A 72,089-nucleotide genomic window follows, 5' to 3' on the forward strand; every position below is an offset into this window, starting at 1 on the left:
CACAAGGGGGAACATGAATTTGGAGTTCATTTACAGAGGCTAGATACCCTGGTGTGCCCATTCTCTCATCTCTCATGTCTCTCTCTCTCAAATAAATATATATAAAAGGTGTGAACCATCAAACACCTGCTGTAGTCTGTGCTCATCCACAGTGGGGTGGGGTAGAGGATGGAGACCATTGGGGTCTGGGTCTTCTCACCACTACCAGAAATGGCAGGCGACCCTGCTAGGAGAGCTGTCCTCAGAAGGGAGGTTCTGAGTCTGCAGTTCCCAAGTCTGTTCCTGGACTAGGGTTTCTGGGAGGGCATGGATCTGGCTGCTGTGTTTCCAGGGATGGAAGAAGTCATGGAACACTGGTTATCAGGACATCTTACTCTATGAAATGTGCAAAGTCTTAACTATGACCCAAGCTAGCCTCGAACTCTTCACCTTCCTGCTTCAGCCTTCCAAGTGCTGGGATTTACATGGGTGCTCCTCTCTCCCTCCCCCTCTTTCTCTCTCTCTGGCCTGAAGAATTGCAATCATGACTTAACCTTCCTGTACACTAAGAGTTAAGAATTCTTGGGCATATTATTTAAATGTTCTCACTGCTGTAACCAAATACCTGATGCAAACAGTTTCAGGGAGAAAAGGTTTCTGTTGGCTTAAAGTTCGAGGGTACAGCTCATCATGACCTGCTGGATCTCATGGTGGCAAGCATGTTCACCTGTAACTGCACCTCTTTTCCTGGCAGAACAGAAAATGGAGAGAGGACAGGAAGTGAGACTGGGCTATAAATCCTCAAGGCCTGCCCCACTCCTTCCAGCAAGGCTCCACCTCCTAAAAGTGGGACAATCTTCCAAAACAGCACCACAGCTGGGGACTATGTGTTGACACATGAGCCTGTCGGGGGGACGTTTTACAGCCAATCCACTGGGTTTTGTGAGAGAAGCAGACATTTATGGACCTGTGAAAGAACCTAGAGCCCAGACAGCCTTCAGAGTCCTCAACTCATGGACAGAGCCATGGAGACGGAGGTGGGCGCCCAGGGGAGAGGCACAGCGGTGACTGCAGAGACCCTAGGACTGTGGGGAGTCTCATGAGACACCCCGCTTCCTGGGCTCCGTGTGTCCTTTCAACCCTCTGAACTGTCGAGTTCTTTCAAGAACTGTCTAGACGTTGGAGCACATGGTGAGGACTCACTAGTGTGTGTGTTGGGAGCCTCAGCGCTGACCATGAGGAAAGACTTCTGCTGGCTGTGCTGGACAAAATGGCCTCTCCTCATGGAGGAAAAACATTGTTTATTGTAGCAAACTACACGAGACCTCAGATTTATACTTTTAACAATGCGAAACACATATCTCAGAGACATCAAACAGATGCATGTGGTGGAACTTATTCCACTTTCCAAACGGTAACTCTACAACCGATTCAACAGCAGCTTCCCACCCTTGCCTCTCCCAGGCCTCAGAGCCACAGTTCTACTTCCTTTCTCTACAAACGGTCATGGAACCATACACAATTGATACCTCTGTGATCAACTTATTTCACATGCTACCTTCGGGTCTTCCATGTTGTAAGTATGTCACAATTTTATTTATTGATTTTCTGTTCTAGTACTCTATAAACACAGATACACACGTGTGTCCTGTTAAATCTTTGTAAGTATATGATTCATTCCCAGCACCCAACATTGTTTGTCTGCATCTTCAACCTTTTCCATCATCCCAAGCAGATGTTCGTTAATAGCAACTACTGGGCTGGAGGAATGGCTCAGTGGTTAAAGGCACTTGCTTGCAAAGCCTGATGGCCCAGTTTCAAATCCCTAGTACCGACATAAAGCCAGATGCACAAAGTAGTGCATGCATCTGGAATTTGTTTGCAGTGGCAGGAAGCCCTGGTACATCTGTTTTCTCTCTCATGCTCTCTCTCCTCTTTTTCTCTCTCCAATAAACAATATCTACAAAACACTAACTCCCCACTTCCTTCTCTCTCCAGCACCTGGTAGCCTCTGTTCTGCTCTCTGTGTCTATTCTACCTGTCTGAGGCACTGCAGATGAATGGAGCTGGACATCTTCCTCACTGGGGGCCCAGATTAGATTGGAAGGGATTTCTAATGCCCTCGTAGGGAGTCAGAAGACCAGAAAAAAAAAAAAAAAAAAAAGAAGGACCAAAAGCTGTATGTCACTCTGTTGACAATAGATTCCTCAGGAGGAGGTGGTCATCTGCAAGGAGTAAACAGCAAGGAGACCCTTCCGAAGCCAGCTGGACAGGCCCCCTGTACTTGTACTATTACTGAGCTTCTGTGGGGCTGAGGGAGACGGTTGAAGATGGCACTCCCACAACACTGGGCACTTGTAGTGAATGGCAAAGAGATTTAAACTGATGGCAGGTGGTGCTCTGTTAAGGGTCTCCCAGGAGGTTTGTCAAGCTGCAGACAGGGTACCAGGAGCCAACAGAGGCTCTGAACACCTGTTTGAGTCCATCCTTAAGGAGCACGCCTGACAGTCGGACTGTCCGCGGAGCCTGCCTGCAGGAGGGAAGCCCGGGACAGGGCCACTGGCTTGCTGATTGGCTCCGAACTTCTGCTCATCTTGGCAGCAGGCAGGAGGAAAGCAGGTGGAAATCTAGGGGTTTGGGAGTTTGAAAACTGGCTCTTACATCTGCTCTCTGAAACTTGGAGACAGTTCTACATTCAGTCCTCACATCTGAAAAGTAGGGGTGAGAAGAGCCGCGTCCTAAATAAAAATGGGCTATAGGAGCAAGGGACATGAAACACCACGCACAGAAGTGAAGGCCTGACCCACGGTGAGTGCTGGGTAGCGACAGTCCTCATCATCCTAACTCATCCTGATGTGGATCCGTCTCCTGTAAGTTTTGCTAGCATGACACACTATCCTCCAGTACAAACAGCTTTAAGATGTGACCTTTGTGTGTCCTCATTGCTCAGGGACACTCATTCCTGTGAATTTGATGGAATGGATAACACTCAGGAGTTTATCTTGGTTGTCTCCCTCACCACTCAGTTTCCTTAATGGAACTGGGACGGGACTGGGAAATTCTCTCTCTCTCTCTCTTCCTCTCTCTCTCTCTCTCTCTCTCTCTCTCTCTCTCTCTCTCTGTGTGTGTGTGTGTGTGTGTGTGTGTGTTTGAGGCAGATTCTTACTCTAGCCATGACTGACCTAGAATGCACTTTGTAGCCCAGGCTGGCTTCAGACTCACAGATCTCCTCCTACCTCAACCTTCTGAGTGTTGGGATGAAAGACGTGGGCCACCACACAGGATTGGCAGATACCTTAAATCCTTATTGTGTTAGTCACTGTGAAGTCTTCACATCGGTAGGTAGGAGAGCTAATTAGGAAGGTACAGATGAGATGACTTGAAATCCACCAGACAGCTGGATGTGGTGGTGTAGACCCAGCTACAGGGGAAGCTGGGGCAGGAGGATTCTAAGTCCATGCTCAACTTGGCCTGAACTCAGTATGTGACCAGGACGGCCTTGAACGTGGAATGATCCTTTGGTTTCTACCTTCCTGCTGCTAGGATTGTAGGTGTTTGCCATCCCCCCCAGCTCCGAGATTCTTGCCTCAGAGCATAAAGGCTTTTTTTTTTTTTCAAGGTGGGGTCTTACTCTAGCCTAGGCTGACCTGGAATTCACTATGTAATCTCAGTGTGGCCTCGAACTCACAGTGATCCTCCTATCTCTGCCTCTCCAGTGCTGGTATTAAAGACATGCACCGCCAAACCTGGCTTCAAAAGGATTTTTTAAAAAGAGGGTTAAGGATATAGCTTAGTAGTAGATTGCTTGCCTATCATGCATGAGGCCCTGAGTTCAATTCTCAGATAGACAAGTTTGCTCTGGCTGTGCTGAATAGTAAAAGTACGTCATGAGCCTGGGATACGCCCCAGGGGACACTTGTGTCCTGTCCTAGAAACCTGGCTGTGACTCTTCAGGAGTTCTGCTCCAGGTGGAAGCAGCTGCTGATAATATGGGTGTCCTGAAGATCACTCTGGCACTCGGGGCAGACACACTCTGCTCTCATGGGGCAGAGAAGCATCGGCTCTTAGGTGGTCTTTAGATAGGAGCCCACCCACTGGTCCTGTTTCCACAGCCATGGGGTGTATTCTCTCTCAAAGGCCTCCTGAGTCCCTTTCTGCCACTTCCCCCAGGGTGCCCATAGATTTTCCATTCACAGCAAATCTCACAGCCGAAGCCTTGTGGCCTCTGTCCCTTTGCTCTCAGGTGGCCCTGCAGATTCCGTACGCATGTGCGCAGCCCCTGGGCTCCAGTTAGCAATAGAAGGGTGGTGAGCAAGCGTCCATCTGCCCACGGACCCCAGGTGGGTGGATTAATTAATGATTATAGGCTACTTTGAAGGTTGCAGGGCTAATTATTGAGCCAGTTCCCTCCCTCCCCCCCAAGTCCCCTTTGTCTCTGTTCCTCATGGGGTGTCCTTTGAAGTGAATGGGGGAGGATGAATCAGGGGTCAGTTAATGGGGCTGGCCACTGCAGATGGCTGGCCACGGAGAGCTGTCTGGATGCCACTCGACTTCAGGAACCGATTCTTTGTGGAGACCCGCAGCATGCCGGAGCTTCCTTTGTATCAGGTTTGGCCATGGCCGCCCAACTTCTCACCCGGACACGACGCATTGCACCTCGTCCTTTGTTTTCGTGTCACCTGATGCCCTGTGATTCTGAGGTTTGGTCCCCACTGGGACCAAACCTTCCAATTCACTCACTCTTGGCTCTCCCGGGTGGTACTCCTTCATAGAGCCTGCTCCTCAGGGAAAGCTTGTGGGCTCGGCTTTCACCCCTAGTCGCTCCCGCTCAGCGTTCCTATCTGAATGCCAGCCCGAAATCCCAGAAGGCCATGAAATCCGAAACCTATTGACGTTCAAGTAGTCACTTAGAAAGTTTTGAAGGTGGCCAGTGTGGTGAGGCACACCTGTTATCCCAGCACTGGTAAGGCTGAGGCAGGAGGATTGCTCATTTGAGGCTAGACTGGACTGTATAGAAAGGCACTGTGTCAAAAGAAAAATCCAAACCAAAGCAACCAAATAAAGTCAACACCAAACCCCACACAAAGAAACCCCCCTCGTACCCACAAACTCACACACCCCCTCCATCAGCTAACAAAGGCTGGGGATGTGGCTCAGTGGCAGGGCACTTAGGCAGAATACATCCACACATCCACACATAACATTTTCTGAGCATTTTTAGATTTCAGATTATGTGGACCAAATATCTAAAAATCTCAAACATTTTGAAATATAAAGCCCTTTTGGTCTCTTGCGTTTTGGATAAGGGTTGCTCAGCCTGAGCCATGCAGAGACAATGAACCCTGAACACCCCTCCACACCAGGGGAGCAGGGAGTTGAGGCTACCTCATGAAGTGAGATGCTGTTGGGACCCTCCCTTCCCTTTCAATCAACAAATCAGGATTTTGAAATTAATTAACTGAATTTTTCCTTGTGGTCTAACATCTTGAATTATGCAAAATAGGAAAATGCAAAAATAATATTAATAAATAAGCAGGATATTGTTAGTAATATATCCTCTTAGCTGAGCTCAAAATCGAGTCTCCTGTGTCTCCAACAGGGAGGCATTTGGGGCTGAGAAATCCCAAGTTGCTTTAGTTTCTGTGTCCATTCATTTGTACCTGTCATGTTTACTGAAAAGCTTTCCCATGGTAGAGACGTCTCAGATAGAAGGCGACACAATTCTGCAGTTAGGATGGGACAAATTGGGAGAAACACACAGAACCACAGAAATATGGCTGAAAAGTGTGTTGAATGACTGTTGGACATTTTGCTCCACTTTTACTCTCCCTCACATCAACAGGTACGTAGACCCTTTGCCTGTCCTTGCCTCGAGACATTTTCAGGGCAGAAAACAGGAGCTGCTTGAAGTCAAAGGCTTTTGTAAAAGTTCTAAGCTCTTTGAAGAAAGGATGTTAGGGGTCCCAGAGGTGGAGAGGAGCAAGGAGGCCTTTGAGGGAAGCAGTGGGGAGGAAAAGTGAGTCCAGGTGCACCAGGCTGAGAGAAAGGGCTCCAGGGCGAGAGGGAGGCAGAGGCTAGGGGACTTAAAAGATCATGACAGGGTGGGGGTGACATGCCTGGGGATGCCAGGCAGGCACCAGAAATCCCAGCCTCATCCCAAGTCTCCCATATGTGAAGCTGCTGACCTGGAGGTTCATGCAGGACCCTGGGGACCAGGAAGGGCTTCAGATGCCCAATAAGGCGTGGGCCTTTGACAGAGGAGGGGGTTAGTAACTGAATGTCCCTTGGGGCAGGTGGGCTTGGTGAGGATTATGTTGGCATTTCTGCTGTCCTGGGAGGTTGGGAATCCAGGAGCATCTTACATGATTTAAAGTGAGAACAATGTGGGCTGGAGAGATGACTCAGCAGTTAAGGCACTTGCCTGTAAAGCCTAAGGACCCCAGTTCGATACCCCAGTACCCACATAATGCCAGATGTACAAGAGGGCACATGTATGTAGAGTTCATTTGCAGTGACTGGAGGCCCTGGCATGCCCATTTCCTCTCCCTCTCTCAAATAAATAAAATATTTGTTAAAAAGAATAATAATGTATCCCACACCCTGGACTGATGGCTTTCGACACCATACTCATGACACACCACAATCCAGTTAAATACAAGGAGGGATTTGGAGGTATCCAAAGTGGGCGAATTCTTAGAAAAGAGTGGTGGTCACCAGGGCTGGGGGAGGAGCCACGAGACTTCGTGTTTGATGGGGACACAATTTCAGCTTTGCAAGGTAAACAGAGTTTTGGACATAGGAGCACAGCCACTCAGCTGTGCTCTTGGAATGGCCCACATGGTTACTTTGGAATTTTTGCTAGTGTATGCATACAGTGTGCATATGTCTGTGTATATATATGTGTATTTGCATGTGTGTTGGCAAATGGGTATGGCCTGGTGTATATGCACATCCCTGCATGTACATGTAGAGGCCAGAGGTTGATGTTGAGTGTCTTACATAATCTTTCTCTACCTTATTATTATTAGTTTTTGAGACAATATCTCTCGCTGAACCCAGAGATCCTCAATGTTAGTTGGACTAGCTAGCCGAAGATCCAGGGCTCCTCCTGACTCGAGCTCAAGGGCATTGGAACCACAGGTGCCTGCTGCACGGATACGCGGCCACAGGTGTGAGGTCCAGTGTGTGCATGGCAAGTATGCTACTGACTGAGCAATCTCCCCAGCTCCTCGGGTGGCTGCTTTTACGTTATGCACACTTTTACCACCATTACAAAGAAATAGTGGTTGGTCCAAACAATATCAGTTATAAAAACGGAGATAGGCTGGGCATGGTGGCACACGCCTTTAATCCCAGTACTTGGGAGGCAGAGGCAGGAGGATCATTGTGGGTTCAAGGCCACCCTGAGACTATATAATGAATTCCAGGTCAGCCTGGGCTGGAGAGAGACCCTACCTCGAAAATATAAAAATACATAAATAAAACAGAGGTAAATCCAAGCCACTTTAGGGACTGGTTGCAAGCAGATGCTCAGACAGTTCCTAATGAGTGAAGCCCAAAGGAGGAGTGGGGAGAAAAGAGGTGGGAGGGTGATGGAATCAGAGAGAAGGGGACCAGGGGGATGGGAAGGGCAAGGGAGAAACTAAGGGGCTCAGCCCTGATCAGGAGCCAACACCCTCAGATAGCTGGACACGGCTTCTGGCATTTACTATACACAGTGGGTTTGGGGGAATGGTAGAACCCACTTTAGATGTTATCTGGTAGGTAGGGGAGGGGAGCCATTGAGTATTTTTGGAAGGGGGCGGGTGGTAACCAGGCTTGTGTCCTAGCTACATCATGGTCAGGACTGTGGAGATGGGGCTGAGGCCAGGGGCAGGACCCCAAGCAGGAGGCGCTCTGTGTGAGGGCAGCCTCTCCCGTTTCAGAAGCCCTGCTCCTCTCTCCAGAACCTTCTTCCCATATCCCATAGGCCACTCAGCCTTTGTTTTGGTTGTTTTGATGAGCGCTACACATATCTCATGGTTTTGACCCAGAAAGATATGAGAGAGAGAGAGTGGATCTTTTAATCTTAATGTTTTTGTTTTTATTTATTTGAGAGAAATAGGTGTGGAGGGCATGGGAGCCCCAGCCTCCAGCCTCTGTAAATGAACTCCAGAAGTGAACACCCCCTCGTGCATCTGTCTTAACCGAGTCCTGGGGAATCGAACCTGGGTCCATTGGCTTTGCAGGCAAACCCCTTAACTGCTAAGCCAGCTTTCCAGCCCAGAGGTGAATCTTTACCCCAAGCTTTTGTTTTCTGTTCTTCTTCCTCTGTTTACCTCATGGGCAGAGAGAACTCATTTCATTCCCAAACTCAAAATCTTGCAAGAAAAATCCTCTGTGTTCCATCAAGCCATGTTTCTGTCATTGGCTAACTTGTAGATTAGCTGGGGCATCTACTGCTGCTTATGAAGGCAGAGTAGTGTTTCCACAGGAAGAAGCAGGCCTGGGGTCCCCCTTCCTGAGCCGTAAGCCCTGCTCTCCTAACCTTCATCATCATGTGTGTAAAATAGGGCTGTAATAGTTCACCTCCTAAGATGTTCTGGGGACTAAATGAACTAATAGTTTAAAAGCACTTAGAGAGATACTCCACACTGGGTTGGTGCTATGTAAGTGGTTATTAATTAAATGCCTGCTTTGAAAAAATAATGGGGATTAAATGAGATGCTTATTTGTTCTTGAGGTTCTTAGTGTGGTACTTGAAATACAATAAACATACAATACGCATTGTCTGTTGCTGTTATTTACAACTGTTTCCGAGTTTTGCCTCTGAAAGATGTGAAGGCGTCCCATAGATGCGTATATTTGAACCCTTGGTCCCCAGCAGGGGCACTGCTTTGGGAAATTGTGGAACCTTGACGAGGTGGGGCTTAGCTGAAGGAAGTGACTTGCTAGGATGGGGGTGCTTAGAGGTTTATAGGCAGCTCCACCGCTCTCTCTTTCCTGTCTGCCACATGATGTTACCAGCAAGCTCCAACCACCACAATCACCTGCCACCATGTTTTTCTGCCATGTTGGGCTGAATTCCCTCCAGATGTAAGCCAACCCAAGTCCTTCCTCCTTCAAGCTACCATAGCCAGATATTTTATCACAGTGGTGAGAAAAATACCTAATACAGGTGGGGTGAGAACTGATGAGATGGGTGTGGATGAATTGAAGCACTTCTTGTCTCTCTCCGTTACCTCCAGGCATCTCTCTGTGGTCCTGTTAGTCCTCCATAGAGTACAGCCTTAGGCACCTTTCTGACTTAATGCGGATCTAGTAAGATGACCCTGTGACTTACTCATCCTATCAGTGCCTTTCAAAAGATAAGTTGAAATGCTAACCCTCAGTGCCCCACAATGTAATCTTATTTGGAAATAGGCTGTTTTAGATATAATTATAGATAGGCCCAACATGATATTTCAAAAATGATATTTTTTTCTATTTTACAATGGTGAGAAGTATACCTACACAACCATTATTCGTCTTTTTCAGAAGAGTATTCAATATGTTTCAGGAGCTATTCAAAACTTCATTATAAAGCATGTTTTATGTTATATTCGTTCAACTATACAGGCTGATGTGGGTGTTCTGAGCATGGTGAAGTGAGCTAAGCTACGATGTTGGGTAGGTGAGCTGCATTAATCTTTCTTTCAACTTGCAGTGGGTTCTTGGGGTACAGCCTCGCTGTAAGTTGAGGAGGTTGAGGAGCAGCTGTAGGCAACATGAGGTCAAACTGGAATAGGATGGGCCTCTATTCGGAGGACCGGTGTTCTTATATAAAGATGGCCACGTGAGGCACAGAGGCAAGGCACAGGAAAAAGGCTGTGATAGGCAGAGATTGGAGCAATGACTCTGTAGGCCAAGGAATTCCTCACTATTGATTGCCCGCCTGACCTGGGGCTACGGAAGAGGCATGCATATCATGGATTGTGAGATACACTTCTGTTGTTTGAATCCACCCAGCTTGTGTCACTTTCTTAAAATAGCCCTTGGCAATGGACACTATCTTCATTGCTATAATATTATTGAAGCCAGTTCAAACTTAAAAAAAATTGTTTATTTTTATTGATTTATTAGAGAGTGACAGAGAGAGAAAGAGGCAGAGAGAGAGAGAGAGAGAGAGAGAGAGAGAGAGAGAGAGAGAGAGAATGGGCATGCCAGTGGCCTCCAGCCACTGCAAGAGAACTCCAGATGCGTGCTCCCCGTTGTGCATCTGGCTAACGTGGGTCCTTAGGCTTCACAGGCAAGCGCTTAACTGCTAAGCCATCTCTTAGCCCCAGTTCAAACTTTTAAGCATCATATTTGAGGTTCTCCCCCCCCCCACACGCACGCACACACAAACAACACAATGCTTTCACCACACACTATATCACATTAGACTATCATATTATTGAAATTCCACCAACAAACGTGGCTGGGACAATTATTCATGATAGAAAGAAATTATTTGGTCCTTGCCATGACTCCCTCGATCCATATATGAAGATCCCGGGGCCAAGGGCTCCTTGGGCTTATGAATATCTGCATCCCAAAAGCAGTTAGTATAACAGTGGGCCAATGCCAGAGAAGGGTGTGGTAGACAGGGAAATCTTGTGGAGCTGGGGATGCAGACTAGAAGGCTCTGGAAGCCAGGGAGAACATGATCCCAGGAAGCTCTCCATGGGGCTGTGGAGGATGGAGTTGAGGGGAAATTCCTGGAGAGATCTGTTGCCTGCTCCAGCTCTCACTCCCTGAACTACCCGTGGTCAGATCATTGACCCTACCTGATGATCATGATGCTAATGCCCTCCCTTCCCCTCCTCACCTCTTGCAGGGGGTGGCAATGGGGTACCTGTTACTAGGCAGCTCAGGGTAGAATCAGGCCGAGTGATGTAATACAAGTCTGAGCCTACGTTCCTCCTTTTTTTTAAAAAAAATTTTTTTTTAATTTATTTATTTGAGAGCGACAGACACAGAGAGAAAGACAGATAGAGGGAGAGAGAGAGAATGGGCACGCCAGGGCTTCCAGCCTCTGCAAACGAACTCCAGACGCATGTGCCCCCTTGTGCATCTGGCTAACATGGGACCTGGGGAGCCGAGCCTCGAACCAGGGTCCTGAGGCTTCACAGGCAAACGCTTAACCGCTAAGCCATCTCTCCAGCCCCTACGTTCCTCCTTTGCTGTCTCTTACTTACACCTGATGCCTTGCCTCTCTTTTCTGCCCAAATGCTCATGTATCTTTTACCTGTTCTGACTTCTGAAGATTTCTGTGACCTTTCCCTCCCCTGACTGTTACTGTTAACAGCTGCCTGGATTCATTCAGCATTTCCCCCGTTCTTGCTTCCATGGCATCTTCTGTGGCCATATCACTTGGATCACATTTGGCATTCCCCTCACCCCTACCTGTGGCTAAGCACAGGGCCTGGCATGCAGTAGGCACCAGGGTCTAACATGAATGAACAGAGGCCCAGCTGCGGGTGGAGGAGTTAAAGGGGAGAACAAGCTGCGTCAAGGAGAGGAGATTTTTAAAAAGGAGGAAAGGGAACTGAGAGAGAGGAATTAAATGATTCCCCTCTTTTAAGCATCCCCTAGAGAGACTTAATTTGCATAATTAAAAACCAAATAACTGGGGGAATGAATGGAGAGGGAAGCTGCTAGAATTGCAGTCAGGGGGGCTGGGGAGATGGCTCAGCGGTTAAAAGCACTGGCTGCAGAGTCGGGGTTCCTGAGTTCAGATCCCCAGACCCCACGCAGCGGCTCGAAGCCGTGGCTGGTCTCTGCAGTACCAGCGTGCCTACAGCTAGAAGGGAGGGAGAGGCAGGAAAAGGTCCTGGAAACTTGAACAGAGCCATGAACAGCAAAGAGAGACCTTGCACGCCTCAAAGAAGGTGGAAGGTGAGGACTGATTCGAAAGTTGTCTCCTGACCTCTACACATGTGCCATGGTGTGCACACATGCACACACACACACATGCACACACACACACACACAATCAAATAATATTTTTTTAAAAGAACTTTAGGGCTACTGGGGGGGGGGTAACGTTGGCTGATATCTGGATAAATGTATATACTACACTTATCAAACTGCCCAGTAAGCACTTCTCTTAATATTCATACCCTTATATTAATGCTACTCTACTTTTGGTAGAGAATCTTCTCTTTTCAGATGGAAGTGACCTTGGGATGACTCAGAAGGTATCATGGTGATGGAAAGAAGTGACTGGAGTGCTGAGTAATATCTCGATCACACCTTCCAAGGCTCAGGGTCTAATGAGGAAGAGGTGGCGGAAAGAATGTAAGAGCCAAAGGAAGGGTAGGACTCCTTACAAAGTGCTCCCTCCAGACATAAAATGGCCTGGCTATCCATGACCTCACAGTGCCTGACACTACCTACACAAGACCATCATAAGAGGAAGAAAAGATTATGACAACAAAATTAAAAGAGAGACTGATTGAGATGGGGAAGGGATATGACGGAGAATGGAATTTCAAAGGGGAAAGAGGGGGAGGGAGGGTATTACCATGGGATATTTTTTATAAACTTGGAAGATGTTAATAAAAATTGAGAAAAAAAACCACATAAAATAAAAAAGAACTGTAGGGCTAGAGAGATGTCTTAGCAGTTAAGGCGCTTGCCTACACAAGCTAAAGGACCCAGGTTAGACTCCCCAGCACCCACGTAAAGCCAGGTACACTGGGTGGCACTTGCATCTGGAGGTTGCTTGCAGTGGCTAGAGGCCCTGGTGTGCTCATTTTCTCTCTCCCTCCCCCTCCTCTCAAATAAATAAGTATTTTTAAAAGACAGGTATTGGTAGTCCTGTGACCAGAAATGAACCAAATTTTGCATGGTGGGTGACTAGGGTGAGGTTGTTCTGCTGTCTAAAGGGATGTGACTAGAACACTTTGGGGACACAGAAGTATGATGGGGAGACTGAGGGAGCCCTCAGAGATCTGGAAGCACAGCATGGGCGCTCCAAGGGCCTTTCAGTGGTGGGGGGGGGTGGATAATAATATACTGTAGAGATAAATTAATAATACTACGCTACCTCACCAGGGTGTGACGGGTGTTAATTAATTAATTATTGTTTGCAGAGCACTTTGAAGGTGGAAAGGCCCTATAATTATTAGGAATAAAATGTCAGAGATAATAATCCAGCAGAATGCAATGACCTCATCAGCCCCTCATTTGCATGACACGAAGCAAAGCTGTGATTCAGGGCCTCTGCCAAAGGGGAGACCTGCTGGGGATGCCAGACGCTGGTCTCAACACCCCACCTTCACCTCCCTGCGTCTTTCTGTCGGCCCCAAAGCTGCAACCTCTGCCCCCCTTGGCAACGGGTCCATGAGAAACTGTGAGACGACAATGTTTCTACAACTCAGAAAGCCCCATATGCAACGTGCTGGATGCCTTGGGAGGGGCAGGATTCCCATGTCAGACACTGGGCAATCTTTGTATATGAGAGGCTTTCACTTTGGCAAGCTGTGATTGGAAATATACTTTTAGCCTGTTCTCAGAGAGAAAGGGGGTTGGCAGGCAGGCATGGTGAGGACAGGCCGACAGGGACCTGGGGGAAGTGAGCACCTGTGAGTGCTGACGGAGGCTGAGGCAAGGGGCAGCAAGGGAACCGGGTCCTTAGTATGAAGGGGACTGTAGACAATCAACCAGACCCCACTTCCACGGGCCACGTGCTGGGTGTCAGGTCACCACAGGCAAAGGCTCAAGTGTAACTGCAAGGAAAACAGAGGGCAAGCTGTAAACTGGGAACAGGCAAGACCGAGGCTGGGTGTGGGCCGACGGGAGGTCTTTGCTGTGTCAATCCCGAAAAGCAGTTATTTGAAGACAGTTGCTTTTAGCTAACTGTTTCACCTTGGTTTAGGTGAGGAGCAAAAGAGCCATCTGGAATATTTACCAACCCTGGCCTCCATATTAGGAAAACAAAACTATATTGTTAGCAAGCCCCCTTTCTATTTTTAAAAATTTTACTTTTATTTATTTATTAGAGACAGAGAGAGAAAGGGAGAGAGAGAGAGACAGAGAAAGAGAGAGAGCGAGCATGCCAGGGCCTCTACTCACTGCAAATGAACACCAGACACATGTACCACCACGTGCTTATGCAGGACCTGGAGAATTGAACCTGGGTCCTTAGGCTTTGCATGCATGCACCTTAACCACTAAGACATCTCTCCAGCCCCCTCCCTTTTTAAAATTTTATTTATTTATTTATTTGAGGGAGAGTTGTAAAGGGAAAATTGGGGTTCTGGGGTGCTTCCTGGAACCCCAAGCCCTGATTTCATATCTGTACACTAACCAAAGAATTGGCAGTTCTAGATTCAAGAGGATGCTTTTTTTTTTTTTTAATTTTATTTATTTATTTATTTGAGAGTGACAGACACAGAGAGAAAGACAGATAAGAGGGAGAGAGAGAATGGGCGCGCCAGGGCTTCCAGCCTCTGCAAACGAACTCCAGACGCGTGCGCCCCCTTGTGCATCTGGCTAACGTGGGTCCTGGGGAACCGAGCCTTGAACCGGGGTCCTTAGGCTTCACAGGCAAGCGCTTAACTGCTAAGCCATCTCTCCAGCCCAAGAGGATGCTTTTTATTCAGATTTCACAAAAGAGTGTGGAAAAGGGAAGGCTGGGAGGTAAGGGGAGATAAAATGGGGAGAAGAGAAGCACAACACGTGGAGCCCAAAAGCCCATGTGGGCCACATGTAGCCCAAGAGTCCATGTGACCAGACAGATCTGGGGGAAAAAGCATGGAAATAAAAAGAGAAAAGAAAGTTCAAGGAGCCCCTGCCGTGTGGGGAGCTGGAGGGGATAAAGAACCCATGAGGAGAGTAACTGGGGCCCCTTCCAGCTGGGCCTAGGCTGAGCCACTCCGGGCCCAAGCCAAGGGAAAAGCTCACCCAGCTGGAAGTTCCCAATGAGGGAGAGTGAGAGCCTTCCCTCCCCTTGCAAAGGTAATTATAAGCTTAGGGTGGTGGGCTATCTCTTGGCCCAGGTGAACCAGAAGGCCAGCTGGTTTGTTAGGGTTAGGGGCTGTCTCAGGAAGAGATTAGCTTAACTTGACCAACCATAATGTTTTAATTTTATGAAAGACTTCCCTCTCAGGAGGTGTCTTGACTATTTGTGGGAAAAGAGTGTTTTTTGGAAATAGGCAAGAGATAAAAACTTTCTTGCCCATTTTACCTTCAGGGGTCTAGTCACCCTAACTCTGCTCTCCCCCACCCCTCCACCACTCCCCACTCAGAGTGAGAGACAGAAAGAGGCAGATAGAGACAGAGAGAATAGACATGCCAGGGTTTCTTAGCCACTGCAAATGAGCTCTAGATGCATGCGGCATCTTGAGCATCTGGCTTTATATGGGTACTGAGGAATTGAATTTTGGTCCTTAGGCTTTGCAGGCAAGTGCCTTAACCACTGAGCCATCTATCCAGGCCCAATCCCCCCTTCTTATCAACATAGCAGAAACAGAGCAGGTAGTGTTAATATTGGGGAAGCATTGTCTGGGTCACCTGAATGGAAGGAGGTACAAAAGTGACTGCCGAGTGTGGACAGGATGTCACACCAGTTTATACCAGTTTATATCCCCAAACAGAACAATGAGGACTTCTTTTATCTTCTTGAGACAAGAGGGCTCACCTTGTGTTCAGCTCATGTATACTCTGGGGGAGGTCACAAAGCCAATATCAGAGGGTCAGTAGGTCCATGATCTTGCACTGTAAAATCAAAAGGTCAGGCTTTTTATTGGGTCCATTATGTTTTTTTTTTTTTTTTTTTTTCAGGAGATACCCTGCAGAGAGGAGGGTGAGTAGACATCGCATCCATCCTCAAAGAAAATTCCATCATCGTACCCTCACATCTCCAGCGGCACCTCAGCTGAATGAATCACTGGGATATGCAGAAGTCATCTGCTCCTACTCTGTGCCCAGGATTTTTGCGACAGCAACCATCTCCCACTAAGCTGGGATTTACAGCAATAAGATTCCTGCTTCAGAATCCCTGGAGGACACCACGGAACCCAGGACCTGCTTCCACAGTTTGCCACTCAGTACATCTGGGCTGGAACCCAAGTATGTGAATTCCTGGCAAACCTCACAAGCCCTTCTTGCTCTGGGCCCGGAGACCACACCTGGGAGCAGAACCAGTCATTTGAAGAACTGAGGAACTGTTCTTGGAGAGAGGGTCTAGGGGATGGTAATGGGTGCGGAGTAGAAGCTACAGAAGATGCACGAATAAGCAAGGCCAGAGATAAATCCTACTGCCCAGGGGACCCGGTGAAGAGAGAGACATGGGAGACAGGAGCTGCCTCGATCAGAAAGCCATGCTGGGGGCCCGTCCTGGTTTAGACAAGCAGCTCTTCTCCCCAGCTAAGGTGCGGGCTGGTCTCTCTCCTCTATCCACCCACCCTGAGAAGCGCCTACAAGGACAGAGCATAAGACTGCAGGAATATCAGTGTTCATTAAGATAGTCTGCATGCAGGACCCAGCACAGGGGAGGGGGCTCCATGATTATGAATATTTACTCAATGGGAAATCTCACCAGAAGTGTCCTCCTCCGAGGACCAAGGACCAAGGCATTTATCTGCATGGAGAATTTGCCAGCTCCTCCGGACTTCTCTTCTCTGGCCAGCCCCCACCCTGCAAGTCAACGGCTTTGAACTGGGACTTCAAAGCCAAGCCGAGCTCTTTTCTTCAAACAGGTTTATAAAGAGATTTTGATACAAGACAACAATACTTGTCAGTAGTCCCGTTATCGTCCTCCCTTTGTAGTTTTATTAGGAAATAATTTCCCTGCTGGTGCAGCTCCAGCTGGCTCGCCTTGTTTCCCCATTTGTGACTGCATCTGCCCGCCAAAGGGGCTGCCCCTCACTCGAAGTGGCTCTGCTAGCCGGGGGGTTGGGGGGGGCCCAGAAAGACACCACTGGAAGGGTCTCCCCACAGCTAATTCACCATCTGGCCCTCTCCCGCTCTCACCATCTTTGTGGCAAAAATGCAATTTGCTAAACCTCTGGGGAGAGTCAAAAATCACAGCTTCCCAAAGCCCTCCCCCATTTTATTATTATTAGTATTTTTTAAAAGAGAGAGAGTGGAGAATCTGGCTAGAAAATAAAAGGGCCACTCGAGGCTCTCTTTGTAGAATGCTCGAGTTCTTGGCCAGCAGTAAGATTCTCAGTGGGGGAAAACCAAGTGTCGCTCTTCGGGATATACCAGGGCCTGTTGGTAGGGCCGCTCTTCCACACGGAGAGTGTGGCTTCTCTGTCTCCTTGGTGCTCTTTTCCCATAAATTAGTAGAAGTGACAGCGTCTCCTATGTCCAGGTTCTGAAAGTACCGAAGTGATGGGTGGTCCCCTGTTACCACTGCTCAGCAGGGGTCAGCAGACTTTACCTGCCACCCCGTGTGGCCCTCAGCAAGGAAGAGACCTTGGGCTTCAGGAGATCAGCAGTTCGAGACCAGGTTCTTGGAGGAAGGATGTTCTGGGGAGGGATAAGGGCATAGTTGCCATTTGGATGCTTTGCTACAGAAGGAAGGGACAGAGAGGCCAGCGGGTTAGCCGGAGGGAGGGCCCTGACCCAGGAACGTGAGACTGAGAGAGAGATGAACGAATGATTGGGACTGAAGGGGCGCACAGCTGTGGAAAGCAAGATACATTTTCTTTGGACTTTTTATGAAACTGGGGGAGAACTGTGAAAAAGGCTGGCCCTCTCATGGAAGGGCTGAGAGAGCAGAGGGTAGAGACAAGTTCATCTTTGCTTCCATTCATTTTACTTAACTGTCTCCTTTAGAAAGCAGGCATTAACGACATCTGCTGAGGGCCAGAGGTGGCCTCAGTAGGCTTTAGGACATTGGAGGCCACAGGGTTGTAGAGATCATTTACGTTCAAATCCCTCCTTGAAGCCAGGACAGTTCAGAGGGATCTAGAAGTTTCCCAAAGTACTTAATGTTCATTAAATGATGAGTGCTGCATCAGGGACTCAAACCCAGGTCTACTAGGCTCCAGGGTGAGGGTGTGCTGTGTCCCTCAGGGCTCAGTCTGATTCTGCCTTCTCCCGGGAGGATGGGGGAGCTTGGAGTTGAAAGAGGACCTCTGGGGTTCACTTGGGCATCGATGGGCAGGTTGGTCTTAATTCTCTGCGCCGAGGAGCTAGGTGTCACTCTGGGCCTCTCAGACCATGGCACAGTGAAGAGTCCAGAAACATGGGGCCATGGAGCCATCACGTTCACAGGTGCTGAGATGTTTTGCTGACCTGGGATCGCTCACCTTTCCCTCAGCACTTTCCTGCTGTGGTTCGTGGAAACAGGAAAATGCTTCTCCTGCAAAGCCATGCTGCAGGAACCCTCCTCAAAGTGTGTAGTTTCTCATCAGAATGTGCCATAGCCGAGGAGCAGGAGGGACCTGTGGTCACTGCCGGGATCTTTTTGTATTTGTACAAAAGGGATAGCAAGCTGCCTCTGGTATTCCAAACCTGGCTTGCAGCTTGCTATTGCACAATGTGTGAGCTAAGAACGGTATTCATATTTTGAAAAGGTGCTTTTCAAAAACAGCAAAATCCCAAGGAAATCCCATAGAGGCTGCATATGGCCCCTGAAATGTAAGTAATAGCTACCTAGTCCTCTGCAGAAAAGTGTGTCAACCTCTGATAACAACTGCAGGCTTTTATCACAAAAGACAATAATGTGGAATTGCATTCATTACTAGAGAGGCAAAAGATTTAAAATACTTACTTAGCATGTACTAAGCGTAGGGTGGCCTTGTAATGAGAAATAAACTCCAAATTGTTTGACCACTCGGATTTATTCCATTCATGTCTAATCTCATTATCTTTCCCTGGCCAAAAGGTTAGAACTAAACCTTGGAGCTTGTTGTGACCTCAAAGCCACACAGCCCTTGTGGCTCTTGGTTCAGGGTTTCCCTTGAGCTGGAGAGAGCTGCTTCAAGCCAGCCAGCAAACACTTGGCATCTTAGGATGTGTGGCCTGCATTCCAAAGCTCACCTATCTGTGCTACGAGGGAAGCCTGCTCCTTCCTTAGCCCCGGGAAAGCTCAGGCATGGGTTTGATCACTGGAAACGTGGTTGGGACCCTGACTCGCTGTCCAACACATGCATTCCAAGCTGCATGATGGTCCTTGGGAATTAACTGAAGGCCATGAGAATACAGATGGGGAAAGCTGTGGCTGAGCATCCAAGCCTGGGGGGAGCAGGGGCTGCCACTGTGCACCAGAGACTTCCCGTGGAGATGGCCAAATGAGCTAGCATCTGGTGACACCCCACCGCTGGCTTGGAGGAACCTGGACACACACACCGCACCAGGTGCAAACTCAGGCTGCTGGTGGGAGAGGGGAGAGGGCCTAAGTCTCCCCTCCTGAAGGCGGACAGACAGAACAGTGATCTAGTATGCCAGAGCATGAGGTTCAAATCCCACCTCTGCTGTTAAGTAGTCACATGATCTTGAGCACATAGACTAGCTAGTGTTTGGATGTTTAGAGCTGTCATCTGTGAGATGCAGATAACATCCTTCCCTCCTGGGTTTGTTGGGAAGCTGAAAAGAAACTAGACAAGAGAGCAGAAGCACAGGTTCCTGATGCCGTCGTGCTAAGGACTCTATTGTCTCTGCATGAGCACTTCACCTAACCATCTGGAGGGAGATGGCTCAGTGGACAGAGCACCTGCTGACTGGGCAAGTCTCACAACCTGGGTTTGGACCCCAGAACCATGAGAAGCCACAAGCATCCCAATGCTGCCACTACAAGACATGGGAATCTCCAAGTCTCATCAATGACAGTCCCCATCTGAAACAAGGTGAAAGGTGAAGAATGACTCCTGAGGTTGCCCTCTGACCTTCATATGCACTGTGACACACTGTGGTATGTGTATACCTGCGCCTGCATGCGCGCACCCACACGTGCATGCACACACAAATAAAAAAGAGTTCTTAAGGGAGTCTTTAAGGAGAAAAGAGTTCAAGAGAGACAGAGAGAGAGGGGACAGTGTGGGGGCAGAAAGAGACGGGGATACACAGACAGCACACTTTGGAGAGTAGCAATGGTATCGAAAAAGCAAGTGTGGGGAGGAAATTTGCAAATAAGCTAGAATTAAGTGATCCTTAGCAAACTGTAAGACTCTGGGAGAGGCTGAGCCAAAGATCACGCCACACATCCGCGCTTAAATGGTCGCAAGGGCATAGAAGCACGCAGTTGCCAGCTCAGCCCCAGCTCTGACACGTCCTGGTAATGATCGAGAGTGACTGAAGTCCCCGGGCCTCAACTCCCTCCTGTGGAAATGGGACTGATCAGTCACCTCAGCCCACAGGGTGCTGTGACCTCAGGCGCTTGCTCTCAGAGAGGACAGCACTCCAGCGAAGGTCACGACGCAGCACCTCCGGCAATGACTATAAATCGGGGCACCAGGTCCTGCGTCTCCACTTCACGGCGCCTTTCTTTGCGCATGCCTGTGGCCATTGCGTCCTTCCAGCTTACTTCACCGAAGTCAAACCTACGCAGCTCGTGTCCTGCTCCTCTTGTGGGTTGATTCTCCTTGCTGTTGGTGGAGGGAAAGTCAGTTTTGAAAACGCCCCTTGAAATAGGTGTTTCAAAACATCAGCGCACCCTTTTCAAAGCCTCTGGGAGCTCTGTGGGCAGGGAAGACACACTTACAAGATAATCTTGCCGCTTGAGGACAATGTGTTCTGAAGGATGGATTTTGTTTCTCCAAGGAGCTTGCCTCATGTTGTTTGATATAAATTTTTGGATTGTTTATTTGCCTGTAGCTGAAGCCGACCTTACCAAAAAAAAAAAAAAAAAATTGTTGCACTGCAACTCCAAAGATGCCTCTGGGCTTCTCATATCCCAACTCTGCCCAAATAGTCAAATGCCTAAAAGCTGCTGATAAAAATAAATGAAATTCAACTCTGAAGCCCCCCAGGGTGCCTCTGTAACCAAGTGAAGACACTCTTTGATTGTGGAAGTCAATCATTTAAACTGAGGCGTTTCTGCTGAGTGGGGACGATCTAGAATGTAGGGTAGAGAGGCCAGAACAAAGCCAGGCTTTCCAGGAGACCCAAGGAGGAGGGAAAACAAATGTCCTGAGAATAAAAACATCCTTACCAAGCTGTGGAGGTGGCTCAGGGGTCAAGCGCTTGCTGTGACTTGAGTTGGGATACCCAGGTGTCCCCAGAAAGCCACGAGATGGGATCAGAGACAAAAGAATCCCAACATGCCTCAGGCCAGTTAGTCTGGTGTGTTCTGTGATGAACAAGAGACCCTGCCTCAAAGTGGAAGACAAAGACAGACAGCTGGGGGGCTATCCAATGACCCCCACATGTAGATTGCCACACTCATGTATCTGTACTCACACTGGGGCGGGCACACACACACACACACACACACACACACACACACACACACACACACAGAGGGGAGAGAGAGAGAGAGAGAAAGGTAGAGAGAGAGGAGGATTTTTTAAAAGGCCTTGCAGAAGACTCTTGGACAGTCAGAGGAGCGGAGGAAAGGTGCCACGGTTTTCCATGCTCACACGTACATAGGAGATTTGGGAGAAAGTTCCTTTAGGGTAAAATGTTTGGAACCAGCGCTTTTCAGATTCAGGCGCCACTAAAATTGGTACAAGGACTTGCACTGCAAAATGTGAGGACTCAGGGTGTCAATGTAGAGGTGGCTTTCCTGAAATGTCTCCTTGTACATTTCAACCTGTGTTTTCCAGACAGGAAGGCAGCAAGGCACAGACTGTCTGAGTGTAGTTTTCAGCACGGTGTAGGATTGTAAAATGATGTCAGACTAGAAAATGTGTTTAGACTAGACTCTGCTTTGCTCTGCAGGAATTTGGTTCAAAGACTCAGTCATTTTTTTTCATACGGTGAATGTCATCGATTTAGACAGAACTGTTCTAGGCCTACCTACAGAGATGCCACAGTGCCAGACTGTCTTACCTTTCCCCTTCATGTGTGTGGAAAGACCCATTTCTCCACATCCCTTGACAACACGCAGCTTCTCCCCTGCCCCCTTTCCCCTTCCTAGTACCACTATCAAGCCAGGCTCCAGCAGAGAGATTCTGGAAATATCCTTCATTGATGTACACTAGTCACTTCATTTCTTCTTTAACTCATGTCCAGAACCAACTGAAGTCTAACAGGAGCAATCACAAGCTAAGGATGGAGGGGTGTGTGCGTGCTGCGTGCGTGCGTGCGTGTGTGTGTGTGTGTGTGTGTGTGTGTGTGTGTCTGTGTGGTAGCTGGGGAATCCTTTCTGACTTCATTGCTTTTGAGCTGCAAATGGTGTTAGCTTTTTATGTTTGATGGTGAGGGCTAGAAAGAGTCTAGACCTAGGACTGGAGAGATGGCTCAGCTAATAAAGAATGCTTGCTTGCAAAGCCTGTGGCCCAGCTTTAATTCCCCAGTGTCAACATAAAGCCAGATACCCAAATGGCACATGTATCTGGAGTTCCTCTGCAGTGGCAAGAGGCCCTGGCTCACCCACTCATTCTCTGTCTTTCCTAACTCCCTCGCTATTCCCCCTTCTTCTGCTTGCAAATAAATATATTTTTTTAATTTATTTATTTGAGAGCGACAGACACAGAGAGAAAGACAGATAGAGGAAGAGAGAGAGAATGGGCCCGCCAGGGCTTCCAGCCTCTGCAAACGAACTCCAGACGCGTGCACCCCCTTGTGCATCTGGCTAACGTGGGACCTGGGGAACCAAGCCTCGAACCGGGCCCTTAGGCTTCACAGGCAAGCGCTTAACCACTAAGCCATCTCTCCAGCTCTGTTTTTTGTTTTTTGAGGTAGGGTCTCACTCTGGTCCAGGCTGACCTGGAATTAACTATGGAGTCTCAGGGTGGCCTCGAACTCTTGGCGATCCTCCTACCTCTGTCTCCCAAGTGCTGGGATTAAAGGCGTGTGTCACCACGCCTGGCAATTTTTTTTTTTAAAGAGTCTAGATCTGGCTGGGAAGATAGCTCAGTGGCTTAAGGCACTTGCTTGAAAAACCTGCTAGCTCAGTTTCAATTCCCAAGCTGCCCATGCCCAGATGCAAAACGTGGCACAAGTGTCTGATAATTGCAGTGGCAAGAGGCCCCGGTGTACCCCAATGCACATATGAAAATTTTTTAAACAGATTCTAGGTTTGTGCAATCCAAGGAGGCCAGAACTGCCAGGGTCAGGGTGTGCTCTTTCATTGACGGCATTGGTTAAGATCTTGGATTGCTGACTAATTCCCAGCGCTCAGTGACCTGGTATCTCTCTCACTCTAACTCTTCTCTATCACTCATACCTCTCAAGTCTGTTGTAGTTGCCCAAACAATGCTATCCTATGATATCTTCATGCTGACCAAGGAACCCATGAATGCCACCTTGTATGGAAAAAAGGAATTTTGAGGATATTACCAGATTTAGGACTTTGAAAGGAGAGGGTACTAGTTCATTTTTTTGTTGTTGTTACTATAACAAAATATCCAGGGCTTAGAAACCTTATAAAGAAAAGAAGCTTTGCCGGGCGTGGTGGTGCATGCCTTTAATCCCAGCACTTGGGAGGCAGAGGTAGGAGGATTGCCATGAGTTCAAGGCCACCCTGAGTCTACATAGTAAATCCCAGGTCAGCCTGGGCTAGAGTGAGACCCTACCTCAAAGAAAAGAAAGAAAAGAGGCTTTGGTCACTGTGCATGCTAAGAAGTGCTATGTAGTCAGAAAAGTTGCATATTCACTGCTTTTTACCCTTTATTACAATATCTCTTTCAAAAATTGAAAATAATTTATGTGTAAAATACTGTATATATGAATATATATTTATGTAAGTTAAAAGCAAAATAATTTTAAGGACTCCTATAAAACTATTGCTATCTAAAGATTAGAAAGGTATCAATAGTCTTCAAATGCCTATCAAAATTCTAGAAATACAAGATAGCTTTGTGTTTTATATCTCTTTTACCCATATCTACGAAAAATGGATAGCATTTATTATACAAATATCTTGCTAATTATACAATATACTTAAGGATATATGATTGTTTTGATATTTTGGAATTGATAGAAATGAAATGCGTTTTTCTGTTTCTTTTCACTGATTATGTTTCTGAAACCAATCCAGCTGCTATGTGTGGTAATAATTCATTCATTTTCATTGTTGTATACTGTTTCATATATATATCAAAAGCATTCCTTATTTATGAAGATCTGTATATGCTCTGTGATTTTGCTGTTCTTATTTGGTAGGTTGTCTTTTGATGCTATGAAGCAAACTACTCTATAAATTATTATATTGGTCTCTTACTCACATGTTGAGGTTCACTAGTTTATACACCAAGAAACAGGTTAGCTATGCTGCGGTAGTTGTATCCCAAAGAAACTGCACCCTTTCATTCTTTATTCTTACATCTGGTGCACACTGGTCACTGACTGCACGTCTCAATTAACCAGTGTAATTGGAGGAAAACACCTTATCTTTGCTACTTTAACTGATTTTCCCTCACTAATATTGATGTACATCTTTCCATATTTTATTAGCATGTTTTCTATAACAAGATTTTTGTATCTTTTCTTTTTAATTTTTGTTTTATTTTTATCTTTTCCTTGTTTATAATAATAAATAATAAATGCTTTTCAAGTGTTAAAAAAAAAAAAGAAAAGAGGTTTGGGGCCTGGAGGGATGGGTTAGCAGTTAAGGCGCTTGCCTGCATATACAAAGGACCCAGGTTCGATTCCCCAGGACCCACGTTAGCCAGTTGCACAAGGGAGCGCAAGTGAATGGAGTTCATTTGCAGTGGCTGGAGGCCCTGTGCACCCACTCTCTCTCTCTGTTAAGTAAAAAAAATACATAAAAATATTTTAAAAAATAAAAAAGAAAAGAGGTTTGGGCTGGGCACATAGTGCAATGGTTTAACACTTGCCTATCATGTGTGAGGCCCTAGATTCAATTCCTAGCACCACCACCATCACCACCACCACCACAACAAAAGTTTGTCAGAAGAAAAGAGGTTTATGCAGCTCACAATTCTGAAGCTTCTGGGTTCTGTCTCTGGAAATGACCTTGCGGCTCTCAAGAGTCCTAAGGTGGCGCAAGTCAGTGGAACGAAGCAGGCAGGGGACACCTTTGTCATGAGGCCACATCCTTCACGACGCCATACTGGCGTCCCTTTGTCTGTTTCACAGCAGTAGAAAACAAGCGAAGTCCTTTTGATGAGAGCAGCTTGGCTGGGTGGGTCCACAGGTGGGGTTTTTTTTTGAACCTGGAACCCAGAGGCAAGTGATGCGCTTGGGGCGCCAGCAGCGGGGAGCGCTTGAAACACTGCTGAGCTATGGGGGAAGGAGCAAGTAGGCGGGCGATCCAGAAAGACCCACTTAACCAACTCCGCAGATAGGCATTTCTGATGAGAGCGTTAACCTTTGCTGGGCGGACTGTCATTTCCAAATGACAGCAGCATGGCTGGCGTTTCCAGGAAGTCTTTCATCCCTGAGAGGAGAAGGGGACGTCAGGGTCACACCAGCAAAAGGGAAACCTTTAAGCAATTTGAAAAACCTCTCCTAGGAGATTTTTTTTTTTTTTAAATTCCAGCTGAGATCTGCCTTTGGAATGGCTAGAATCACAGGTCCTGGTGGTTTGGCCGGGGGTAAATGCTCTCAGGACTTGTGCCCTGATCATTTAAGATTGATTCTCTTGCTTTCTGGTGACAGAAAGTCAACTTTACATTTCCCTAATTAAAAAGGGTTGCTATGCATGTCGGGTACTTGAGCAGCCTCGTCGCAGGGGTGGCTGTAGCACAACCACACGCACAGGCTGCAAGACCGATCGAGCTTCTAGTGGGTTCTTCTCTCCCACTGTATGATTTCACTTGCACACTGGCTCCCCCCTTACTGCCTGCACAAAACCCACCCAGCCCTAGGAATATAGACTTAGGAGTTCAAATCCAGTCATGGTCAGAATCGATGTTTCCCACAGCTGGCGTGAGTCTGAGAAATGTGTCCTCTTCCAGACAGTAACTGGGTGAGTGGGAGACTTGTCAGTACCCCTCAGACCTAGATGTACACATGAATTTTTGGTGTGCATGACATGTGTGGTGTACCCATGTGTGCATGTGTGCACATGTGTGCAGTACCAGAGGGTGATGTGGGACGTCTTCCTCCATCCTCACTTCCCTGAGACTCTCACAGAACGTGGCGCTCCCCGTTTTTCAGTTAGTCTGATAAGCAGTCCTCCTGTGTTGGCTCCCCTCAGCGCTGAGGTGACAGGTATGCACAAACATGTCCTGCTTTTCACATGGGTGCTGAGGCTCGAACTCGGTTCTTCAAGCCTGTGCAGTGAGCACTTGTAGCCAGTGAGCCTTCTCCCTTGCCTGGCACTTTTTTGTTAGAGGTAGATGCTGATGCCAGGGGATAGTGCTTATCTAGAGAGCAAGATGCTCTGTTTCATCTCTAGCAAAATGAATGGACGGAGGGGTAAATATTGGGTACTTGACTCTGGTGGACAGAAGATTGCATTTCTAGCAAGCTCCCAGCAATGCCGATTCTGAAGAGCCCAGGTCCATGGGCTTCATGCAGGTGACAGGGTAGGTAGCCCAACAGCAGCCTGTTACTGGAGACCAGTGCTGAGAGCTGGTATAGGTCACAGGGAAGAGTGTGCTCTCTTAAGGAAAATATAATATTGTCACCACATGGGGGACAGTTCAGATTTTAGAGGCAAACACAGCACACTGAGATCGCTAGGCTTCTGTCTGTGTTACTGTTACATGAAATCTAATGAGTCTCTTTTTGGGTTGTCTGAGTTTACCTGCGCCTCAGTAGTACCTTTTCTAGCAAGGAAAGAAGTGGCCTTAGATGGAAGACAAGAGATAAATACTCTTAAACCTTGGCCCATGATTCTCAGCATTACTATCAATTATTAACAGAGGAAGGACTGACATGCACTGGATGTGGGTAGAGAATTTGTTTAAGCACCAGCCCAGAGAGACCTGGAAAGGAAACTAAAGGAGAGTCATGAATTATAGATACAGATCCTGTCCTAAGAAGCCAAAGGATGCATGAACCATGGACGCCTGCAATGGAGAAGGGTCTCATGGCTGCCGGCTCCGGAACTGCAAAGTGACGCTAATGCGTCACTCAGGAACCAGCACAAAATGGTCTGTTAATGCTTGTTAGGGGATCAGCATCCTTGGCTCTCATGAGAAAGGGTCAGCATCAGGGCAGGACCAGAGCTCTGTGCATCTGTGCATCTTTAGAGGAACTTAGCATTTGTTCTTCCCTCCTTCCTTTCTTTGTCTTTCTTTCCTTCCTTCTTTTTCTTTTTAAAAACACCTGTTCTGTAAGGAGAAAGAAATCAGGTCTTAAGGGTCTTGTCCTTGATTTACTCCCTTAAATTTCACGGACAAAGACTTAGATCTGGACATTACATAATTAGTCGGTAAACTGTGACAACTGGAGAGGCACTTTCGGAAAGCATTCGTTTAGAATGCGGCAGGCGAGGGATTGGTTCCACCACTTACACATCTGAACATCAACACGCAATAAGCAGTAATAATAATCACAGCAATCCCTGCTGATTCCGGAGTGTGAAGGGAGGGTCCGAGCAGGGGAGCTGTAATTACACTCATAGTTTGGTCATTGAAGAAATGAAGGCAACATCAAGTCTGGACCATATCATCCTTCTCTATTTTTTTTTTTTTTTTTTTTTTTAACATAGGGTCTCCCTCTAGCTCAGGCTGACCTGCAATTCACTATGTAGTCTCAGGGTGGCCTCGAACTAATGGCGATCCTACTACCTCTGCTTCCCAAGTGATGGGATTAAAGGCCACCATGCCCGGATTCCTTCACTGGTTCTTTATTTCTCAGAGTCTTGATGTGCCCTGGCTGGGGCCAGCTATCTCTTAGGGTGTCTTTCTCTCTGTCCTTCCTCCCTCATCAGCCTGTGGTCCTTCTTGCAGCTCCAGCTGTCAGTTTGTTGTCCTGACACTGTGTTAAGTCCCCTACCTGAATTTTACCAGGTGAGCCTCTTGCTCTCTGCTATAGTTCCATGGACGGTCATGACATTTGTGCAGGGGCAGGGAAATTTCCCCTCTGCCCTCTGAAGAGTATGAACTGAACATAGACCATCAGGAAACAATAGTAGACAAACTTACTAACATGTGGGAAGGCACTGCACAGCAAGCCGGGTACCCAGGGACTCGGGGAGTTTCAGAATGCGTATGCCTTCTTCGTGGGAAGGAAGATGTGGAAACGTAAGCAACTGTTAGAGGTAATAAATGATTCACAGTGGAGTCCAGTGGGTTCAAAGAATGCTCGGTAGATTGTAAATGAGTCTTTGGGGAAGTTGAATGAGTGGAGAACAGGCAATAGTCTGTGGACAGGTGGCAACATTCCTCAGTCTTCCTTCCTGTAATGTGAGTTTAATCTTTGACTAAGGGAGTCTTGACATAGAATCAAAGGCAGTTGTGTTCCCTGTTGTTTGAGAGCCTTCAGGTAGATAAGGGAATTTCAGAAAAAACTTCCTCTGCTTGGGAGAGGCAGAGGGGCACACAGGAAGGGGCAGGCTCTAGGTCTTCTGCTTTCCTTTAAAGCATCCAGTGTGAGGCTGGAGAGATGGCTTAGCGGTGAAGGCATTTGCCTGCAAAGACAAAGGACCCAGGTTCAATTTCCCAGTACCCATGTAAGCCAGATGCACAAGGGGGCGCATGCATCTGGAGCTTGTTTATAGCCTCTGGAGGCCCTGATGCGCCCTTTCTTTCTTCCTTTCTTTCTTTCTTCCTTCCTTCCTTCCTTCCTTTCTTTCTCTCTCTCTCTCTCTCTCTCTCTCTCTCTCTTTCTCTCTCTCTCTCTCTCAAATAAATACAGTAAATTAAAATATTTATAAAGCACCCAGTGTGTTGAGGCTGCACACTTTGGGGTGTTGTTTGTTGACTCCCAACATTAGCTAGAGAGTAGGGAGTAGTCGAGGAAGCTTCCAAACCTGTAGATTTTGAGTGATCTTTAACTTTTATTTGATTTAAATATTTTGTTTATTTATTTATTTGCGAGGAAGAGAAAGAAAGAGAGGCAGATAGAGAGACTGGGCATGCCAGGGCCTCCAGCCACTGCAAGTGCACCTCAGATCTATGCACTACCATGGGCATCTGGCTTATGTGGGTACTGAGGAATGGAACCTGGGTCCTTTGGCTTTGGTTAAAATCTCTTTTTTACAGATGTACTGCCCCACTTTTCCATTCCTTCTTGTATTAAGTATCCTAGGGTTCTTTCTTTGCATGTGTACGTGTAGTGTGTGTGCACACGTGAGCACTCTGTGTGTGGGTGGAGGCAAGAAGAGAATGTGGGAGTCCTATTTCCAGCCCATCTGCCTGCTTCCTTGAACTCAGAGCTGCCATCTATTTTTTTCAGTGACCCGTAATTAGTTCCATCACATTTTAAAACTTCTGCCTGGTGGCACAGCTTAGCTTAAAGAAGGAAGGTAACAAGTAAGGCAGTAGGAGCTTCATTTCCACTCATCAGCCGGCTTCAAACACTCAAGGTAGCAGAACGAAGAGAAGCACAGGCATCTTCACACTTGAGTGTGTAACCATGGGTACCATGTTATTCATTTCATTTATGCTCTTTTCCTCGCTGGAGGCTTTCGTGGTCATCTTTTCCACGATCACAAGATGCTTTCAAATAGTCTTGATCCATTACAGAAAATGAGTGTGCGTGTGTGTAAGATTTTTTTTGCACATGGCTTATATCAAAATGCTGGAAAATATCCTGAATCCTGCTCTGGTCTCACAGATACACCTCCAGACTGTGAGCCAAAATTTAAAAACAAAACAAAAAGCTTTCCTCCCATCAGCTGCTTTAGGTCGGGGGCTTTGTTCCAGCAATTAGAAGGTTACTACACCAAACACGCCCCCCCCCCCCCAGTACGTCAAGATTTCAAGTGGAAAAATTTTGTGCTCAGCTATATTTACCACAGCTGGGTAGACATTTTTGGTTTCCATCACCAGGGCCCAGCACCCCTTAAGCTGCGGAACATTTTAGCTGCTTCTCCTCCACCCACCTCCATCTCCCTATCTCTGCCGACCCCAGAGGGTCGTTCTGCACACCTCTGCCTCTTCTTGATTTCTCCCAGAGCTGCCTGCCCAAATCTGTATTTCTTGCTTGCCATCTGTTTCACTTCTCTTTACTTTTTTCCAATCCCTGGTTTCCTTTTTTTCTTCTTCTAATCATCCCTAGCAGGAGTGAGACATAATCTGTAGGTAGAAGACGTAAGGAAGTGTATTTGCATGCAGTGGAATTTGCCAAAGGAATAAGCTATGAAGTGTGTGTGTGGGATTATTGTATTGTTTGTAAAAGTGAGCTCTCTATGGGGGGGACTTGATGTGAGTTAGACAATAAACTTCATGAAAACCTTTCGCAAAAATTTCAACAGTTTAAATACATTTACTTTAAGGCTAATAATATTATTTCCTCTGTTTGTAAGATACACTTTTTTCAGATTAATAAAAGGCCCTTTTAAATATTTATTTAGCTTTGAGTGACTGTAGCTCTCTGGAAAAATTTTGTGTATTAGTGATGTTTGGGAAATATTGGGTGGTTCATGGTCATCAAATCAACATTTTATTAGAGGCCTCTGTTTTCCCACCAGACCTTGAAAAGCAGAACTGAGTACATAATATATCAAACCAGGCTTCCTCAGCATAAACAAGTGCCAGGATTAAAAATATATGTGAGGCAGTCTGTGACACTGGTTTTCAAGGTGTGCAATGGAGTCCTAGAGGTCCCCAAGTGGCTTTCAATATGTCCATGAAGTCAAAACTATTTTTATGAGAGTGCTAAGGTGTTATCTGCATTGCTGATACAAAAATGATGGTGGGTAAGACCTGGTGTCAGGCCGGCTCCAGGCCATGGGGCACTCAAAGGAAAAGAAAGGCCAGTGTCACCCAGCAATGACAGAGCAGTACACACGATTACCGGTCTTAAATCTCAGCCCTTATCTTTGTGTATGCCGTGTGATCAGATGGAAATATGAATCAAATATTTCTTTAGGGTACCAGGCAGAATGGATGATTCATAGAAAATGCTAGTCACTTCTCTCCATGTTGTTGTTGCTGTGGGTTTTCTGTTTTTTGTTTTGCTTTGTTTTGTTTTCAGCAGGGTCTCAGACAGCCTCATGTAGAAATGCCCTTACAGACATCCCAGAGACTTGTTTCTGTGGTGATTTCAAATCCAATCAAGTTGGCAATCAAGAGTAAACATCACACCTTCTCTCAAAAATAAATAAGAAAAGCTTGTCGTGATGGTGCATGCCTTTAATACCCACACTTGGGAGGCAGAGGTAGGAGGATCATTGTAAGTTCGAGGCCACCCTGAGACTCCATAGTGAATTCCAGGTCAGCCTGGGCTAGAGCGAGACCTTACCTCGAAAAACCAAAAATAATCTTCTTTTTTTTTTTTGTTTGTTTGTTTTTTCGAGGTAGGATTTTACTCTGGCCCAGGCTGACCTGGAATCTACTATGTAGTCTCAGGGTGGCCTCAAACTCATGGCAATCCTCCTACCTCTGCCTCCCGAGTGCTGGGATTAAAGGCGTGCACCACTGCGCCCAGCGCTTTCCACCTTCTTTATAAGACAGGGTCTCTTGTTTTGCAGCTTCATGCACCTGGCCCAGGAGCTTCTGGATTCTGTGGCTCCCGCTGCTGCTGGCACGTATGGATCACAGATGCGTGTGTCACTTTGTGTCCAGATTTACATGGGTGCTGGGGAATTGAACTTAGGCCAACAGGCTTTGCAAACAAGTGCCTTTAACTGCTGAGTCCCACTGATACATAAATAAATAAAGCACCACCATTAAATTTGGGCATAGTATCAAAAGCAGAATATCTACAATTATGTACAAAAGCTATTAAAACACTTCTTTTTACAGACATGCCTACATGATTGTGTGATTCTATTCATATGCTTTAACCCAAACAACATATTATAATATTTGAGTGTAGACACAAAGATGAGATTCCAGCTCTCTTCTAGTTAGCCAGATATTACAGATTTCTAAAAGTACAAAACATTTTCAATCTTATTTAACATTTCTTTGTTTTGTAACACCAAAATATGTTTATTTTTATTAAAAATATGTTGGCACATGATGGATGCATTTTAAACAAGGATAAAGAGATATTCTTGAAATTGTTTCAGGCTTGTTTCTAACTGAATATAAAACTTACATAAATAATCATTTTTAAGAGTATAAAGGAGTCCAGAGAACAAAATGTATGGGAGCTGCTTTGCAAGGCAGGTGCCTGTTCCACGTTATCAACACTCTATTCTAACATCAAGAGGCCAAGGATGTATGTGTGTGACAGAGAGGAAAAGGGATAAAGATTGTATGAGAGAAGCAATTAACAGTAGGATCTTTGCACCACGAAACTTTTTTAAAAAATTTATTTATTTTTATTTTATTTATTTATTTGAGAGTGACAGACAGAGAGAGAAAGAGGGAGAGAGAGAAAGAGAGAGAGAGAGAGAGAGAGAGAGAGAGAGAGAGAGAGAGAGAGAGAGGGAGCACGCCAGGGCTTCCAGCCACTGCAAACGAACTCCAGAAGTGTACGTTCCCTTGTGCATCTGGCTAACATGGGTCCTGGGGAATTGAGCCTTGAACCAGGGTCCTTAGGCTTCACAGGCAAGTGCTTAACTGCTAAGCCATCTCTCCAGCCCCACCACAAAACTTTTAACAGCAAAACTTTTAACAGCAGAGTCCATGTCTACTCCAAAGCCTAGGTTAATTTCAGTCTACTACACAGAAGTTTCCGTTTTGTGAAAATGAAGAAGACTTTGAAGGAAATGGATATTTGAGACAGAATCCAAGAGAAAATGTCGTTTCAGCAATTCAAAAACATGATAGGAGCCAGATGTGGTGGCGCACACCTTCAATCCCAACTCTTGGGAGGCAGAGGTAGGAGGATTGCCATGAGTTCAAGGCCATCCTGAGACTACATAGTGAATTTCAGGTCAGCCTGGGCTAGAATGAGACCCTACCTTGAAAAAAAGCCCCCCCCCCACACACAAAAAAATTGTTTCTGCCTATTTATTGTGACCTTGAGTTGAACAGTCTCAGCCTTGTGCCGCTGTATGTGAGGAGGAGTCTCTCCTATTGACATGTCCCATGGGCACTGCTTTGAGAATCATATATGGTGTGTTTTCATACTCTTCCATCACAAAGGGAAGAGAAGAGGAGGAGAAGAAGGAGGAGGAGGACTCCCTTCTCTTTTCAGAGAGCCAATCTGTAAGATGACCTCATGGTTCCTGCCTCCTGGGCTCAGACCTGTGTAAGTCACTTCCTTTGGACTGGCCTGTGAGTAGCTTGTGTCTGATCAGCATAGAACCAAGGCCATGGGTTAGATGACAGGGCCAAGGTGTTTCTCACCCGCCCTTTATTGATCTTGCTAGCTGGCAAGCCTGTGTGACAAGGAGAGGCTAGTTGCCCAGATGACAGCCTATGAGGAACAGAGTCCTCCCAGCCACCATGAGAGTGAGCTGAGAATGGATTTTCCCTAAGCAAAGCCTTTCAGCTGACAGGGAACTGGACCACCACCCTGACTGCTGTACCGTGAGAGGCAGATGCATCCTGCTGGGCCATGTCTAAAGCCTGGACCCACAGAAACTGTGAAATCATAAGTGTTTGCCATTTTAAACTGTTAAATTAGGGGGTAATTGGTTACATGGCAATCAATAGCTAATGCATATAAATATGAATATTCATGTAAAACTTGCATGTAATTTCAAAGGACTTGGAGACGTCTCTGAAGCCTATAATGAATAGTCTATGGACCTTATTAATAATTCTTGCTGTAGAAAAGTCTTAAGAGGTAGGGTGGTGAAGGAAAGAAGATAATAAGACAGCCGAGTGAAGAAGGCTGAAACAGACAGTGTAAGTAGAGACTAGTGCTGGGTCAGAGGCTTCCTTGCGGCGTGTGTGTGTGTGTGTGTGTGTGTGTGTGTGTGTGTGTGTGTGTGTATGTGTGCGCACGCGCGCACAGAGGCCAGAGGTCAATGTTGTGTGTCCTCTTCAGATGTTCTGCACCTTATTTTTGAGACAGGATCTCTCACTGAGCCTAGAGCTCACCCATTCAACTAGCCTAGCTAACCAGAGAGCCCCCAAAGAGTCCCTGTTTCCACCTTCCCTGTGCTCGGATTATAGGCTTATGTCTCCACGCCAGCATTTACATGGGTGCTGGGGATCTCCCCAACCTCTTTTCTAGAATTCTAAAGAGATAGATCCCAGGGCGTAACAATTGATTTGATGAGACAAGCCCCTTTATCATGAAATAAAGAGCAAATATACAACCAACAGATAAAATTTCTGTGTTCTGTATGCATTTGGGTATGAGTAAAGAAAAATTTTCTATCCGACCTGGAGGGAGATTAAAGAGTGCAATAACATATTAAAGGAGCATCAAGGCAGGATGAGTGGATTAAAACACGTGCATGTTTCAGAAAGGGCCCTTTAAATAACAAAGGTCTAGGACTGACCTATGTAGTTTCAAAGTTCAGACTTTGGGGTGGCTTCAGATACGACTGGGTCTGGGATTTCGGGGGTGATGATATCAGTTCTCCTTCTTTGTCTATCTTTTTGGGTGACTGTATTGGGTAGGAGATGGGCAAGTCTGAAGAGAGAGCTCTTCCAGATAGGGATGCTCTAAGAAAGAAATTGCTTACCTCTAGTGTCTGCATATGAAATTCAGGGAGGGTCTTCCATACCCCATTTCCGGAGCCATCTTCTCCCCAGATATGTGGCACTACAGCGGATTGGCAGAAGGATAATTGCTCAAAAGGAAACAGGGTGCTGTTATCAGACAAGGAGAAACAATGTTGGGCAGATAATGTGACATGTGTCTCCCGTAGTGAGTGACAATAACCAGGGGCTGGGAAGATTGTTTAATATTTAAAATTATGCCAACCTAATTCAATAACTTGAGACTTAATGCAGCCATGGAGCATTTGTGGCTCAGCAGTTCCTCATTACAGGAAATTTGGGTTGTGTATAGGAACTGACTTGGGATGACGGAGTCTAATGAATAGAGTCAGGACAAGGGTAGCACAGGAAAAAAAAAGGTTTCAGAATGAAATTCAAGGGCTCTGATTTAGAAGGGAAATACACAAGCCTTTCTCTGTGTGTCAGCATCTGCTGTTTTTTTCTGGAACATAGCCGCTCCCAGATCCCCAATCCCTTGAATTTTGTTTTCTGAGTTTTGCAAATGTATGAGTGTTGGTGTGCACCTCTGGGTGCCTGCTCATGTGTGTAGATGCACATGCTTATGGGTGCATGTCATTTGTATGTGTGAAGGTTAGAGGTCGAGTTCAGTTACATGAGCTAGCCAGCAAGACCTAGGATACTCCTGTCTCTGCATCCCCAGACCTGGGCACGTGTCATTATGCCCACGTGAGTGCTGCAGATTCACACTCAGGTCCTCATGCCTTGGCAGTGAACACGTGAGTGGAGCAACCCTCTCCCCAGCACTCAGATCCACTTAATAAAGACTGAAAACAGCTACTGCAGGGGATTTCCCACCAGCTGCTTCCCCATGTGGCCAGCTCGAGTCCTCACTCTGAAGCCCTGGGAGAGTCCTTGACTGATCTGAAGACTCCCAACATTTTTGGAATTGGGAATTCAGTTCCAAATGACAGAGGTTTAATTCCCAAACACACAAAGAAAGAGATACGACTATTCAGTTGTGATATTCCTAGGTTGCAAATGAAGACTTGATTTCCTAAATTACGATTCATTAGAAAACAAATGACAGTTCCATGGAGACCCACAGTGATATAAAACTTGGCAGAAGAGGCCCCTTTCTTCCCAGTTTGTATGCAAAACATGTCACAGTGGAGTTTGGCTGGACACAGGAAAATGTTAAGAAATAAGACAGTAAGAAACCAGTACAGAATTTAAGGTAACCAGGTTCCAATTTCTGTGAAGTTTGTCAAAGGTTAATTCTTGTCACCACCATGAGAATTGTCAACTTTAAAAAAAAATTTTTTTGTTCAGTTTTATTTATTTATTTGAGAGTGACACAGAGAGAAAGAGGCAGAGAGAGAGAGAGAGAGAGAGAGAGAGAGAGAGAGAGAGAGAGAGAATGGGCGTGCCAGGGCTTCCAGCCACTGCAAACGAACTCCAGATGCGTGCGCCCCCTTGTGCATCTGGCTAACATGGGTCCTAGAGAATCGAGCCTCGAACCGGGGTCTTTAGGCTTCACAGGCAAGCATTTAACCGCTAAGCTATCTCTCCAGCCCCCAAGAAAATTGTCAACTTTAAGTAAAAAAGGCCTATTGTCCTGAAATTGCTTATTTTTAAAAATGTTTTATTTATTTAGGAGAGACAGATATACAGGCAGACAGAAAATGGGCACACCGTGGCCTGAGAATCCAGTTGATTTGGGCAAAGTGGTCTGGTCCAATATTTCAAAGGGTTCATAAAAAATAGTGTTTGCTTCAGCAATCTGTGTGAATAAACATGAGCCTAGTATTCCTGACTTAACTACACAGGGGTAAGTGTATGAATGCAAGCACATGAGCATGATTCACATTCATGACTAATATGTTAGCAAGTGAACATTTAGTTTTTTATGAGAGAGAGAAAGAGAGAGAGAGAGAGAATTGGCATGCTAGGGCCTTAGCCACTACAAACAAACTCCAGATGCATGTGTCACCTTGTGTGCATATGTCACCTCCTTGTACATCTGGCTTACGTAGGTTCTGCAGACCCAAACCTGAGTCCTTGGGCTTTGCAGGCAAGCTCCTTAACAGCTAAGCCATAACTCCAAGTCAGATCTGGTTTTATTTATGATTCAAGCCTAGGAACATTGCTTGGCTTCATTGGGACCTGCTTTCAATGGGCTCACAGCACTGCTACCCCAGATGCAGGGAAAAGAGTGACAAGGCTGTAGGATGGAGCCTGTGTGCTTAAGAAGGGGCCTGATGTCACCAGAAGACTCAGGAGTGTTCCAGCCCACGGCCTGCATCCCCCTGCTCCTGCATCCCCCTGCTGAGATTGTTGTCTTTAGGTCAGATTTCAAGGTGAGCCAGGTTGGAACATTCAAGGGGAGACTTGGGACGGTATCGATTTTTCTGCTTCCCACATAGGTTGATTAGCCCCATACGTGGTGTTTGATTAATGTCTGAGAGCTCTAATTAGCAATGCCTAATCGGCTCCACATACCCTGGCTATTGATTGCTGCCTCCAGAGCACTAATCCAATTGTGCTCCTTATCTTAGCCAGTGGTTGCTGAGCTGGGGTGCGGAGCCCACCTGCATGTTGGAGAGCAACAGGAAGGGCTTTGCAATGGGGGCGCCAGGACAAGCAGGCCGCTCTGGAGGCTGCCTTCCAGTGATGTTAGGAAACTACCTGCTTTCTGTCTTCTCTTTGTCCCTGCTTTGATCCTCTAAGTGTTGAGAAGTGGTTTTTTTTTTTGTCTTTGACTGGTGCTCTCTGGCATCTCTTTAACTTACCTGTTGGTCTGTGTCTGTCTGCCTTCTGTCACCCTCCAACGACAGCATTAATGCTACAGTACCACAGACCCTTCCCATGGCTTCCTTTGTGGCTTTCTTCCTCGGGTATTATCATGTAAAACCACAGAAAGACAGCAATGTTAACTGCTGAGAATGTGCACATAGAAAACTGCAACTTCCTGGACTTTGTTCTCTGAAAAGCTGGAAACACTTTTAACCCAAAAGCGCTAGCTCGAAAGGATGGGCTCTTCCGTTTCTCAACGTGCAGATATGGTCGTACTGTTTTCTACAGATGCGAAGTCTCGGACTTGACCGTTTGGAAAGTTTCTTTGAAAAGGCCCTAAAGGGCTCTGTCCTCAGCCACGGAAGAAAAGCCTGCCGATGGCCCTGTCTGCTAGGGGTCTCACTGACAGGTCTTGAGCCCTGTCTTCTCCACACTGAGCAATCCTCCACTCTGCTGAGAGCCCTTATCAGAGTAGGTGACTGTTGTCTGCTTGTCTTTCATTTGGCTGAAAGAACTACTGTAAGGGCATAGCCTTTATCTTAGTCATCTCTGCAAAAACCGCTATGCAGGCTGGAGAGATGGCATAGTGGTTAAGGCACTTGCCTGTGAAGCCTAAGGACCCAGGTTTGATTCCCAGTACCCATGTAAAGCCAGGTGCTGAAGGTTGCACATGCTTCTGGAGTTCGTTTGCATTGGCTAGAGGCCCTGGTGTGCCCATCCTCTCTCTCTCTCTCTCTCTCTCTCTCTCTCAAATAAATAAATAATTTTTTTTAAATTTTTTTATTTATTTATTTGAGAGCGACAGACACAGAGAGAAAGACAGATAGAGGGAGAGAGAGAGAATGGGCGCGCCAGGGCTTCCAGCCTCTGCAAACGAACTCCAGACGCGTGCGCCCCCTTGTGCATCTGGCTAACGTGGAACCTGGAGAACCGAGCCTCGAACCGGGGTCCTTAGGCTTCACAGGCAAGCGCTTAACCGCTAAGCCATCTCTCCAGCCCAATAAATAATTTTTTTAAGAAAAAGAAAAGAAAGTGACATGGTGTGTTTATTACCTAGTGATGAGGTCACATTCCCGCTGACACCGCACATCCCCGCGGGTAGTGATGAGGTCACGTTCACACTGACACCGCACATCGCCATGTGTAGACGCCCTGAGCCATTGGTCATAGTAGCTGGAGAGCCCCACATGTCCCCGGGCCTCTCCAAGGCTCCTACAGCATCTGTCTCGTGTTGTTGGTGTCTAGCAGAGGCTGAGCCTGAGTGCTACACGGGCCTTCCCTTCACAGATTCTCACTAAGTTCCTGCCATCGTCTCCCACTGAGCCCAGGGCCAGCCTTCTCTCCAGGGGACAGTGGAGCTCCACTAATCTATTGTGTGCTGTTAGGTGGCATTGCGACCCCTTCCCTCCAAAAAGCCATACCAGAAGTGGTAGAAGGGAGGGAGGTGAAACGAGTTTTGGGCTCAAGTGCAAGCTAGATTATTTATGGGCTTTTAAATAGAGTTCAATTTGACTTCCAATTTTTAGCTGAACAAATGAGTGAGTAAAGACACTGTTTCCATAGAGGGGAATATTGGTGCAGGCGTAGGTGTGAGGACAAATTCAAAGGTTCCTTTTAGACATACTACTTGAGATTCCGACCGGGTAGCCTACTGGTTATATTAAGAGATATCTACTGGTTATATGAAGAAGTCAGTCCAAGTATCAAGTTCAAAGGAAAATCGAAGGCCAGTGGTGGGCGTTTAAGCATCATCAAACATAGATGGTGATGACACCTAAAACTAGATGACCAAACCGAAGCAGAGAGCGCTGTCACGGGATCAATGAGCCACAGGCAGGTCCTGGGGATGTTGAAGTGGGTGGTGAACCGGGGTTGGGAAAGAAGTCGGAACAAGAGCATCTAACGAAGTAAGAAGCACAGGCAAGAGAAATATCTTAGAGCTTAAGAGGGGAGAGTACGGGAAGCCAGAGGAAGGAGCCAAGAAGAATAGGGGGAGCTTGAATAAGAACAGTGCTTCCTGGTATTGTGACACACACTTGATCCAGGACTGTGGAGGCTGAGGCAGGAGGATCATGAGTTTGGGCTACATAGCAAGACCTTGTCTCTATACATTTACATTTACATTTACATATACATATACATTTACATTTACATTCACACTTACATTTACATATACATATACATATACATTACATGTACATATACATAACATATATATATACATATACATAACATATATACATATACATATACATAACATATATACATATACATATACATATACATATACATATACATATACATATACATATACATATACCTATACATATACATATACACAGAGAAAGACCCAAGAAAGGAAAGGTGGAAGGAAGGGGGAGAGAGAGATGGGTTTCAGCACAGCCCTATCCCCAGGTTGTCTGCCTTGTATTTGAAGACAATGGGAACAGTTCCAACAGGTGAGCAGCTTAAAACAGTCTACACATGTGAGTGAATGAATTCCCAAGCTGCATTTCATCTTGTCTAAAGGACACAGTGCCCACCATACATGAAGTCCAGCATTGCCTGGATGACCAAGAACTCTGCTCACAGTTCTTTTCTGCTAACATTAGTGTCATGTCTAAACACCCTTCTCTCCTCAAAAAGAACAAAGGTTTTCTAGCACGGGCTACCTAGAACCACATAGAGAGTCACAAACAGAAAGACTAGCAAAGGCCAAAATAAACACAGACTGTGGCTCCACCCTCAGCAAAGTTCACAGTGAACCCCAGCTCTCACACTCACGCTCACACATGCCTTTCTGAGCAATGCAGGCGATGCCAGAGCCCAGCTTGGTTGTTAATTCAAAACATGGCAACAGACTATCACTTACCCTCCAATTGTTGGGACAAAATACCCAATCAGAAACAATTTAGGGAAGGAAAGAGTTTTTTTTTTTTTCCTCTTGTAGTTCTGGGGGGCAGTTCCTCATGAAGGGGAGAACGTGGTACGAGATGGAAGCTAGAGTCATATAGTCACATCCAAAGAGAGGAAGGGAGAGAACGGTGGTGGGGGGGGGCTGGGCTACAAAACCCCATGGCCTTCCACCAGTGACGTACTTCCTCCAGCAAGGCTCCACGCTCCCCCAACTCGGGATGAAGTAGGGAAACTCGTCAGTCTCTGGGGATGGTGTACATTCAAGCCACCACATTGACCCCAAGGAGGTTGAAGTCAGACAATATGATGAATATAAAAATGAGAATTTTTAAAAACTTTTATTTTTCGGGCTGGAGAGATGGCTTAGCGGTTAAGCACTTGCCTGTGAAGCCTAAGGACCCCGGTTCGAGGCTCGGTTCCCCAGGTCCCACGTTAGCCAGATGCACAAGGGGGCGCATGCGTCTGGAGTTCGTTTGCAGAGGCTGGAAGCCCTGGTGCGCCCATTCTCTCTCTCTCCCTCTGTCTTTCTCTCTGTGTCTGTCGCTCTCAAATAAATAAATAAAAAATTAAAAAAATAAATAAATAAATAAAAAACTTTTATTTTTCTTTTAATTATCTTACACAGTAGCGCTCTGTTTACCTCAGTCAGTTTCTTCTTGGTGTTGGGTTCCTTTTCTTTTTTAGAGAGAAAGTAAGTGAGAATGAGAGTGAGAGAGAGGAGAGAGAGAGAGAATTGGCACATGAGGGTCTCAGCTGCTGAAGTCGAACTCCAGACGCTTGTGCCACTTAGTGGGCATGTGCACCCTTGTGCTTGCCTCACCTTTGTGTGTCTGGGTAGTGTGGGGAGTTCAACATGGGTGCTTAGTCTTGGCAGCAAGCACCTTAACCACTAAGCCATCTCTCTAGCCCTAAAAATGAGAATTTTTATACTCTTAAGACAACTTATTTCTCCAGGCCCCCAGTCCACTATATGATTTGTTATTTGCTGAGTGTATGAATGCACATGGTTGCCCTTGATAAAATTGCACATTTTGTAAGAAAATATGCCACCTCAGAACCCAGGGATTCTGTTCAGTGGGACAGGCAAAAATAATTAAATCAGACTCTATTCATTTCTTACCTCTCTTATGAAGTTAAATGAGGTGCAAGTACATTGGCTATACATTACGGCCTCTCTTCCTTCATACAGCCATAGTGGCATTTTTTGAGATCTGAAAGGTGGGATAAGTCTTAAAATTTCCTAACAGTTTTTGTACTATCACACTCAAAATAGGAAAGAAACATTGTGCCCACTATACAAGACCATAAGGAGGATTAAAGAGTATGTACTGGTAATTGGCATCTCACCGGGGCGCAGGGGGTCATTGTGGCCTCTGCAACACAAGCATTATTTAGTGTTAAGGACAATGTCTGTTATTGCAATCTCACAAAAGAGTTTTATCTTCATAATAAACACGCAGCTGCTCTCCCTTCTCAACAGAAGTTACTGAACAAATGAAAAGTAAATTGATGCCCTTATAAAGAGGAGCTGATACAAGAAGCATCTAGAATTAACTTCGGATGCATTGTTAAGCTTATTAGTGGCAGTCTTGTACGTTGCGTGGTGTAGAGTAATAAAAATCTGTGCTTATACCATTCATTTAAAAATAGTTAACTAGCGCGTGCACTTGTTTGTACACACAGCGCCTTCAATGAGCTGTTAATTTAAATGGACAGGAATTTAGGAAGGTTTCTTAAGTTGGATTCCAACGCTCAGTGCCTGGAAGGGCTGTTCTTTCCAGTCCGAAAGTGAAGCTTGTGCGATTTTAACAAAATCACTGATTTTATCACAATTGTCAATTCTCATAAAAGAAGAGAGAAAATCAGATCAGTTGTGTGTTGTTTATTTTGTGTAATAAATTGCAGTTTGGTGGATTCAAACAACAGTTGTTACCTCACGGGCCAGCTGTGTGGGCATAGCTGAGCTGGTAGGTTCTCCCTGCCAGTGTCTTTTGCGGTGACAGTCGTGTGCGCAAGGATGGTTTCAGGTATCGAAAGGTTTCACTGGGGTTGGAGAATTGGCTTCTAAGATGGCTACCACATGGTGGTCTACAGGAAGCCTCAGCTTGGTGTGCCTGTTGGCAAGAGGCCTCGGTGCCCCTCAGTGCGGACCCTCCATAAGACTGCTTGAGTGACCCTCATAGCATGGCGTCTGGCCTCCCCGTTCGGTGTTCTGGGATCACCGGAAGATGTCGCCCTGCCTTTTAAGTCTCAGTCTCGTTAGCAAACAAGCAGTGTGATTTCTTCTGCATTTACTACCTGGAAACAAATCATAACAAGTGCAGCCCATGTGGTGATGGAGAATTCGACGTCACGTGGCAGGTGGCCGTCTGCCACCGAGGGCTTCCCCAGTCTAGCCTCACCTTGTTCTTGATGGTCTGCGTGTTTGAGGCAACGTTTCACTGCTTAGCCAGGGCTCGCCTCGGCCTCCAGATCACCTTGCTTTAGCCTTTCCCACTCTGAAGACTCCATTATTATTGTGGGCTTATTTTTTTTGACGTGGTCTCGTGCAGCCCAGGTTCTCCTTGAACTCCCTATGTCGTCAAGGCTGGCCTTGAACTCCTGATCCTCTTGCATCCATCTTCTGAGTGCTGGGACTACATATGTGAACCAACACACCAAGCTCTGCAGACTCCAGTTTTTAAAAGAGGATTATCAGATAATTTGGAGGCATATGGTAATACCAACATAATTCCTTGGTAGAAATCATATTTTTCTATTGCTTGTATTCCAAAGAAAATATGAGGTTTTCTATAATAGCACCAACTACTTACATTATTGGATTCTCAGAATACAGGAACATAAATCTCTTTAGTGGTCATGAAGAAAATGAGTTCAGAGGTATAAATAGCTTTTTTTCCAGGTACAGAACATGTCAGTGTCTACATCTAGACTTAGCTCGAGATGTGATATAGAATTCTATGTGCTGTCAGATTACATCTAAATACAGGTAACAAAAGCAGGGCTCTTTCACTTAGTTTTGCAACTTTTGGATAGAGCTAGGCTCTCAGACATCTGGATTTAAAGGAAAAACATCTCATCAAAAACCCAGATGTTTCCAAATAAAGTCTTTTTTTTTTTTAAGTGATCCTCTTGGTGAATAAGTAACTCTTAGCCATTAATATTATTCCATGTGGAAGGTCTCTAAGGTAATCAAGTGTTAAATTGGAAGTTTGGGCTGAGGCAACATGACATAATAGATGTCAGATAGCAATGTAAGATGTGAGGACAGCAAAATGCACATTTTGTAAGAAAATATCTGGATATTTATTACCCAAACATCTGTGCCCTCCTCCCAGTTCCTCGCTGTCAGGCGGAGGTGAAGTCAAGGGCATCCGATAGGAGAGTTGAGTGTCAGGCATCTGCGTAATGGGAAAGCAAATGAGTCTTCCTCAGCGCCTCTGCAGGCTGAGGCAGAAGCAGCAGGTACCTGGCTCATGGCCTGAAGGCCACATAGAAGAGAACCAGCAAAACTCCTGGTGAGCTCGTGATCCCCCGGTATCCTGGCTCCGGCTCCGACTGCGGTGCTCTGGCTGGGCAACCTCTCATGAAGGCCCGTGTGACAAAGGCTGCCGCAGAGCGTGGCCATGTGGGGGACAGTGGCAGCATTAAGAGGTAGCCCTGGAGGAGAGACTTAGGTCATTGCGGATGGGCCTGTGAAGGAAGTGAAGAGACATGAGTCTTCTCGTGCTCTTGCTTGCATTCTAGCCAGGAGCTGAGCTTTTGCTGCCCCCATTTCCTCCCCACCATGATGTCTACCCTCAGCCCAAAGCGATGAGTCAACTGGTGAGGTACTGAAACCGTCACCACTGTCAGTCAAGATTGACCTTTTTGTTTATTAAATTGCATTATCTCAGATATTTTTTATAGTAATAGAAAATTGGCCAACACACTCACAAAACTGGTTGAAGCATTGTGGAAAATAAAGCAAAAGAAGCTTATCAAACCACCGCTTGGGCACGCCTCTGTGTTTAACATTGGGTTCCACCACAATATGCAACATACGTTTTCTGCCTTTTCAAGGAAATATGGGGAGCTGTTAAGTCAAGGTTATTTTCAATGGTGTCATGATTAATGCAATAATGAAAGAGATTTGAATACTCCAACATTATGAAAGAAACTAAATGCAGTGTTGCCCTCGAGGTTTATGGGAAGGTGTGAACTTATTTATCCCAGACTCACCCTTCTTACAAATGTGTTCCCAATTTTCCTGTTACTTTGTTTGGTTGCCATGTTGTCTGTGGTCTTTTTCACTAATTTACGTTTTCCTAAATTGGTAGTGGGGAGATAAACTTGTTAGAACTGACTTCAATGGTTAAATATGCCACTGTTGCTATTTGCTCACCAAACCTCTACACAGTCAAAGTCACTGGGGGTGACTAAATTACTGGTAAGAGAATTCTGATTTAGTACATAGGTTAGGCTGAAAACCATAGGCATGTACAAACAGTACTCAGAGATGGTAAGCACTTATTGAATAGGTATGGTTTCATTTTGTTGCATGTATGTGTAGTGTGCATGTATGTGTGTTCATGTGTGTATGTGGGTGGGTGTGCACATGCATGCAAGTTCACATGTACGTGTACATGTGGGGTCAAGGGTCAATGTTGGACATTTTCATCAATCACACTCTCACCTTGTCTTTTTGAGGCATGGTCTCTCCTTGAACCCTGAGCTTACAGGGTATACCAGGGTAGCTAGGCAACAAGCCCCAAGGATCCTCTCCTCCTCACTTCCCCAGCACTAGGATTACAGATGAGTGGCATCACACCCGGCTTTGGATGTGACTGCTGGGGTCCTCATGCCCATGCAGCAAGCACTTTACTTATTGTGCATCTCCTCAGCTCCCTCATTTCATTTAAAGTATTTCTATGCATTTATTTGCACATGTATGTGTGTGATGGTGGGGGAAGGGGAACACCAAGGACTCTTGCCAATGCAAACAAAGCCAGAGGCACTTGCTACTTTTTGTGTCTGGATTTACATGGGTGCTGGAGAATCAAACCTGGGCTGATAGGATTTTCAAACAAGCACCTTTAACTGTTGAGCCATCTTTCCAACCCCCTAATTTCATTTAAAAAAATATTTTATTTGTTTCAGAGAGATACAGATTCTCTCTCTCTCTCTCTCTCTCTCTCTCTCTCTCTGAGAATGGGTACACCAGGGCCTCCAGCCGCTGCAAACGAACTCCAGATGTATGCACCACCTTGTGCATGTGGTTTACATGGGTCCTGAGAAATCAAACCTGAGTCCTTAGTCTTCACAGGCTTAATCACTAAGCCTTCCCTCCAGCCCCCTAATTTCATTTTTAGTAGTAATTTCCATTGGGTGCTTTTTAGCTAGCTGCAGTATTATCAGACATATCAATTAATCTGATGTTATATATCTTCAGGGTAGGAGCTTAAGGTGCTAGGATTGGCTCTCAAGACTCTAGAGTATCTACAAAAGTGACCCTAGGTGTTGGGTTTGCCTGCTATGAAAGTATCCAAGTAGTCTGAGTGGAACAAGATATAGGCAGATTCTAAAATTTAACTAAACAATGTACACTTTCAATGAAAAACAGTACAAAGTATTTATACAAGAGTAGATATTATGACAACCAGCTCCTCTAACAATATCACTGTCCCTTAGGGTGTGTGGTGCCCCACACCCTTAACCCTGTCAACAAGGAAGTTAGATTTCTGGTCTGTTGAGGGATCCAGGTAGCTTGTGACCAAGTGAGACCCTTCCCTAATGTAAAACAGAAGAGGAAACAAAGCAACTATAAATCAAGAAGCAACAAATATCAAGCCCAAAATAGAGCTTATTTAAGAATGGCAAATCCAACCATCCATCAGATTTAACATATAATTTATCATATATAATTTAACATATAATTTATCCTAATATGGAAGGTGCAGTTATCACTTCCAGTTCAGGCCTATATACCAGGTTTATTAGGCCGGTATTGACCTGGTGTAATCCCAGTTACCTTTTGGGATGATTTTGGTCTCAGTTATGCTGTGCTCTTGCTTGGGTCCCTCTTTGGTGCGCTGTGGGTTCAAGTAGGCTGGCTGAGTCTTGGGATCGCTGCTCTGATTGCCGGTGCTGGGTGCTGTGATCTCCCTTCCCCAGGTCTCTGGTGTTTGCTGGCGCTTGTGCTGGCGGTGGGGGAGGGGAGGCTGTGGATGGTGGCTCTAGTTCTCCTGCTGGTCCGTGTGATCCTCTACCTCAGGATTTGCTCCCCCATTGTTCACTGTGGTTCTCCACATTTCTTGAGTTTGCGAGGAGCTCTAGTGTGAGTGGAAAATCCCCTCACCTGGCTTTTCCTGCGGCTCAAGCGGAGCCTGGCAGCTGTGGCTCTGCGGACCTGGAGCCGCTTCTGCCTGCCTATGTGGGCTCTGGGTGCTCTGCATCTCTCCTACTTCTGCCTGACATTTTAATTTCTTATACACCTCACTTTTTAGGAGAAGAGTGTATTTTGCTGTTTTTTTTTTTTCCCCCTGGGCTACTTTGGCATGGTTCCTACACCGCCATCTTCTCCACTGGGTGTTTTTTTATTAGTTAATTCATCCAGCAAGTGCACACTGCATGCCTACTATGTGCCAGACGCTAAGCTTATAGTCACAAATGCTGGCATGAATTGCTTCTATTGAAGTTTGCGGGCTCAGTGTTAAATGCTGCTTTGCAGTGCGGACCAAGACACGGATTCTCCACGTCATTTGAGAAGGCCAAAGCTTTCATACCACTGAGGCAGATGAGGCGGCAGTGAACACAGCACCAGAGGGGACATGAATTCCAGCTCCACAAATGGGACCGGATAGCAATAAAACTAACACTTTACTTTCATATGATGCTTTCATTTCCCAGATCCCTTTAATCACCATCTTCATACTTTAATTCTGCAACAACCTTCTGAGGGCTAAAACAACCATTCTGAACCGTTACAAGTGAGATTTGGTGTCCAAATGGCTTACAACCAGTGACCAATACAGGGCTGGAGTCCCAGGCTTATTCTGGGAAATACATTCTCTTCTCTTTTCCATCAGGGCTCAAGACTCCATCACTTGGTGCTTAATTTCTGATGTCGCATGTGGAGCTGACTTTGATGCAACTCAGATCAAGCACTTGAAGATACAGCTGGACTATTTTTGTTGTTGTTGTTTTTGTTTTTGTTTTTTGTTTTTTTGAGGTAGGGTTTCACTCTAGTTCAGGCTGACCTGGAATTCACTATGGAGTCTCAGGGTGGCCTCGAACTCATGGTGATCCTCCCACCACTGCCTCCCAAGTGCTGGGATTAAAGGCGTGCACCACCACGCCTGTCAAACAACTGGACATTTTTAGTGCCAGCTGGTCTCCCAGAGTGTGGCATGTACAGTAGAGCTTCTGTTTTGAAGCCTGTATTCTTGCAACCTTCTGCCCTGCTTAATAAGGGAGTTGAAATGCCAGAAATAGAACTGGAGTTCAAGAATGGGTTCTGTGCACTGGGCTCTGGGCATAGGCTCCGGGCAGTGAACCTCTGCACTGCAGGTGGCTGGAATCTGAAGAAAGGGCCTGTTGCTCAGGGCTAGATGCCCTGCTGTTTATTCCAGACCCCTGGGTTCTCTCAGAGACAACACATAAGTGCCAAGGTGGGCACAGGCTGAGGATGTCCTCACTTTTGTATGCCCCAGAAGCTCTTCCCTCTGCAGGGTAGAGAAATGGCCTGCTATAAGGCTGCCCCCCACTTCCAGAGGCTGACCTTCTACTTGGGTTGATGTGGGGCTCCCTTTCCTGGTCAGCATGGGAAATGAGTGACGCACACGTCCTGGGCCTGGAGCATACATTTCGAGTTGGCAGCCAGCTCTGGCCTTTCCCTCATTGTACGTATTGTGTTGGGACAATGGCCTGATCAAATGTTTCCTAATTCCACTGTGGACTTCCTCTCTGTAATGAGTCCCTTTCTTTCAGAGCTATATAAAGAAGAGCTAAAACGTGCCGCACACTACAGATGGGTCATTCACATCTGGGCTTTTCATCTCCAAGAGCAGGGGTGGGGATGGCTAAGCAAGGCATGGCAGGCTTTTCTGATGAAAGGGGTGACTGGGAGAGGGAGATGGAGCGATGGGGGAGTGGAGCTGAGTCACCCACCATTGTTACAGAATGGCAGACATAACCACTGGGACTAATCGTGATGAGCACCCCAGCCCATGACTCCAAGGTAAAGTGCCTCTCTTTGAGCCAAGGTATCAGATTTGGACACCTGGATTACATCTAGGAAGTTGGCGTTTACCAAAGACATCCATGTGCAGATGGAAATTTGCAAGTGAAAACTGGGCTCTCTCTCTCTCTCTCTCTCTCTCTTTGTGTGTGTGTGTGTGTGTGTGTGTGTAGGAATTGTTGTACATAGCAGCCTTTCCTTGGGATGTCAAGGGTATTTCTGCTCCTCTGGAAATGTGGCCAACAATTAGCTGGTGCAGATCTGATTTCTGAGCATGTATGAGACACATGCCCTGGCTTTAGAATAATCAGTGAGATGAGTCGTTATAGACATATCGTTACTGTATGAGTGTGAACTGCTCCCCCAGAGGTTCATGTGTTTGAATACTTGGTCCCTAGCTGGTGGTGCTTTTAAGGGTTGCTGTGGAACCTTTAAAAAAGCGAGGCCTAGGGCTGGAGAAATGGCTTGGCGGTTAGGTGCTTGCCTGTGAAGCCTAAGGACCCCAGTTCAAGGCTTGACTCCCCAGGACCCACGTTAGCCAGATGCACAAGGGGGTGCACGCGTCTGGACTTTGTTTGCAGTGGCTGGAGGCCCTGGTGTGCCCATTCTCTCTCCCTCTCTCTATCTGTCTCTTTCTCTGTCTGGCGCTCTCAAATAAATAAAAAAAAAATATTTTTTAAAAAAGTGAGGCTGGGCTGGAGAGATGGCTTAGCGGTTAAGCGCTTGCCTGTGAAGCCTAAGGACCCCGGTTCGAGGCTTGACTCCCCAGATCCCACGTTAGCCAGATGCACAAGGGGGCGCACGCGTCTGGAGTTCGTTTGCAGAGGCTGGAAGCCCTGGCGCGCCCATTCTCTCTCTCTCCCTCTATCTGTCTTTCTCTCTGTGTCTGTCACTCTCAAATAAATAAATTAAAAAAAAAAAAAGTGAGGCCTAGCTGGAAGAAGTAGGTCCTTGGGGGCAAGCCTTGAGGTTATATTATCCCTGCCTTGCTTGTAGCCACAGCATTCTCTCTCTCTCTCTCCTTCCTGGCCAGTCACTGAGGCTATCTAAGCTTCAGCTGCCATAGCTGAAAGCTGCTCCCACTGCCTTGACTTTCCTACCATGTCAGCCCGTATCTCCTGAACTGTGAGCCAAAATAAATCCATCTTCCCCGTAAGTTGCTTCTGTTGGATATTTTGTCACAGCAATGAGAAAAGCATCACATATTGTCTCCATCTGCACTGTGTTCATGTTCACCACTGCACCATAGGAAGGAGGAGCACAGGCTGTCAATCAAACTGCAGAAGTCACAGCATGAGAGAGCATGGCTTATTCAAGTTGCTATAAACATTGAGCCACAAATTTGAGTCTTAGGCATTCAGAGTAACATAGCGCAATTGTGAAGGTGTCCATGGAAACCGAGACTAAGTGGTGTAAGGTTGAACCTGTGGTCGCCAGAGTTTGAGCCAGGACTGACCTTGAACTGTCTTGCCGCTGCCTTCTACGGGCACTCAGTAAACTCTGGGTGGAGGCTGGGACCAAAGGACAAAGATGGCGTTCATCCTGATAAGAGCATCCTGCTTTTGTTGGGACCCACCCTTGATCCTATGGAGAAGAAATCTTGAGCACAGTCTCTGAAGTTGTTACTTCTTGTGGTCAGCACTGTGGGTCCCAAAACCCAGGAGAGGCCAGGACTGGTCTGCCGTTCTTTTCTCTCAGACTTGACTCTGTCATTGCCTGGGATCTACCTGTCTTTCCCTTCATTCACCTCTGTTCCACACTTTCTTCGAGTTCAGATAGATGAAGATCTGCCTGCTTCGATGAAAACCAACCCTGTGAAAGAGAATGACTCACTTTATCTCCATTATATGGATGCAAAAGTTGGGTGGAGAATAACTAACTTATTTAACATCTTAGAGACACTACACATGCCATGGTTTAAATGTGAAAATGTTCTCTGTAGGCTCTTGTGTTTGAATTCTTGGTCCCCAGCTTATGAAACTATTTTGCAAGTATATGAATCTATTGGAAGGGGGGCATGGATGGAGAAAATAAGTCACTGGTAGGTGGGCCTTAAAGGTTAAACTTTGAAGCCATAGATAGCCCACACTGTATCTGCTTCTGACTCCCATGAAATGTAACTATATTAGTCAGGGTTCTCTAGAGGAACAGAACTGAGAATGAATTGTATTAAAAGAAATTTATTGGATTAGCTTAAGGCAATCCAACAATAGCAGTTGTTGGCCCAAGAGCCAAGGAGCCCAGTAGCTGCTCAGTCCATGAGGCTGGACGCCTCAGCACCCCCAATCTGGCACTGAAGGCCTGGAGGTGACCTGGAGAGCGGCTAGTCTTCCGTCCATGCCACCTTCAGTCCACCCTTGTCTTCAGCCCATGTGGAAGGCAGCAAGTAACGCCGACAGCCAGGTGAAGGGATTCCTTTCTCCCAGCGCTTCCTTAGATGAAACAACCCCTCTCCAAGAAGGGCGAAGGGCTCACTCAGGGGGAAGGACTTCGTCCTTCAGTCCATCCATCCTGGAAGCAACCTCAGACACCCACCCAAGAGGAATGGCTGTGGATTCCTAAGCAGATCCAGTTGACAACAGAGCCATCACAGGGACCAAGCATCTCATGGTCCTGCTGTCACAGCTCTGAGCGGTTCCTATTGTAATGATTTCCCCACCATGACGCACCGTATCCCTTGAATGGTGAGCCTGGGTAATCCCTTCCTCCCTTTAGTTGTTTCTATCAGTACTTTTTTATTTTTATTATTGGGGGGGGGGGGTGGTTCAAGGCCTTAGGATCTCACTCTAGCACAGAATGACCTGATACTATGTAGTCTCAGGGTGGCCTTGAACTCACGGTGATGATCCTCCTATCTCTGCCTCCCAAGTGCTGGGATTAAAGGCGTGCGCCACCTGGCTTCTATCAGTGTTTTGTCACCTCCGAGTAAAATTAATTAAAACAATACAGCAGAGCAGGAATTTGAATACTAGCAGACTGGAGCTCCAAACCACTGCAACCAACCACGATCCCATGTAACTGCTGCAGGAGAAAGTCTGCCTTACTGTCTTTAAGGCGCTAGAGTAACGGTGCAGGCTCCCAGGAAGCCATTCTGTGTTTGGTGAAGGTCTGAGGGGGAAGATAAGGAGTCTGGCTGTGACTTTGGAGAGATTATCACCCAGAATGCATTTAAGTCTGTCTTTGGGGGGGTCATATAATATGACCAGAGGAACACAGCCACAAAATGGGAGGGGGTGACTGTGAGCTTGGCTACATTTTTGTGCCGTTAGCTGGCTTCGGGTGATTCCCCAGCTGCTCTCATCAACATAGCAGCAAGAAGCAGGAGAAAGGGCTATTGCTCATGTTGCTGTGTGTAACATGCCACGGAGCCGCATGTCCTCTTGCCAATTTTGATGGAAACCCATCTTGTCTCTCCCTCTTTCTTTCTTTCTCTCTTCCTTCCTTCCTTTCTCTCTCCCTTTCTTTTTCCCATCTCTTCCCTTCCCTTTTCTTTTGAGAGAAGGTCTCACTTTGTGACCAGACTGGCCTTGAATTTGTGATCCTCACACATCTATTCTAGTGCTAGGGTAACAAATGTGCACCACCATGCCTGTCTTCTGCAGTGTGTTTCCTGTTGTACCTCTTTGACCTTTCCTAAAGTCCTTGCCCATTCCCCATGGTGTCCCTGCCCCCCCAACCCTTAGCAAACTAAGGAAAATGAACCCATTTTCCTCTCTTCAAAAGCTACCATCATGTTTAGAGGTGTTTTCCTTAAAATCCCCCAAAGACAAGCACAGAAGACCTTTTGTCTTTAAGGCTTTTTACATGATCATAAAGGAAAGGCAACATCACAAAAACAATGACCCTAACGAGGCAGTCAGTAGCCCAGCATACCACAAAGTCCCTATGGTCACAGTCCCTTGCATTCATGAGTTGTTATTTCCTTGTTTCTAAGGACATCTGTCTATATAGTTCAAGCTGGCCAGGAACTTACTACGCAGCACAGGCTGCTCTCAAACTCATGATCCTCCTGCCTCTCTACCTCCTGAGTACTGGGGAAAGTAATCCTGGGATTATAGTCATGCTTGGCCTCAGATATGGTTGGTTATTATTTTTTTTTTTTGGTTTTATAAAATATAATTTTATTTTGTTTCTCTGCTGTTACATAGGGCACAACATTTTCACAAGGCTTTTGCGGGGGGGGGGGGACTACAGTCATTGATTAGCAACATACAATACAGCGGCCCAACTCTGTAAAGAACAATTGCACAAAGTGGACACCCTCTCACATGTGCGCAAATCTGCATGGAAAAGTACTGAAGTTTTCCACGTGGACGTGTGGACTTTCCTCCCCTTTCTTGTGTCTGAAGAAATGACGTGCACTGTGATTTGTCCAAAGCAATGCTTGCCCTTGAGCAGCATCATGCTCCTTCTGTTACATGGTGGAGGGAAGACCAGAACTGCAAAGGCAGGAGGTGTGAGTGAGTTTTTACTGGGAAGGGAAGTTGTCAACTCAAACAGCAGCAAGTGAAGAATGAATAGGAAACTTCCTGTTGTCACAGACAAACATGACCTCCAAAATATGTGACGTAAGAGGCGTTTGGCTTTGTGACCCCCAAGCTCAGCTACATTAAGTGCTTTCTCATTCAACCTAATACTTATGGATTCCTACTCAAAAGGCATATGCAGTAAGAGCACCAAAAAGCTGCTTTCTGAAAGGAAATCCCCCAAAAAGAGTCAGGGAGGGACTGTAGGAATCAAGAAGTTATACGGAACACTCTTTAAGTTGTAATTAACTACATTTTCGTATCTTCACAGTAATACAAAACACAGTCGCTTGGTAGAACTGGTTCAGATTACTTAAATGCCAAATACATTTTTAGTGCTGAAAGTTACTTATGTTCATATGAAATGAAGTTATTAATACTTTTCTGCAGCAGTAACTGCACACCAGGAAGGCTGAGACAAACACAAGTGAAGGAATGGAGTTTTCCCAAAGCTGCAGTGGGAAAAGACTATAGTTGATTCCATACACATGAATGGGTTTTTCTGCTTTAGGAAGCTGAGTGGAGTCAGGAACGGAAATGTAAAAGGGCTTCCTTGATGGGAAGGTGGATGACACCCATTGTGCCTTTAGCTTACAGCACCGGCTGTGGTATCACATTCCTCTCCTGCAGTGTCTGATGTCCCTAATGTTGTCTCTAATCAACTGCATGATGAGGGCGCTGTCTTTGTAGGAGTGAGTCTTCATTCAGTGTATCGAGTTCTGCGATGGCCCCTGTGTTAGCCAGTGTGCAGCCAAGACTCTGGGTTATTAAGGATCCCATGGTAAAATACAGAAAAGTTAAGAGCCAGCCCCAAGGAGGATTACATGCGTGGACTGCATCTCTTTCTTGTTTATATCAAATGCCTCTTGGTAAGCTCCTTGAGAATTGTCTATGGTTTATTTTGGATCATCACCACATGCAACTTCAGCAAGGTATCTGAAATGATCTCCCTTCATTTCCTTTTTTTTTTTTTTTCGAGGTAGGGTTTCATTCTAGCTGAGCCTGACCTGGAATTCACTGTGTAATCTCAGGGTGACCTTGAACTCACGGCAATCCTCCTACTTCTGCCTTCAAAGTGCTGGGGTTAAAGGCGTGCACCACCATGCCTGGCTCTCCCTTCCATTTTAGATAGAAGACCTTCCTTTCTGTATTCGGTGCACTGGCTATTAAATACTTATCCAAAACTTCCAGGACTGTGGTGCAAATCGACCTCAGCTCTGACTCCACCTTCTCCAAATAGTCATTAATCAGCTGCAACTTCTTGTCAGAGGTGTCGCTTTTCTGCTCAACGCTGGAGATGACCCTCCAGATGGACCTGCGACCCCCAACCATGTTCTTGCAGGTCACCGAGAGCAAATGGCGCTCCTAATTGGTCAGCTCGGGCCCCTGCTCCATCATGGCCTCATGCAGGTGGTCATGTGGTGGTACCACTTGGCTTGCTTGGCCACCTTGGCCTTCTGGATCAGCTGGGTCTTATCCATGGAGTGCCCAGGACAAGGGGCCAGAAGACCAGCACCCACCTGGATGGGGAGGAGTGCCCCAGGAGATCTTCAAGTCTCTGCAGCCGCTGCCCAGTGCCACAACTTTCTGGATAGAGTTTTAATGGCCTTGGCTTACTGAATCTACTCTCTGAGGTAGAGTCAGTCGCAGGGGCTGTTTCTGTCCTTGGCTCCACCTCCCAGCCTGAGCTGACAGCCCACCTCTTCCCTTCCAGTAGCTATTGATTTCTCTAAAGATTCTAGAGGGCTATGCTCTCTCCCTTCATTGGCTGGTGCCTCTCACAGCTTTGCCTGAACACAGTTCTTGTCTCCAAGGGAAGAGGACCCATCCTCTGGCTCTTCCCACTTTTGGGTGGCTTTATCTCCCAAAGGCTGTGCTTATTATTATCTATACAGTTGGCCTCACTGTGGCTTAATTTGGTGCTTTTTCCTCTGAAAGGCATGTAATTCTCAGGTGGCAAATGTGTACTTTTATCGTAATCCTGAATCCATGGATCTTTAGGGAGACACAGTTCTTATCCAAAACCAGATGTGCGTTCTGAGCTTGTACAAGGCACATGCCTACGTTTTAGTGTTATCTGTGACCTTAGTTCTAATAGTGTTTGTTTAATGAATTTGGGAGCCCCCATGTTAGGTGCATATATGTTTAGGATTGTAATGTCCTCCTGTTGGAGTGTGCCCTTAATCAATATAAAGTGACCTTCCTTACCTTTCTTGACTAATGTTGGACTGAAGTCTACCTTGTCAGATATTAGGATAGCAACCCCTGCTTGTTTTCTAGGCCCATTTGCTTGAAACACCGTTTTCCAACCTTTCACCCTAAGATAATGTCTATCCTTTGTAGAAAGGTGAGTTTCTTGGAGACAACAAATTGTAGGATCCTGCTTTTTAACCCAGTCTGCAAACCTATGTCTTTTGGTTGGGGCATTGAGGCCATTGATATTAAGAGATATTATTGAAAGGTGTATTTATGTTTGCCTTTTTTTTTTTTTTTTTTTTTGTGGTTCCAGTTCTACCTTTGCTCTCTTGTGTTAACTAGTATTTGAGTATTGCTTGTTTTTTCCAGGTTCCTTATATGTGTGCTTTTCCTTTTCTTCAGCATGGAGGATTCTTTCAAGTATTTTCTGTAGAGCTGGTTTTGTCTTCAAATACTCCTTTAACCTGCTTTTGTCATGGAATGTCCTTATTTCTCCATCTATTTGAATGGATAGCTTTGCAGGATAAAGTAACCTTGGTTGACAGTTGTTATCTTTCAGAACTTGGAATACATCACTCCAAGCCCTTCTGGCTTTTAAAGTTTGTGTTGAATAATCTGCTGTAATCCCAATGGGTTTGCCTTTGTAGGTAACTTGATTTTTCTCTCTAACTGCTTTCAATATTTTCTCTTTGGTTTGTGTGTTTGGTAGTTTGATTATAATATGGCGAGGAGAAGTTCTTTCCAGGTTTTGTCTGGCTGGGGTTCTAAAGGCTTCCTGTATCTGCATTGGCACCTCTTTCCCAATTTGGGGGAAGTTTTCTTCTATGATTTTGTTGAAGATGCCTACTATGCCTTTGGAGTGGAATTCTTCTCCTTCTACTAAGACCTGAATTCTTACATTTGATCTTTTCATAGTGTCCCGAATATCTTGAAATTCCCACTCATACTTTTCTATAAGTTTGTCTTTCTCTTTGTTGGACTGCATTAGATCTGCCACCTGGTCTTCTAGCTCAGATATTCTGTCTTCTCCCTCATCCATCCTACTGGTGAGATTTTCTACAGAGTTTTTTATTTCATTAACTGTGTTCTTCATTGCTAGTAATTCTGACTGGTTTTTCTTTATTTTTTCTATTTCCTTATTTAGGTCTTGTATTGCCTTCTTTATTTCATGAAATTGGTGTCCTGTGTCTTCTTTAATTCCTTTGATTTCCTCTTTGAGTTCCTCTTTGATTCCTTTGATTTGTTCTTTGACTTCTTTGAACATATTTACAATCATTCTTTTGAAATCTTTCTCAGGCATTTCCTCTAACTCTTTCTCACTGGAGGTCATTTCTGATGCATTAATACTTTTAGGTGGATTTCTATTGTCTTGCTTTTTAGTGTTTCTTGTGTAATACTGTGTATATTTTTGCATTTTGGATTAAATTAATGCTTGGATTTCCTAGCTAGCTGGGTATTCTTAGCTGTATCAATTGATCTGATGTTATATATCTTCAGGATAGGAGCTTAAGGTGTTAGGTATGGCTGTTAAGACTCCCAGAGTATCTACAAAGGTGTTCCTAGGGATTGAGTTTGCCTGCTATGGGAGTATTCAAGTAGGCTGAGTGGAATAAAATATAGGTAGATTCTAAAGTTTAACTAAACACTGTACACATTCAATCAAAAATAGCACCGAGTATGTATGTAACAGTAGGTATTATAACAACCAGATCCTCTATCAACAAAGAGGTTAAGGTTTCTGGTCTGTTGAGGGATCCAAGTAAGCTTGTGACCAAGTGAGATCCTTCCCTGGTGCAATCCCAGTTACCTTTTAGGATGATTTTGGTCTCAGTCAAGTTGCTGGCTGGGTCCTTGGGCCGCTGTTCTGATTTCTGGAGTTGGGCACTGGCTTTTCCTGCGGGGCAAACCGAGCCTGGCAAATGTGGCCCTGCAGAATGGCATCCCCACTGCTGGAACCACTACTGCTGCTACTGAAGCTGCCACTGCTGGATCTTCCACTGCTGCCACTGAAGCTGCCGCTCACTGCTGGATCTGCTGCTGCTGGGGCTGCTGTTGCTGGTGCCAGAACTGCTGATGTTGCTGCCGGACTCTGCTCCTGCTTGGGTCCTGCTGTTGGCTCAAGTTGGCGTGGCTGGGTCCTGGACCACTGCTCTGTTCACTGGAGCTGGACTCAGGTGGTGGGGGAGGGGAGGGAGCTGCAGCCACTCTAGTTCTTTCACTGTTCCACATGTTCTTCTACCTTGTGATCTGCTCCTCCGTGGCTCACTGACGCTCTCCCTGAGTTGTGGAGAGCTCTGGTGTGAGTGGGAGCTCCCCTCACCTGGCTTTTCCTGCAGCTCAGGCCGAGCCTGGAGGCTTTCTGGTGTGCCTCTGCCATGGTCAGTGGACCTGCTGGGGCCATTTTTGCTGGCCTGTGCAGGTTCTGGATGCTCTGGATCTCTTCCATTTCTCTGCTGCCATTTCAATTTCCTATACACCTCACTTTTTAGTAAAAGTGTGTATTTTGCTGATTTTTTTTGGTCTTTTTCCCCCTAGGCTGCTTTTGCGTGGTACGTATGCTGCCATCTTAACCCGAACATGCCTAGGGTTTAGAACAGCTAATAAGATGCGTCAGTATAGACATATCGGTAAGGTGAGAGTGTGAAATGTTCCCCCATGGGTTCATGTGTTCAAACATTTGGTATTCAGCTGGTGGCACTGTTTGGGATGCTGTGCAACCTCTAAAAAGTGAGGCCCAGCTGACACAACGTGGCCTGGGTATCCATGACCTCGCCATGCCTGACACTACCTACACAAGACCCTCATCATAGGAGGAAAAGATCATGACATCAAAATAAAACAGAGGGGCTGGAGGGATGGCTTAGTGGTTAAGCACTTGCCTGTGAAGCCTAAGGACCCCAGTTTGAGGCTCGGTTCCCCAGGTCCCACGTTAGCCAGATGCACAAGGGGGCGCACGCATCTGGAGTTTGTTTGCAGAGGCTGGAAGCCCTGGCGCGCCCATTCCCTCTCTCTCCCTCTCTCTGTCTTTCTCTCTGTGTCTGTCACTCTCAAATAAATAAATAAATAAAATTTTAAAAAAATTATAAAAATAAATAAAAAAGAGACTGATTGAGAGGGCAAGGGGATATGAGGGAGAGTGGATTTTCCAAGGGGGAAGTGGGGGGAGTGAGGGAATTACCATGGGCTATTGTTTACAATCATGGAAGTTGTCAATAAAAGAAAAAGTAAGGCCCAGCTGGAAGAAATAGGTTCTTAGGGGTGGGTCTGGAGGTTATAGCCTTGGCTTACCTCTGACTCTCTCTCTTTCTCTGCCTCCCCGTCAACCACTAAGATGTAGCAAGCTGCTACCCTGCCACAACTGCAAACCACTTGTACCGCCACGCTCTCCTGCCATGCTAGACTGTATCCCTAAACCGTGAGCCCAAATCAATCCAGCTCCTCCTTAAGTTGCTTCTGTTGGGTACTTTGGCACAGCAAATGAGAAAATGACTAATACCCTTACTGACCACCTGCAACATGTTCAGCACGCTGTGCCAAAGGAAGCAATTACAAGAACGGGGGGGTGGGTTAAAAAAACCCTGGCAGTGGGCTGGAAAGATGGATTAGTGGTTACGGCACTTGCCTGCAAAGCCTAAGTTTCAGAGTTCGAGTTCACAGTACCCAGGTGCACAAGGTGACACATTGAATCTGGGGTTTATTTTCAGTAGCAAGATGCCCTCGTGAGTCCATTCTATCTCTCTTTGTCCATCACTCCCCCTTTCTCACTGATGAATAAAATTAAAAAAAAAAAAAAGCCCTGGTAGGGTGAGTATGATCTTGGGAATGGTTTGCTAAGTTACGCTGTTGTGAATAATAAAATAAATGATTTCAGCAAAGAGCACCAGGTTATGATGTGGAGGTATGATTGGACATTGACATATTGTCACTGGGTTACACAATGTAATGTTCTTTAATGATCTGGACAGAGAGGGGGAAGAGGAAGAGAGAGAGAAAGAGAGAGAGGGTGAGAGAAAACTCAGAAGACACAGGGGACAAGATGGCAGGATTGGAAGATTCGGGAAGGATTAGTCGGACCCAAGTGTCTGTCTTGTAGACCTCGTCTCGCATTTGGTTTGAGAAAAGCAGGGTTTAATGAGACAAGTGAGGCGGGAAATGACCGAAGTGTGTCAAGGGAAAGCCAAGAGCCATGTGAAGCAAGTAAGGAATGTCTTCGGGAGGGGAACGGGTGGCCTTTCCCAGCTCCCTTGTTAGCACATCCAAGGCAGAGGGAGTGGTGAGTCCTCCTGTCAGAAGCGATGTCCTAAGAACCTCGGCCTTGTCACTGGCCTTGTCACTCACTGTCCCCAGCGAAGCTGTTCCTTCTTCCTGACCAGAGCCTGCGCGTTGCAGCAGCTGTTCCCAGCAGACCATCCCAAGCCTCTCTAGAGAGGCTGCTCTGGAAAGCGACAGGCTTCATAGCAGATGACAACCATCATTTTGGCAGTCCTGGAGAGTCGCACATACCACATGCTAAAATCTCACTGCGTTGCTCACTCATTTCATGGGAATTTGGCATCGCTTCCAAAGACCAACCTTCAAGTTTCTGGGTGTAGAACAGCCAAGCCGGAGACTGTAATTTTAACAATTAAAATATATGCTCACAATAAAACAGTATGTCGCAGCTATAGGGAATTGAATAATAATGTTAACTATTGCCATTTGAATGTGAGTTTCTTACAGGAGTCTGACCAGCATAGGAAGTACACTGACTCCAGCTATTGTAATCTACCAAGGAGACACTCCACGAGCCAGTTCATAATCTGGTGTTAGTCACATGGCCAACCAGCATGCGTGAAAAGAGTTAAGTGTTTCTCCAGAGCTCTTCTTAAAATAGCTCATCCAGATCTGACTTGGACCAGCACTCTTCCCACGGGCCTAGAGGGCCTCCCTCACTTGGCCTCACATCTCCTGGTTCTTTCCTCAGCCAGCCTCCTTTTCCACATGAAGAACTCCAGATTCGTTTGCTCACTATGTGGGCCTCACGAACCTCACTGCCTGGTTGGGGTGGATGATCCAGCCGGATGGCTGTCAGACTCTCCTCCCAGAGGCCAGCCCTCAGCCTTTGTATCAGAATGTGCCCTTTAACCATCAAAGGGTTGGAGTTTTACTCATTTCTAAGCAAGATGGGCTCAAATACTAGGATCTGTAGGGAGGTTTATGGAAGTTGCTTCTTTAAATATTTATTTTATAAAAAGTATGGCATGTAGGGCTGGAGAGATGGCTTGTTGGTTAAGTTGCTTGCCTGAGAAGACTAAGGACCCAAGTTTAATTCCCGAGGACCCATGTAAGCCAGATGCACAAGGTGGCACATGCGTCTGGAGTTTGTTTGCAGTAGCTAGAGGCCCTGGCACATCCATTCTCTCTCTCCCTTCCCCGTCTTTCTATCTGCTTCTCTCTCTCTCTCTCTCTCATAAATAATTAAATACTTTTAAAAGTATGGTATGTAATTTAAACATCAAATACAGCTCCTGCGGCTATTAGTAAAAGCCAGTCCAGCTTGCACACCAGCTCCTCTGCTCAATGCCTGGTCCTGTACGCAAGTACTTCCCCGTCTTCCATGGATTCATTCCAGTGTGTCTCCTTCCATTCTCAAGCAGCACATGTCTATTTTTCAATCTTCACTTCCCTCTACCACGTATCTTCTGTGGAAGATAGCCACTGAGCTTCTGATGCTCCACTCACCATGACACACACATGGGCCTACTCCTTCCCGTCATCCCGCTGAGAATATCATCTGTCTCTTGTTGCTACATACTGAATGACCACAGAAGTAACTTAGCATCATAAAATAATAAACATTTGATTTCACCATTGTTGTGGAGTCAGGAATGTGGGGATAACTTAACTGAACTGTTCTGGCTGGATATTTCTCATGAGATTAGAGTGATCTGAGGATTTGACCAGAGCTGAAGATCTCACTTCCAGGTCATGCACATAAATGGCCTGTGGGTTGTTGGTAGCTGGCCAGAGGTCTCAGTTCCTTCACCACTTGGACCTTCCTACTGGCTGCTTGATTGTCTTCCTGATGTGACAAGCTGTTTTCCCAAGAATGGGCAATACAGCAATGTGCAATGCAAATGTTCCAATGTCTTTGGGACTTTACCTCAGGACTCACCCACTGTTGCCTCCATGACCTTCTACTCACTGGAGGAAATCACCAAGGAGAACTAATCTTCTGCTATAAGGAAAGAGTATCAGAAAATTGGTGACATATTTCAAACCACTCCAAATTTTCCATTAGTAATACATTATGCTTATTTTATCCATTTTGTATTGCTGTTGGAACAAGTTACCACAACATGAGTGTGTTAAAACCAGATTATTACCATGCTTCTGGAAGTGAGAAATCTGAAATGGGTCCTTCTAGACTAACGTCACATTGTGATCAGGGCTGCTTTCCTTTAACATCTAGAGAAGAGTCAGTTCTTGCCTTTTCCAGCTTCTAGAAGTGGATGTGGTCCTGGTTTGGCACCCCTTTCTTTCCTTTAAAGTCAGTCATAGTAGCACCATCCTTTCTTTTGGTATTTTGAGGTAGGGTCTCACTGTAGCCCAGGCTGACCTGGAATTCACTATGTAGTCTCAGGGCGGCCTTGAACTCACAGTGATCCTCCTATCTCTTCCTCCCAAGTGCTGAGATTAAAAGGCGTGTGCTACCACTCCCAGCCAGCTCCATCCTTTCTCAGCTTGATTCACTGTGACCAGTTGCCCTTATCATATCTTCTTGGCCTCTGCCTCTTTTGTCTTCCTCTCTCCTGTGTAATACTTGACCCACCCAGCTTACCCAGGGCCATCCCCATGCCCAGGTCCTCCACTATGTCATCAAGTGCCTTTTGTTTTGGAGGAAAAATTCACAGGCTCCCTTGGACATCTTTGGGCACCATTATTTTGCCCAGTAAAGCTACATAAGTATGGTCCACAACCATATACTGCAATGAGTGTTGTAGACAATCATTATCACCATCCCTTTCTATTTTTTTTTTTTTTTGTTGTTGTTTTTTTCCTTTGGAGCTAACACTTACCTCATATTTGCCATTAGCTTGTTTTTTAAGGGTGTGTATCACGAATTCAATGAAAACTATCAAATAAAGCAGGCAGGCCAACAGTCCCTTAGCCTCATTGTGTTCCAGGCATAACTCCTTGTTGCTGCAGTTAGCTTCTTGCTTCTCGCTACTGGAAAAAAACACCTACCAAGAGCAGCTTGTGGGGGGAAAGGGTTTACTTTGGCTTACAGACTTGAGGGGGAAGCTCCATGACGGCAGGGAAAATGGATGGTCTGAGCAGAGGCTGGACATCACCCCCTGGCCAGCATCAGGTGGACAACAGCAGATAAGAGTGTACCAAACATTAGCAAGGGGAAGCTGGCTATAACACCCATAAGCCCACCCTAACAACACATCACCTCCATGAGGATCCAATTCCCAAATTGCCTCTGGCTGGGGATCTAGGACTTAGAGCCCTTAAGTTTATGGGGGACACCTGACTCAAACTACCACATTATGTCCCTGGTCCCAATAAACTGATAACCATCCATGATGTAAATTGCAATTCACTCAGTCCAATTTTAAAATTCCCCCTAGTTTTTATTAACCCCATTGATGTTTAAACATCCCTGTAGTTCAAGGTTTTGTTTTAGCTGAGCCATAATTCCAAAAAAAAATAATGACACAGAATAAACATTCACACTGCAAAAGATGACATTAAGCATAACAAAGAAATATTGAACTAATACAAGATTTAAAACAAACAGGCAAACATCAAACTCTAGCTCCAAGTCTGACAACTCTAACCAGTGACAAGTCTCTGAGTCTGATTATTCTGTATATATATATCAAGACAGAGAGAGAATTGGCATGCCAGGGCCTCCAGCCACTGCAATCAAACTCTAGATGCATGTGCCATCCCATGCACATGTGCAACCTTGCATGCTAGCAACACCTTGTGTGTCTGGTTTACATGGGATCTGGAGAGTTGGACACGAGTCTTTAGGCTTCACAGGCAAGCATCTTAACCACTAAGTCATCTGTCCAGCCCCAAGTCTGATAATTCTAACCAATGAAAAGTCTCTGGAGTTCCAAAGATAAATCTCTGGAGTTCCAAATTTTCAGCTAGGCTACTCACAGTTCCAGAAAACTCCATCTGGTGCCAGCAGCTGTCCTTGGCAGCCATCTGCACTGGGTCTCTCCTGCAACCCAGGGTTCATCCTCAGGGCTCATCCTTACGGCTCCACTGGGCCTTCATACAGGTAATCCAACAAGCCCCCTTCACACAGCCCAGGGCCATTTTCCAAGTACAAAACCATCTTACAAATTCAATGACACTATCTTTCCTGCATTTGTTATACTCCATAGTACCAGGTAGGGTGCCAATTTGTTGATCCAGTTGAGAAATAAATCTGACTTTGAAGAGCAGGACACTCCTTTAACATTCAGGACCCTTCCAAAGAGTTTCATTCTTCCTGTTGTTTCAATGCAGATCAGCTGGCCCAACCACAGTGGTTGTAATCTCTCAAACAATTGTAGCTGAATGGACAGCAGTTTTGATTCAAAGATTTCCTTAATTTTTTTTTTTCTGTACCATATCCCTCTGCTCACACCAGTTCATTTCCATGTAATGCATCCCTGCACAAGGCAGGCAGAACACAGCAAGCCTCTCACACAAACTGCTTCTAGATCAGTCCTGACAGAGCTCTTTCTCACCCCCATAAGCCAAACAGCACAGTCCATAGCTCTTACTACATTCAGGTCTTTCAACTCTGATCAGAATAGTCCATCAAGCTGAAAGCACTGCAAAGCATCTCTTCAGCCAAGGTGATGTGAGTTCAGATCCCCAGCACCCATGTAAGATGCCATGTATGATTCATGGGTTTGTAATCCCAGAGCTGGGAAAACAGAGACAAAGAGACCCTGGGGATCCCTGACTAGCCAGTGCAGCTGAATCAGTGACGTTGAGTGAGTCATTGTCTCAAAAAATAAGGTAGAGAGAGCTGGGCATGGTGGCACACACCTTTAATCCCAGCCCTTGGGAGGCAGAGGTAGGAGGATCGCCATGTGTTCGAGGCCACCCTGAGACTACATAGTGAATTCCAGATTAGCCTGAGCCAGAGTGAGAGACCCTACCTCGAAAAAAAAACCCAAAAAACAAACAAGTAAGGTAGGGAGCTGGAGAGATGGCTTCGTGGTTAAGACACTTGCCTGCAAATTTAAAGAACCCAGGTTCAATTCCCTACACAAGCAGATAAAGGACCTGGCTAGACTCTCTCTCTGTCTCTCTCTCTCTCCCTCTTCCCCCTCCCCCTCTTTCTTTCTGTCTCTCAAAGTACATTAAAAAAATAAGGTAGAGAGTGACTGATGTAGGTACCCAATGTCAATTTCTCACCTGCACACAAAGTGCACACATGTGCAAACACACACACACACTTCTCAAAGTATCCTGAGCCCATAGTTTCTTGTTTAACTTTCTGACCCCTCAGCTGATGGGCAAGAATTATTTGCTGTCTGACTGCAGGAAGTAGGAGACAGCATCCTGGGATCTAAATGCCACACTCAAATCCAACCATACCTCTTGTTTTCCTTGCCCTCTGAGGGACCTGTAACCTGAGCACCTGGGATTTACCAAGATGCTTCCTGGGGAAAAACTTCTTGTTTTTGCAGCATCCTCCCTGCAGTGTTAAGTTTCAGCTTTTCTGGTCGGCCTCATCATCTGCACACAGCCCTGGGCTCTTCAGCTCTCAGTTCTTGGGGATATCAATTGTGTGGCGACATTTTTTTCTTTGGGAATATCTGGTCTATGTTTCAATAACATTTCTGCAGGGACATGAGAAAAATGGGTGTGTTGACATGTCTGTGTGGACACTTGGTCCAACTCTTATGCCAAAGATGTGGGATTGATTATTCTTTTTTTCCTGTAGACGCGTGTTTGTGGAGTTCTAAATGGAAGCCATTGCAATAGCCACCACCATCTGACTTATTTTACCAAGCAGTGGGGTATCCAGTGAGATGGCCAGATATCATTACTCTGTGCTGTCCTTAAATAGCACTAAAAGAGTCAAGGATGTTTACTAGGGACATCTCTGTCCCCTCTCCTCTCATACAAATGAAGCCATGGTTATAACCTTTCTGGCTGCAAAATGCTGCCTTATTTCCCCAAATATTTTTCTCCCTAGAATCTCTTGGGATGTCCCATCTATCCAATAATCGCTTCTGGTCACTTATGACTTCACTACTTGCTAAAGTCCAAACCACACAATAGCCCTGAGCTAAAAATTTCCACCAGGGTATTACTCTGTCATGAGAATGATTCTTCTAAGGCTGCCACTTCTGGAGATATCCTTGCCCAGAAAACAGTGCCAAATCACAGAAACTGAGGCACTGCCCCAGGCCCTGACACCCTTAGGAGGTGAGAGAGAAGCTCTGGTCAAGGACTGTGGAGTGGAAGTTCTCAGGCCTTTCTGCATGCTGACTTGCTGAACTTGGGCTTTCTAGCCCACATTCCAATAGCCCTGCAGGGATGGACGCCTCCTCGCCCCCCAGGGGTCTCCTGTGTGTGTCATCTACCCAAACAACATCTCCGTGGTAGGAAGAGAACAGCCTTCCCTTGAGCTTTACTCTAATCAGCAGGACTTTCACAGTCAAAGTTCCTGGATCCAACATAATCTAGCTGTTAAGTGCCATTCACGCCCAATTCTGCCATTTGCCCTCCCCCAATGATCCCACCTTCAATGGGGGCTCCCTTTCAGGGGTTCTCTCCTCTTTCTTTCTAACTGGCCTCCACTGATTATCTCTTAATATAGACAAATATATCCGCTTGCTGTGATAAATGAGTACGCTGCTGTAAACCTGCAGATATCTGGGCTTTCTGAAACCACTCCCATTTATCAGACATGCTGCGTGTGTGTGTGTGTGTGTGTGTGTGCATGTGTGTGCGCACACACACACACACACAAACACTCGGCAGTCCTAGGACAACCTCAAGTGTTACTCACCTCTTTTTTTTTAAAATTTTTTATTTATTTATTTGACAGCGACAGACACAGAGAGAAAGACAGATAAAGGGAGAGAGGGAGAGAGAATGGGCGCGCCAGGGCTTCCAGCCTCTGCAAACGAACTCCAGACGCGTGCGCCCCCTTGTGCATCTGGCTAACGTGGGACCTGGGGAACCAAGCCTCGAACCGGGGTCCTTAGGCTTCACAGGCAAGCGCTTAACCGCTAAGCCATCTCTCCAGCCCTCCACCTCTTTTTGACACTGGAACTCTCACATGCCTGGATAGAGCTCAGTGATTCATCTAGAATGATTGGTCATCAAGCTTTAGTGATCCGCTTGTCTCTGCCTCTGGGATTACATGTGTGCCACCACATCTGACATTTCTGTGGGTACTGGGGACTGAACTCATGTTCTCATGCTTGCAAGGCAAGCACTTTAATGACTAAGCTATTTCCCCAGCCCTCACCAGATAGGCTTCTTTAGTCTGGAAACCAAGAGGAATTAGAGTTCATCTCACTCTTTTATCCAGGGAGTTCCTTAGTTTCTGAATGGATTGCACCCCCTCTTTCCCAGTGCCCTGGCAACACCATGTTCCACTGGTAAGTACATTTGGCATGTGTAGTGGTTTGATTCAGGTGTCCCCCATAAACTCAGGTGTTCTGAATGCTAGGTTCTCAGCCGATGGAGATTTGGGAATTAATGCCTCCTGGGGGCAGTGTATTAGTGGAGTTGGGCTTATGGGTATAATAGCAGTTTCCCCATGCCAATGTTTAGCACACTCCCCTGTTGCTATTGTCCACCTTATGTTGGCCAGGGGTGATGTCCACCCTCTGCTCATGCCATCGTTTTCCCTGCTATCATGAAGCTTCCCCTCGAGCCTGTAAGCCAAAATAAACCTCTTTTCACCACAAGCTACTCTTGGTTGGGTGATTTCTACAGTAATGTGAACCCGACTGCAACAAGAAGGTAGAGGAGCATCTTGTTCAAGATGAAGGTCTCCAAAGGGAGCTTCACAAGACGCTATGGGAAGAGAAATAAAGAATTTCTACGTCTTTTTTGATCTCATGCTTAAAATAATTCTTGGGCTGGGGAGAGGCCCAGAGGTTAAAGGTACTTGATTGCAAAGCCTATTGATCTAGGTTCAGTTTCCCAGGACCCATGTAAAGCCAAATGCAGTGGTGCAGGCATCTGGAGTTCATTTGCAATGGCTGGAAACACTGGCACACCCTCTCTCTTTCTATCTCTCTCTCTGCTGGAAAATAAATAAATAAAAATATTTTTAGGGCTGGAGAGATGGCTTACCATTTAAGGTACTTGCCTGTGAAGCGTGTGGATTCAGGTTTGATTCCCCAGTACCCACGTAAACCAGATCCACAAAGTGGTACATGCATCTGGAATTTGTTTGCTATGGCTAGAGGGCGTGGTAGCTCTTTTTTTTTCTCTCTCTCTCTCTCTTTCTATGTATATATATATATATATATATATATATATATATATATATATGTGTGTGTGTGTGTGTGTGTGTGTGTGTGTGTATACATAGGTATATATACATACATACATACATACATATATATATATATATATATATATCTGCCTCTCTCAAATAAAATATTTAAAAACATATTTTTTAAAAATAATAATTCTTGTGGGTGGAGAGATTGCTCAGTGGTTAAAGGTGCTTATTTGTGAAGCCTGATGGCCTAGGTTTGATTCCCCAGTACCCACATAAAGCCAGACATACAAAGTGGCACATGCATCTGGAGTTTATTTGCAGTAGCAGCAGGCCCTGGCATGTCCATTCTCTATCTCTCCGATTTTCTCTCTGTTCTCTCTCTTCTTTTTCCTAAATGAATAAATAAATAAAAATGTTTTTTAAAATACCAATTCTTGCATATACATGTTTTTACCATCCATGGTTAGAAATTTTCTCTGTGGCTCACAGACAAACCCACTGGGTGGCAAAGGAACAGTGTTACAGATGGATCTGGGAGGACAAGTAACCCCACACACCAGTGCATGAGTAAAAGTCTCATTTGAAAACTTGCTGCCATAGAGTTTCTGGGTGGGCATCATGCCTGTGTGCCCTCTCTTCTTTTCCCCTAGGGTGACAAATCCCCTTTGATCTCAGCTTTCCAGAAATTCAGTGTTTGCCTACCAAGACTCTTAGATCCATACAGTGTTAAAACTTAAACTGAATAGCATTGAGTTTATGGTATGAATACTGTTTACACTTAGATCTTGTCACTTACGTTGACATAAAATTTCAGTGCCTTTTCAGTTTGTGAATCCAAGGTTTCCTTTGAATTTCCACATAATTCCATGTTTGGCTGCTGTCTCCTTTGGAAATCCTTCATGTTTATGGGGCTGAGCGGGGAAGCCATTCACCCCAGTGAACTGAGCCGCATCTCCTAGGGCAAGGTCCACCTCTGCAGTAGCTGACCTGGCAGACCTGGCCCTGGCTCCCCCAGTCGACTCGGGAAGTCCAGGGATGGCGCGGCCAGAGAGGAGGCGAGGTGGGAGTGAGAACTACGTGTTGGGAAGCCCACTGCCACCAGTGAGGCAGCAGTGACGCAGCGGTGACCCTCACCCCCGGTGCCTACTGTGTGCTAATGTTCCCTTAGGCCGCTTCCCTCCACCAGAAGCCTTCCAGTTCAGGCTTACCCACAGCACCTGCCCCCCAGACTTCTGTGGTGGTCCCGCCCTACCTTCAGTTTTGCTCCCCAGGGCACCAATTACTTGTATTAGACCACAACCCAAAAATACTACATGGGAATAAGGAATTCGTAAATTTTAACTAAATTACATAACGGTGCATTAAATAATTGTTCGATTGCATTATTACTCTCTTATTATGTCTAACTTACCATGGGTGTGTATGTATTTTTTAAAAAAGTCCTGGCTGGAGAGATGGTTTAGTGGTTAAGCACTTGGCTATGAAGCCTAAGGACCCCAGTTTGAGGCTCAATTCCCCAAGACCCATGTAAGCCAGATGCACAAGGTGGTGCATTCATCTGGAGTTGGTCTGCAGTGGCTGGAGGTCCTGGAACACCCATTCTCTTTCTCTTTCTCTCTGCCTCTTTCTCTCTCTGTCTGTCTTGTCACCCTCAAATAAATAAATAAAAATAAACAAGAAAAAGTTTTTAAAAATATCCTAGGGCTGGAGAGATGGCTCAGCAATTAAGGCACTTGCTTACAAAGCCTAACAACCTAAGTTCTCTTTCCCAGCATCCATGTAAAGCCAGATGCACACACTGGTGCATGCATCTGAAGTTTGTTTGCCGTGGCTGGAGGCCCTGGTGCACCCATTCTCTCTGTCTCTCTTATCTCTCTGCTTGCAAATAAAGAAGTCCTAGTGTAAGCCTGTGTGGAACTTCTCCCACTAACTACTGTGATTGTGTCTGAATAGGGGGAGGGCAGTGAAAGGGGCTCTGCTGGATGAACTTTGGGTTCCGCGATGCATTGCTTCTTTTCTTGACTTACAAGACACATAGGCTGGAAGGGGCAATAGGAGCTTCCTGGGCCCAAAGGCTAAATCCATTTGCCCATAATTGACAAGGTCAGTTGCTACAGGTCATGCTGGCCTCTGACCATGCTTTACACTAGAACATTGGTGCTGCTCCATCTCCAGAACACATTGTTGGGTGACCTTGCCAAAGGAGTGGCATCTCTCTGAGTCTTTATGTCCTTATTGGTTAACCAATTTCCAAATGCGGGCATCCAGGGTGCACTGACATTTGCTTCTGAACATTTTAGGGAGCAATGTCAGTAAGAGCACTTTGAAGGAGGATAATTGGTGATGTTCCAGGATCACTCTTGGAACGGAAATATTAATAGAACACTGCCCAGTGCTGGGAACGTTGCAGGAAGCGGGAATGAACTCTGAGTCACTGAGAACCTCTTACCGTGTGCAGATAACTTCAGAAATCTAAAATATCTAAGGTCTGAGCTACCTCCACACAGCAGAGCTAGCTAGCAGAGCCGTGCGGGCTATGCCTCTTCTTGGAAGACATTCTGTAGAGTTTTAGGGAATGACTCTATTTTGGTTGGCTGGGCTGCCATACCAGAGTCCCACAAACTGGGTGGCTTTACACAAGAACAATGCATTGTCTCCCAGCTTAAGAGGCTGAAAGTCTGAAATCAAGTGATCAGCATGAATCAGGTGTAGTGGATCCCACCTTTGATCCTAGCACTCTGGAGACAGAGGTAGGAGAATGGATGTGAGTTCAAGGCCAGCCTGAAGCTACAGAGTGAGTTCCTGGTCAAGGTGGGCTACAGTGAGATCCTACCTCAAAAAAAAAAAAAAAAAAAAAAGAAAAGAAAAAAGAAAGCCAGACTTAGTGGTGCCTTTCATCCCACGGGAGGCAAAGATAGGAGGATCACTGTGAGTTCGAGGCCATTCTGAGACTACATAGTAAATTCCAGGTCATCCTGAGCTAGAGTAAGACCCTATCTCCCAAAACAAAAATAAACAAACAAAGATATATCAGCATGGTTGGTTCCTTCTCTGGACCTAAGAGAAAACCTTCTCCAGTCCTCTTACCTGGCTCCTGGTGATTTGCTTAGGATGGTTCATGTTGTTGGCTGGTAGACACATTACAAGGCTGGCTCCCTCATCCTCACAAGACATTCTCTCTAAGGGCACGACTGTATCCAAATTCCTCTATCCTAATCCCCTTTGGATTAGGACACCAGCCACACTGGATCCACCCTAAGAATCTCATTTTATCCTGATTACTTCCATGGGGCTCTCATATCTAAACAAGGTCAAATACTGAGGTCCTAGAGTTTAGGATTTGAAAATATAAAAATGGGGGAAGGGAAACTGTCAATTCCATCTGAGGAAAGCATGGGGATTCCTACCTTTTGTTATTTTTATGTACATGTGCAAGGTTTGGCTGAGTAACCTTCTTGTTGATGGATGAAAGTGAAGTGAGATTACTTTTTATAGTTGCTCTAATTGTGTTCTTTCAAACATCCTTTCCCTCTGGGCTCCAGCTCCTGAAGTCCATCCTATACTGATTCCATAATATTTTATTTATTAAAACAGCCTTGCTTTGTTGTTACAATTCTGAGCTATTTTTTTTTTCCCTGAAGAAGAGGCTTTATTTGTGGAGCTATGGTTGGTATATTAGATATAGAAGCACCTGAAATACTGATTTTAAAAGAGAACTAAACAAGAAAGAGAAGAGGGAGAGAGAAGGGGAAAAAACAAAGAGAAAAGAAGGAAAAAGAAAGGAAACATTTTTACTGCACTAATCATCAGAATTGTATGTTTCAATAAACCTTTTATTTGGGAATAGTTTCAGATTGACAGAAACTGTGCGAAGGTTCCAGAGTTCCAGTTTCCTGTACTATAAGCACTTTGCCAAAACCTTTGTCACATTAACAGCTGTGCATTGCTGGCAGCCCAACTCTATACTTTACAGAGAGTTCACTAGTTTCCCTATGAACGTCCTTCCTCAGTCCAGAATCCAGTGCAGAGCTCCATGGCACAGCAAAGTGCCACATGCCATTAGTCTCCTCCTGTGACAGTTCCTTCGTTTTCCTTCTTTCATGACTTTTCCAGTTTTGAAGAACACATGTCAGGAATCGTGTAGAGTGTCCTGTTATTTGGCATGTCTGATGTTTTTGCTAGAATTTTTTTTTTTTTTTTTTTTTTTTTGTTGAGACAAGGTCTCATTCTGTAGCTAATTCTGTCTGTGAACTTGCTATATAGCCCAAGCTGGCCTTGAACTTGCTATATAGTCCAAGCTGGCATAAAACTCA

At 45.9% G+C, this 72,089-nt stretch overlaps 1 pseudogene; it reads right to left on the minus strand.

The window, feature by feature from the left end:
* Nucleotides 1-25,367: 25,367 nt before the first annotated feature.
* Nucleotides 25,368-54,586, minus strand: LOC101611432 (annotated as a pseudogene).
* Nucleotides 54,587-72,089: the final 17,503 nt, after the last annotated feature.

Source organism: Jaculus jaculus, chromosome 17 (genome assembly GCF_020740685.1).
Source record: "Jaculus jaculus isolate mJacJac1 chromosome 17, mJacJac1.mat.Y.cur, whole genome shotgun sequence".
Taxonomy (NCBI): domain Eukaryota; kingdom Metazoa; phylum Chordata; class Mammalia; order Rodentia; family Dipodidae; genus Jaculus; species Jaculus jaculus.